The sequence below is a fragment of the Thermobia domestica genome, chromosome 11, assembly GCF_964235325.1.
Source record: "Thermobia domestica chromosome 11, izTheDome1.hap1.1, whole genome shotgun sequence".
Taxonomy (NCBI): domain Eukaryota; kingdom Metazoa; phylum Arthropoda; class Insecta; order Zygentoma; family Lepismatidae; genus Thermobia; species Thermobia domestica.
The window spans coordinates 183,647,979-183,720,067 of record NC_137464.1 but is presented as its reverse complement, the minus strand read 5'-3'; the positions used below and the strand labels follow the sequence as shown (position 1 = coordinate 183,720,067).

The following is a 72,089-nucleotide window of genomic DNA, read 5'->3' as shown; positions in this document are numbered from 1 at the left end:
ACTTACAGAAGCTATAGGGCACATACTTAAGTTGCTGAATCTTGTTCAACTTTGATAATATTAATTGAACATTTCCTTCCTTTACACTTCATAATCAGGAACTGCATAGTTTGTACGGTTTACCTCACATTGTTAGGGTCATTAAATCTAGGAGGCTCAGGTCGGCAGGTGATGGTAGTCAGAATGGAAGTAGAAATAAAATTTTAACTGGAAATTCAATAAATAATTAGATAATAATTAGAAACTCAAAAAATAATTAGAACTAGGCGTAAATGTGAGGACTATTAAGAATGATCTCAGAAATAGTAATGCAAAGCAGAAACTGGATATAACTGGCTAAAGACAAGTCAATTAAGAGGTTTTGTGAATTAAGCATTGAACCTCTGGATTCCATAAGCTCTAGAGTTAAGTTTTCCTTCCTTTGGGAAGACCGCCAGCATAGCGTTTATTCAGGCCTGTAGCCAGCCCAAAAATGTAGGGGGACCGATCCAACCATATTATAGTTCATTTACCAGTCTACCGTGAAAATTTTAGGGGGCAGCCAAAATTTAGGGCTCCCCTAGACCCCCTGGATACGGGCCTGCGTTTATTCCTTTACCGCAGAATCCTTACTTTGACATGTATTATGAAGTTTTCTTTAAAGAAAAATTAGTGCAAAACATTCAGTGACAATTTTGAATTCTGATTGTCCTTAATGTATCTATATTTCCCGTTAATTCACTGCCTTTACAGAAACTATTCAATTTATGTAGAACTCTATAATATGTCATATATGCGCTATGTGATTGTCCCTATTTTTGGTTGCTGGAAAACTCCACTGGCAAATTTAACACTTCACAAAAATTGTGAACTTCAGAACTAAGGTGGTGTAACCCCTGTTTTGGTTTTTCAATCATATAATAAACACGAAGGCACAAGGAACGTCACTTGACTCGTTTGAAACTACTGATGTTAAATGCCTCGCCTATTTCCTGAAACTGAAAAAACTGTATCCATCTTCCAATTATAGTTTTATGTGTATAATTCAGTACTACTTGTTTTATGTTCTGACGAAGAAACTAAAGATCATTCAGGTCTTAAAAAGTAAAAGTTTATCATTAGTTGATATTTATTTGGAAATGGTTTCAGTGATATACTAGCTTCTAATTCGTGTATGGCTACTTTAAAAAAACTGTTTCAAAGCTAGTGTCTTGTGCAAAAACCGGAATAGTTCAACGTACGACCATCAACTAAAGCACTGTTGCTAATAAAATCGTTCATTTGAAATACCCCTGAAAGCTAGTGAGAATTATGAATTCAGTGCACTTTCCCTGCTACATTCTGAACGAGCTAGATTATCATTAGACTCGTACCATTTTAACACAAGTAACCTCTAGATCCAGATCTTGTAACCGAATGCGAGGAACACGTGCTTATAATTGACTGAAGTACTTAGGTAAACTACAGAAGATTAATTAATGACTGAAAAAATTGATGGAATGAGTGTGGGAGGAAACAAACCCCACGGACAGTTTTCCACCACACATGGTCCGGGATAGAATTACCGAGCTTCACAAAATATGATCGCTCTACCACTAAGGTATTGTACCCTCGCAACTTACCTTTCATTTATCATAATTAAGCATCCTGGGTAATAAGGGCCAAATAAACATTGCGTAATTGTCTATTTACTCAGTTATATTGTAGCAGTAAGCACACGTCCAAACACATAAATCTTCAAGATCCTTACCCATACCTGACAAGAAAGTAATTAAAAAAACTCATCATGAGACACTATTACCTGAGTCAAAGTAAAATTCCCACCATAGTTTTACGTCCCACGATTATGCCAGTTAGGCTAAAGGAGACGGTACTAATGAATTAATTTCACCAATATCTGCTCGCATACTACAGCTTGAGAAACTTATAAGCATTCCCATATCCGTAAGTATGGCTCTTAGCAAACAAAGGTAAGTTTTCTCTCATTTCAAAGGACTGCTTTAATGCGACATGTCAATGATTTTCAACTTCTATGACAACAGCAAATTAACAAATTTCAACGAGAACCTTTTATAATATACCAAACGTATCGCAGAATTTATCAAGAAAGACTCTTAAAAACTTAAACCTAAGTTATTTGTAGAAACAAGACTGGCGATTGCATAGCAATTGACACCAGTTAGAAGAAAAATGCATTTCCAGTTTAAAGTATATTTTAAAGTCCATTAAATAAAACTTAGTCAAAACTACACTTTGAAATTTTATTTATTACATTATAATGTACACCGCACTTTCACGTTTCGCCAATACCAATTTTTCTACGAAAATTTTTCAGGTCAAAATACGAAAAGTAACCACGGCAGCACTCAATCCAATCATTCAATACACTGCCTCTAAGGTAACACGTGAAAGACGGCAACACACAATACAGAATATATAATCATTCTTTAAAAAGTCGAAATTAACAGCAATCATAGAATACTGAGAAAACCAACAAGTCGGTGACAAGGGGTTCCACTGCCATGAAGAAACCAATTTGAAACTAGAATTATATATTTTCAGCAGTACACAACGAAACCCCTTTCTTCCCACAGGAATGAGTTAACTACAATCTACATACTAAACTTTCACAATATAAAATAAAAATGGACGTAGACAGATCCAATGACGAGCTATTTTAGTTACAAGCTTACAATCACAGATTTAATTTTTTAAAAAAAGGAAATTCCGAAACGCTATTAATATACTCAAATTAGAGAATTTTTCACTTCAAACTTCAAAAAAATCCAGCTTCCATCTTGCCATGTCAATCTTGAAAAAAAACTTTTAGTAAAACTATTTTCTATAGAGCACATGTAAATCGTCTGTTCTACCAACTACTAGTTCAGGAACGTCTTTGAAGTACAAATTGTTTCTAATCACAAAAACATCTCTGTCTTCTTCACATCGTTCCAGTCGATGTTCCACGAATCGTCGGGGCACGCTGACAAAATAGTCTGCGCGATGTTGCACGCCCTTTGTTGTTCCATAATTATTCTCAAGTATGGTAATTTTGGACTCTGTCGGTTGCAAGCGTGTGGTATAAACGCCTCTCCCACAGTTAGGAGCTTCAAATGCTCTGACCACTTTTTCCCTGAGGATTGCATTAATAGCTGCACGGTTCGTGTAATGATACTGTCGTCTCCCGAACTGAAAAAATGACACACAAATCACAATATAAGTATTCATAATAGGAAAATTGAATATGAAATAAGTACACATAGTTAGCGACTAAAGTTTGTGGAGGTTAAAGTAATAAGAAATAGTAGCTCTTTTCTCCAGCATAATTATTTCACTGTACAGTCCGCAGCCAAAAACCTGCAACATGAGCATGGAAGTTTGTGAAACTAGGCCTAACAGCGCAGGTAATCAACATAATGTCTAAGTGGCACGAATTACGCCAGAAGAAACCTCATCGTCCGACCCTCTACACTTATTTTGGAGCAAAAGACTTTGTCGTTTCACAATAAACTTACATGCTCGTGCTGCAGGTTTTTTGCTGCAGACTATACGACTTACAGTTGGACAACCAAAATGACAGTACAGATATGCCTCAAAACAAGACATGACAGGATATTCCTCAATTTGGAGCAAGTACTTGAGCATCACTGAGAGAAAGAACCACCAGATAGGCAGAAATCCTATTCACGTTAAGTCCTAACAGATTGAATTTAATGCAAAGAAAAGAAAAATAATAAAATACATCATGATGAGACAGAGAGCATGGAAAGAACGAAGCAAGAGGGAAAGAAGGAAGCGTAAGGCATTGGAATAAATGAAATTTTAACTCGTAAGGATAAACACTCTGCGTCTTTCTCTTTTTCCATTCTCTCTGACTTGGAGTTTTCCCCCTTCATGAGATAAATCTCTTTCAGTAGCAATCGCGGACATTTACAATGCTTAATTCATTTAAAAATAACTATATACCCAGACTGGGAATCGAACCAAGTACCTTTAGAATGAGTCTTACTTGCCGTCCACTTAGCTACACAGATCATAACAAGCATGTTAGTAAATCAGCCATTAAACTTACAACTGTCATTGAGTTACCCCGGTTCCATTTCCAGTTCGAATTTTATTTACGGCCTTCAGACGTCTGTGGCTCAGTAGTACGTCTGGTACGTGCCAAATACAGCCTAAAAGCTGCATTTTTTGATTACAATATGCTACTTCTAGGGTTACTAGGTTATATTAAAATAAAGCTTTTCACATAGGGAGCCACTTCAAAATCTGTGTAGAACACCAAAATGGCGCCTATTCAAGATGGCCGCCATCGACTTTTTAAAATTCTCTATATCTCAGGTTCTATACTTCCGATTTCAATTTTCTTTTTTTTATTTAAAAGCTTATAAAAAGTGGAAACTTTTTTGTCATTACACATTTTTTCCTAAACCTTAAAGTTTCCACACACTTTTGAAAAAACTAAAAAAATCACTTTTTTCACAAAACATATTGTCTAATAACTTTTTTTATAACTCGGAATTTCACTTTTCGACCTCTAACCACTGTATCATCTTTCCATCGAAGGCATGCAAGTTCCACTTCGTTGCCAAACTTCCTGGATAATCGTCGTTTAATAGGCGTTTACTTACGCATAAGTGATCGAGCAATTTTCTAGTGAAGTTTGCGGAAGTCTTATTTTGAAGATTTTATTATTCTTTGAAAATTCTCTGTTAATCTACATTCTTTCCTTTATTATAAAGTTTTCTTAATTTTGAATGTTCCCTGTCATGAAAGTAATCTGAAGTCATTTTTAGTGGATTATATTTTATAATTTCTTGAAATACGATTAAATATTTTTTTCCTATGTATTCTCATATTTTTATTTCTTTAATATTTTACGCACTCATACAACTTACATTCCTTTTTCTTGATTCTTAACAGGTTAAATTAATTTGAGATGGCTTCAAGACGACTACAGCTGGCAGATATTAGCTTAGAACATCAAACTCATGGAGCCATAGACTGGACTAAATGTTGCATTTGTCAGAATGCTACAGATGAAGACTTGGTTTGTCCAGCGTTGCACAAGGCAAAACCACTTATTAGTGCTGGCTACAAGACACTTGCAGCAAATTTAATCGAATTCCAGATGATAGGAGAGATGCCTCTTGATTTGGATTTAGAGAAGTTAGATGACGGGGATGGGATTGAGGAAACATTAAGAAAGAACAAAGCGAGGTGGCATAAAAAGTGTGCTCTTAAATTCAATAAAACTAAACTTAATAGAGCTAAGAAACGGAAACGATCAGAGAGTCCAGGTACTCCTTCTGAGGCTGATGAAGACTTAACCCGGTCTAGCCGTTCCACTATTGTTTCTATTCAAATGAGAGATGAAATATGTTTTATATGCAAGCAAACGGGCGGAATTCGTAGACTTCTTTTTAAGGTTGCTTCCCTTCAAGACGAAAAACTGAAGAGATGTGCAGAAGTCTCCAATAACATAGAACTAAAAGCATTCCTTGAAGGTGGTGATTTAGTTACTAAAGAAGCGAAATACCACAGAAAGTGCTATACAAATCTGACAAACTGTCTACGAACACCAAGCACAATAAGAGATGTTCCGGTCAGCTCTGTATGAGAAAGCATGGCATTTGCTTCTGTTGCACGCTTCATAAGAGAGAAATTGCAGGCCTCTGAATCCAATAATACAGAAATCGTATTCAAAATGTCTCAATTAACAGCAATTTATACAAACAACATTGTAAATCTTCTGGATGTGAAAAATAAAGACATACCAAACGTACATACAACCCGTCTGCGTGAAAGAATTATGGACCACTTTCCAGAGCTCAGAGCTCAACTTTCAGGCAGAGAATATTTCCTTTATCGTGACGGTGCTAATGTTTTCCAAAATGTTTATTGTGAAAACCTCGATGATGATGCTGTGGTATGTGAAAGATTTATAAAACATATTAGAAAGGATATAACACGTACAAACGTTACTTTTAATGGCCACTTGACTGAGGATCAACTGACTGCAAGTGTTCCTCCATCTCTTCTGGCTCTAGTGAACTATATTCTTTATGGATATACTGAAGTAGAATACACAAAAAAAGCAACTCACAAGGGAACCTTCCGAAAATGATAGATGAAAGATGTGAAAGATGTGACCTATGCCAATTGAAAGAGTTGTAACAGAGATGTTCATTCCCAAAATATTAGCTGCCCACAGCAATAGGTTCAAGAAATATAAGGGGTGGAAGTTCGGGAAACAGCAAGGTTGGGCAAAGGGGAAAAAGTGCAAATTCCGCAAAAAAGGGGGGCACGGCAAAATACAATGCTGACAAGTGATGTATAGAAAGAGACTTGCCGCAATAGGGAACAAATGAAGGCCACCCATGGGGTTAACAGTGTTGCCAACTGCAATGAAAAGAACATGTTTTGCAAAGAGCACTATATAAAGTGAGTTCAATATTCAGTGTCAACCTGTCATGTAGAACATAAGATATGGCGTGTATAATCAGTGGTACAATCTAACAAAAGAAAATAGAAAAAACAGAAGTACGAAAAATACGGAAAAGACTAAGTTGGCGATAATGCGTCACATTTGATCACGAGCTGTGCATATTAGAATGAACAAAACAAGAAAGCACCAACTATGCAGGAAACCGACGTACCTAGAGTCGAAAAGAAAAACGAGTTCCAAAGTTGGCAACACTGGCCATGAACATCCAGACAAGTATAATATAGTTAGGCCACTCGCTTCACAAAAAGAAAATTCCGACAACAGGCATTAGCCTTCGCATCATTTGTACATGCTCGTCCACATTTTACGTGCAATTGTTCGATAAGACACTGGTTCAAACAGAAGATACATTTGCAGTGAGCACAGCGGAATACTGCCAATCCGTCACACATGGTACAATGATCGCCTGTGAATGTCTCGAAACAGTACTCTAGAGGTGTCCGAACCTTTGGTGGTCTTTCTATCACATATCTACACCTGTAGAAAGCAAACATAATCAAAGGCTTGATTTGCTGTGTGTTGCTGTCTGCAGTACTATCACCGCCTATGATATATCCAGAGTGTCCCACCTAACTCTGCGACTGAAATAGTTTCAAAGCGAAAAGAATGTGACACATGCAGTTGTGCAGGAATGTACCCATGTCAGCGCGTGACAAACTTCTGTGAGATGCAAGTGCCCCCATGTTCCCCATCGTTGGTTCCCAGGGGCGAACTTCAAAATTTCAAATAGCACCATCGGTCCAGTTATATTTCTTTCAATAAATCTTGGAATATGCAAAAACGCATATCAGAAATATTTACTATATGGGATTTCAAAATGGCCGCCAAAAATATCTGCTCGGTGACAAGAACAACGTGCATTTTTGGCGGCCATTTTGAAACACGTGCTTCATATAGCAAATGTGTCTTATATGCGGTGTTGTATCTATCCAGAGAAATATCATCCGCCCCCTGTTCCCATTTGAAATGTTGCAGTTGACCCCTCGAGCCTTATAATGGGGGCCCTGGGGGATTTGCTTCTTACAAAGTTGTTTTGGCCCTCGACATGAGTACATTCCTGTGCAATTTGATTTGCAACATCTCTTTTCGCTTCGCAGCAATTTGAGATCCCAATGTTCGATGCCATGTTAAGACACAACATATATTTGTGGCAGCCATTTTGAAAAACATGCTTCATATAGCAAATGTTTCCTATAGATGTTGTTGCACAATCCATGATCTATCGAGAGAGGTACCACTCGGTTCCTGTTGCCATTTGAAAGTTTGAAGTTGGCTCCTGGGGCCCTATGATGGGGATCCTGGGGCACTTGCTTCTCACAGACTTTAACACCCTCTGACATTGGTACATTCCTGCACAACTGGATCCGTCACATTTTTGTTCGTTTCGCAAATCTTTCAGGTCACAAAGTTTGGTGGGACACCCTGTATATTCCCACATACGACCCAACCATGACATAATGTTCAGTACTTCTATTATCGGTTGTTGGCTCAACCCAACCATTTCATGTTCCCCGACTTGACATTGCCTCAATCACTCCAGCATTCATGCATTCCGAGTGATGCCTGTTGCCGGAATTTTCTTTTTGTGAAGCGAGTGGCCTAACTATATTAGACTTGTCTGGATGTTCATGGCCAGTTTGCGAACTTTGGAAATCGTTTTTCTTTTCGACTCTATTTACATCGGTTTTCTGCATAGTCGGTGCTTCTTGTTTTGTTCATTCTAATATGCACAGCTCGTGATCAAATGTGGCGCATTATGGCCAACTTCGTCTTTTTCGTATTTTTCGTACTTCTGTTTTTTCTATTTTCTTTTGTTAGATTGTACCACTGATTATACACGCCATATCTTATGTTCTACATGACAGGTTGACACTGAATATTGAACTCACTTCATATAGTGCTCTTTGCAAAACATGTTCTTTTCATTGCAGTTGGCAACACTGTTAACCCCACTGGTGGCCTTCATTTGTTCCCTATTGCGGCAAGTTTATTTCTATACATCACTTGTCAGCATTGTATTTTGCAATGGCTCCCCCTTTTTTTTTTGCGGATTTTGCACTTTCCCCCCCTTGTCCAACCATGCTGTTTCCCGAACTTCCACTCCTTATATTTCTTGAACCTATTGCTATGGGCAGCTAATATTTTGGGAATGCTCATCTCTGTTACAACTCTTTCAATTGGCATAGGTCACATCTTTCACTGCAACTATCATTTTCGGAAGGTTCCCTTGTCAGCCTGTATTGACTATCAGCCAATTAATAGTCTTCAATCACAGTGAAAATATCCCTAAAAGTAACATTATTCGCCATAAGAAACGTCATGAACCCCCACTTCCGTTGTATATGGGTCTATCAGTATTTGGGAGAAAACGAAACAATGCAATAATCGAAATGATGCACGAACAAGGTCTTTCTGTATCACCCAATAGAATTATGGAGTTAACTGCAAGTCTGGGTAGTTTGGTGATTAAAAGAGCTGAGGAAGAAGGCTTAGTATGCCCCTCAAATTTGCTTCATGGCCTTTTTGTGGTTGGTGCATATGATAACATCGATCACAACTACACTAGCACAACATCAGAATCGTCTTTCCACGGAACAGCAATTTCTATATTCCAAATCCCTGCCGAAGGAAACGTTGGAGTAACTCGTAAATTTACTTTTAACATTTCGTGTGTTGATGAAAGAAGAAGGAAACTTCTCTGTCAACTTCTACATTTGGATCTGAATGGAGAAAGGAACAAGAATGGCTAGATCATGTCCTTACAGAAAGAAATGATGGATCTCTAGATATTTCCTGGGCAGCTTTCCATGCTTCAAGGGAAGAAACTTCATCCGTTGAACTTGCTCGTAGTTCCCTTCTACCACTATTCAACCAGAGTTCTTCTTCACCATCAATGCTGAAACACGCAATGGAACAAATAAATAAAATTACAACATTTCTAAATCCCGGACAAATTCCTGTCATATATGTGGATCAGCCTTTGTTTGCTTTGGCTAAAACCATCCAGTGGAACTGGCCTGAAGTTTATGGTGAATCGAAGTTTGTATTCATGTTTGCACCGTTCCATATTGAACAGGCATTTCTAAAAGTGCTAGGGCAGATTCTCCAGGGTAGTGGCTGGACTAATGTAGTGGTAAACTCTGGAATCAAGACAGAAGCAGGATCAGAAGCAACTCTTAAAGTTGTTCACGTAACAAAGGAAAGAACAATTCATCAAATTACAGCTGCTGTTTTGTACAGTCTACTGAAGGATGCATTTGCACACGAAAACCCAGAGGTCGCATTTGAACAATGGATTGAAGAAAAACGTTCCAGGTGCCCAACGTTCCGATATTGGATCTTAGTTATAAACTTGGAGATACTCCTCTTGTGTTTCGTTAGGTTGATTAGGCAAGAAAACTATAAACTTTTCATCCAAACACTAAAGAAGATAACACCTTGGTTTTTCTTGATGGGCCATTACCACTATGCACGTTGGTTGCCAGTCCATATAAAAGACTTGGAAGAGCTGAAAGACACAGCACCCATTATACACAAATACTTTTGTAATGATCAGTTTGTGATTCACAAAACAAACAATCCCTTTTCTGCACTCGCTGTAGACCAAGCTCATGAGCAAATTAATGCTGTAATAAAAGGCGATGGTGGTGCCATAGGCCTATTGCAAGACACAGCAATGTTAACAGGATGGATGCTTGCTGGACCAGAATTAGTTACAATCGTAAATGAGTTTGAGGCCCAGAACAAAACGAACATGACCGATCGTAGGGCTCACCATGAACAATATGCTGCATATCAGAGAAAGTTTCAGTACAAGAAACAAGCCTTAAAAGAAAGCTTCCTTGATTTCGGAAACCCTTTTGAACTAAGCACTTCCGATCTTGTAGTTTGGGACACAAAGGTTGTGAGGGATACAGAGAGAGTGAAAGCTCTAGTTGATGCAGAGGAAACTGCTTTAGAATTATATAACAATTATGTGAAAGAGCGTTTGTCTACAGAGGCAAATGTTAGTATATATGCTCCACTGCACAAGATTGGAACAAAGATATTCGGATATGTTCAGAAAAATATTTCCTCTGCAATTATTTCTGACTTGCGAAATGATGTTGAACTTTTCTCTAGAGCTTTCATTGTAAGCCAAAACAGAGAGTTAGATTTGGACAAGTTTTTTGAATATGAGAACACTTCTGCTCCACCATCTCTTTCCTCAAATGGAGTTTAGCGAGCATGTCAGAAATCTCTGCTAACCAAGATAGAAGAAAGTACTGAGTCCCCCCCACAGTTTGAAGGTTTCTGTGACACAATTATTTACGATGGCTCAGCACTAGTACATACCCTTCCACCCAAAGTATCACGCACTTTCGGAGAATACTGTGGTATGGAGTTCAAAAACCGAATTTTTAATGATGTTGCAAAGTTTCAAGCAAAAAGAGTACATATATCATGGGATTCTTACACAACAGTTTACCTAAAGAAGTTTGTTAGAGAGAAGAGAGGTGCTGGAATTCGTCGCCAAGTAGCACCAGGAAACATGCTACCCAAAAAATGGAATGACTTTCTCTCATGCAGTCAGAACAAGACAGAATTATTTAAGTTGCTTGGAGAACAAGCACTTTTGAAGTTTGGCTGGACTCACGTAATCACTGAGATTGATGGCATCATTCGTTCATCTAGATTGGAAAAAACATCACTCGATGGAGTCGAATGCAGACAACAGGAAGAAGCAGATGGAAGGATATTTCTGCACGCTCAAGATAGTGTTCTTCATGGTGCAAAGAAAATATTAATTTACACAGTAGATACCGATGTAGTTGTTTTGGCAATCTCATTTTTCATAAATCTGAAAAGTGCTGGTCTTGAGGAGTTATGGCTTCTTTTTGGAGTTGGCAAGTCTCAAAGATTCATCAGTATTAACGCCATCTTTGAAAGTATTGGTGAAGATAAAACTGTTGCCTTGCGAGGATTCCATGCATTTACCGGATCAGATGTAACTTCATCATTTGCTATGAAAGGGAAACAGGCTTGCTGGAACGTATGGAAATCATTCCCAGAGGCTACAAAAGCCTTTCATGCTATCTCTGTTCCGGAAGATTCTATATCTGAAGAAACTTTATCACTTCTGGAGAAGTTTGTTGTTTTGTTGTACTACAAAGAAGGCGAAGACTTATCAGTCAACCGTGTGAGAAAAATCCTCTTTACTTCAAAAGGTCGGAATCTTCAAAGCTTACCACCAACTAAAGAGACACTAAGACAAAATTGTCTGCGTTCAGCATATCAGGCTGGACAAGTGTGGGGTCGGGCCTGCTCAGTCGGAGCCAACATTCCAGGACCGGAAGGATGGGGATGGACTATGGTTGATGGAGAATGGACTCCAATTTGGTCATCTCTGCCTTCTATTTGGGAAGCACATACAGAACTGGTCAAGTGCAGATGTGCTGTGTCATGTCGCGCTCGATGCTCTTGTTTAAAGGCCAAAGTTCCTTGCACACTACTTTGCGCAAACTGTAATGAGGGCCAACAATGTGGAAACCCTTACAACAAGAGGTATGAATTTCACTGACATTCGTACGATCGTTCATTACAAGCATTTAATTGTTTATCAAAGAGTAATAGCTGTGTCCAGCAGTGAGTCACACGATGAAGATATGTGGGACTACAAGGAAAACCTAAGCTTCAATAATAGTTTTTCACGTATAATTAATCAGTGTTATATTAATAGTGTCAAATAATAATAATAACATTAATTAAATGGGTTCAATAAAAATACGCACAAAATCTTTAACATAAGACTTCCGCGAATTTCACTAGAAAATAGATCGATCACTTATACGTAAGTAAACGCTTATTAAACGATGATTATCCAGGAAGTTTGGCAACGAAGTGGAACTTGCATGCCTTCGATGGAAAGATGATACAGTGGTTATTCTTTATCTACTGAGGTCGAAAAGTGAAATTCCGAGTTATAAAAAAAATTTTGGGCCAAAATGTTTTGTGAAGAAAGTGATTTCTTTTTTAGTTTTTTCAAAAGTGTGTGAAAACTTTAAGGTTTAGGAAAAAATGTGTAACGACAAAAAAGTTTTCACTTTTTATAAGCTTTTAAATAAAAAAAAGAAAATTGAAATCGGAAGTATAGAACCTGAGATATAGAGAATTTTAAAAAGTCGATGGCGGCCATCTTGAATAGGCGCCATTTTGGTGTTCTACACAGATTTTGAAGTGGCTCCCTATCTGAAAAGTTTAGTTTTAATATAATCTAGAAACCCTGGAAGTGGCATATTGTAATCAAAAAGTTCAGTATATTTTTACGTACCAGACGTACTACAGCCTCCCCTGGTTTCATAAAAAATATTTGATCTTTAGATCAAGATCAAGCAAGAATTAACACATGATATCGAATTAACCCATGATATCGAATGACATAGAGAATTTACTGCTGCACCAACGCATATCTCGGATTATCGAGAAATTAAAAGAGTGATTTCGTAAATCTATGAAACGAGTCCTAATTCTTATTATTTCTTATTTAAAATGGCGGAGTTAAGGCATAACATTTTCTTCCACTCAACCATTTACATTTTTCTTTTACAGTCGGATTTCATAATAGAGTTTTTTTACGACGAGAATAAAAAAGGATATACACTTAGGTACGTTAAAGAGTTACCGACATACAGAACAATACAGAAAATAAAACATGAAAAGTGAAAATGAAACTTATTACATATAAAATAAACACTAAAATAAACAAGCGACAATGCTGAAGACATGTTAAAGTACACAAGGAGAAACAAAGAAATCAATCTTCATTATATATAACATAAAAAACATTCCTATGATTGACTTTGTATAGATAAAATGATGCACATACTTAAGTGATTGTTTACAATATATACTTTCATACACATGTATCAGAAGGGAATAGAAAAGAAAATAAGAAGAAAGAGAGACAAAAAAGAAAAACGAAAAAACGAACAACTATATGGTAACACAAGGATTTTTTTTTTTTTTTACTGAAGACCTTTATTAGAAAGATATTCTTTAAGCCGACGTTTAAAAGTTAACACTGAACCAGAGTTTCTGATGCTTTCAGGGGTGTCATTCCAAGCTTTGGTGGCAAATAGTGTGAAAGATTTGAAAAAGAAATTAGATTTGTGCGTTTGAACGGCGAGTGTTGTGTTTCCTTTAGAACGGGTATTTAGTGGGTAAGTATCGCCGAGAACTTTAAATTAGAGGATAGATAAGTAGGTTTTTCACAATTAATTATTTTATATAAAAGTGTTAGAGAATGAATGCGGCTGCGGGTGATTAGATTGCACCATCCTAGTTGCTGATAACAATGAGAGATGTGGTCGAAGTGCTTTTTATTAAATATGAAGCGAACGCAGACATTCTGAATGCGCTGTAAACGTTTTGCCAGATCTTCGGTTAAATCAACATATGCTGCATCACAATAATCTAAATGAGAGATTACCAATGATTAAACCAGGGACGCTTTAATGGATTTCGGAAGAAGGTTTTTTAAACTGCTACCTACCGTTTCCCTTGGGTGCTGGCTCCCGAAGAACTCCCTAAGAAAACAGCTGATAACAATTCTGGTCCAGGCTCATACTCTGTTCAAGCTCTGTTTGATAATATTGAAATGCAACAAATGATTTGACATGAGTCACGTTGGTGCTTTTGAGACTCAGGTTGTATTATACTTACTTTTGCGTATGCACACACATACATATACGCAACTGGCAAGCCGTCTGCTCGCAGGAATTCACACACACATGAATGAAGACGATAATATTTACTTAAGTAAATTCCTATTTATTGAATATGAATATATGTGGGTACGGAGCGGAATAAGAAATATATATATATTAACAACACACAAAATTCTCACTTTGCAGAGCTAAATGCTCAAACAGAAGAAATTGCACTGAGGCAATCGAATAAACGAAATGAAGAATAAAACTCTTAACACTGCATGGTAAATGTAGTTATGCGCACACTATATACGAACACTAGAAACATAGCCCTTGTTTAAATATCACTTGCACTATAAATTTACTATTCGCACTGAGACGAGACTTTCACTGCGTAATAATGACAAGGGGAATGGGGAAATACTGGAAAAACACTGATCAATGAAGTATCTTGACTTCAAAAGGACGCTATATGTCCAGAAGGTATTCGTTCGTTTTTTTAGCTTCACACCCTATATATTAATGTAGCAACACAATGTTCTTCATACTATGACTTCTTGCGATGACTTCTTGCTAACTCTTTCTACGACGAACTCCTTTTGCTAACTCTTGCTTCTACTGACGCTTGGGAACAACCCGTTTTCTACACTTAGAGTTGACAATGCACTATATCAAATAATAAAGAAAATGTTAAAGTTTTCTGCATTCATACACAATGCCAATAGGTCGATGTTATAATAGAGAACACTGGCAATATTTGATTTGGTCCCGTGAGAATGAAGCTTGGAAATAATAATTTTAAAAAAGTGTGGCAGTCTAAACTAATAAATTCTTTCCATGGTTATCGGATTTTTATACACTACTGTTATACGTAAAACAATTCAGTGGAAAGGAGCGAACGATGGTAATTGTGTGAATGAGTCATTTCACCTGCGACTCCTGCAGGACATGAACACTTGTCCTCACGGTAGGAAGGATGACGTAATATGAGTGCATGAGAACACGACAAACACAATATCATTCACACACAATATCAACTTCGTGTCCAAAAATATTCCCAATCTTAATAAATGTTATTATGAAAAACATATATGCGGAACAGTCATGGTGACGAAGACTATAAGTTGGAAACTATTTTAGGGAAAGAAAAAATAAGTTTGCTGCTACGAAGCATTCTGTCCAGACGATAAGCGTTACATTGAAAAACAACAAGTTCTTTGTTCCACCGTGAGAAACAATAAGAGCGACTGAAGAACACCTGCATACACAGAAAGAGTTGAAGTTCTCACCAAAAGAGAAATAGCTTTTCATTTCTATGAGTAAAATAATAATTTCGTTGCTTGAATAAAAGTTAAAAAGAAATACACTGTTAGTCCCAATCGTAGTTTTGTGGCGAGCCGCAAGGGACCAACACATTGCGAGTTAGCGAAGTAATGCGTTGAGAATCCTGGATAAACACATATGGTAAAACAAGTTTGGAGGTTTATGGCTTTTTTCCAAAATACGGGGTTGGCAACACTGTTCTTGGTTCACTGGGTATGGAGGATTATGGGGAAAACACTAGCAACACTGTTTTCGGTGAACACTATTCGCAGTGAATAATTAGAATAATATAAATTTCTCACTGTGAATCACTAGGGCTATTTATTTTGTTTAGAACACTGTTGATCCAGATGGATGACTATCAGCTGATTCCAGATTCCATGAGATGTTCCTGAAAATTCCATATCCAGATGTCTTCTCTCTTCTCTCTTCGTTCTTCTGCGATGAAAGTTTCAGTTGGCGAAATCCAGTCTTCTTGACAACTGGGGTTATGGGGTGCGAAGACAATTGTAGCACATAAGTGAAAGCCTCTATTATTATTTTTATTTTTTTTTTTTTTTTTTCAACACTGAGAATAAATATTCTCACTTCACTGTGAACATTCACTTTAAAATAAGCTTTGGTATATTCACTATTTGTTTGTGATGCGTACAACACTTTGAGCTAAACTGATTATGTGAAAACGAATACGTGGTTTCACCAGTATGTGTGAAAATGTTTATAGGGCTATATAGTTTTGTTTCTATTTATTTATTTATATATATATGCTTAGTTCATTAGTTTTTTTCTTTCAAAATATTTATGATTGAATGGTTAAAATATTTAAATAAAAATTGAAAAGTATAGATAAAATGTAACAATACAAAACACTAAATATTTTCAAAATACTAAAGTATATCGAGTGAAAATGTAAACTTCAAAGAGAATTTAAAAAATCGATTTATTAGTCTGATTATGGATAATCGTAAAAATATAGGTTAATTCTCCTGTAAACGGATGTTAAATCGTAACAATCCTGAAGGTTTAGACGAATAAACATTCGTGAGATAATTTTGTGTGAACTGTGAGAGCGCAAAATCTTGCATACTAATAAACAAAAAATTTAAATTCCCAAACATGGGTAAGACACACATATATACTTTCAACAAAGAAGAATTCTTTTGAAAAACATTTACGAGTTATTTCTTCATCCAAGTGTATCCAAAACACTCTACGAATCCGTATCCCAGTACATATATATCTTGTTGAATCATTTTAACTAATCTCATCCATTAACTGATGAAGATGCCAGGTTCCATCTAAACAGTTCTTTAGTCTTATTAAAGTAAAGCTAGTTAACCATTATCGAAGAATGCATGTAAAAGAATATTCATTAGTCTTTATGCGGTAGTTGGATGTTACACAAGACGTCTATAGAACATAATCATGTTCAAAACAAAATATAAGAATGTAAAGGAATACTGATCTTGAATACTTCCGGGGAAATTCTTGAAGTCCAACTCCTAATGCTTATAATAGGATAATAAAATTTTGTTAACACAAAATCAACAATGCATGACGACAATGTGTAGGCATTTTATAAATGCAATCATCTCTCATGATGCAAAATTCCATCGTAAACAAACGCCTAGCCTGGGCTTAATGGATGCTCATCGGCACTTCCATAATGTCCACAAAGTCTGCAATAGTACACATCAACATGTTCATTAACGACACATGTATATTCCACAATATTCGCACATTCGCCATCTCGAACTGTGACTTAACGTATGCCTAAAATAAAATCCTATTAACAATTCATTGCAATGACCATGTATAGAAGTATAATAACAAGTAATTCCTTAGGATATCAAGATAAAAACACAAGATGTAAACATTCCTGAAATATTCATTATCGATGAAAATAGGACGCCATAAGTCGAAACATTGAAATAATATAAAGACTTCAATGATATTTTTCGAATAAGCTTTTTGACTTTTCGGCTGTAAATCCAAATAAATGGTTAACAACAACAATATTAACGTGAATATTATTTCACCTTGATAGATTTTAAATTTTGGCATCGACAAAAATTAATGGAAATTAGTTGGTATGGTATGAGTAATTAGTTCTTAAAATTGTATGCGTTCTTGTTCCACTAAATAGACAAAAGTTACGATTACTGAAATACAATAAAATAAATATTTGAAATATATCACAATACATGTTAACATAGTCTTAAAATACGTGAGACAAAATATTAATACACAAATATTTCACAAAATCAAAATATCAGTTATACGGAAATACTTCAAATCCTTCGTGGAAATCTGTTGAAATATGCAAATGGCATTAATACATATCACAAATTCACAAATGTTGAAATATTCATCGAGCATAAAACACATTATAATAGTAATACAATGAAAAACATCATCAAATTTTAATATTCAATATACACAGAACCGTATGTCTAAAATATATATCTTCTTGTGTTTCCTATGACAAGGAAAAACTACATAAAATCTTAATGTAAAACATCTTAAAACTTAACAGTCTACACTGTTTGACAAATCTCGATATAAAATATCAATGTACCATATCAAACACATTTGTACCATATTCTGCAAACACACTTAATCATATTAAAAGTCAAAAACTTTAATAAAAGTCTGCTGAATCTGGCTTTTTCCTTCAAAATAGGCCTGTGGGCAAGATAAGTATTAATATAAGGTTTAAAAAATCTACAAATACACTGGATCATACCTAAGTAACCTGAAAACGAAAAGTGAACATTAAATCTAGTTTTCCTGAAAGTCTGAATCTCGTTCGTGACGATAATTTGACCTTTCATAATTTCGTTCGTCGTTTCGGTGATTTTTGTCATTATCACGATCACAAAATTGTCTACTGTTTTTATTTTTTCGGTGATCATTCCTTTTATCCTTAGAATTACCATTATATGGTTTTGGTCGTTTATTATAATTATGAGGGTTACGATTCCGATTTTGCTCATTGTTAGGGTTCTGATTACGAGAACGTGGTTGTCGATCGTTGTTGTCACGATCATTTGCATTTCTCCTGTTCCAATTACCGCCTCTTTGGGCCTTGGTATTATTAACTTTCTGATTGTAATACCTATTCTGATTATTATTACCATAACCGAAAGATCTCTGATAATTTTGAGGAGTTTGATTCTGACTATTGTTAGAATTGTTACCCTGCGTATGTTTTTCCTCTCTAGTTTGTTGAAAATACAGTGTTTCTAATTTCTGAATAGACGCCAAAAATTCTCTAATATTGGTGCAAGAATGTAAATAAAGTTGCGTACGAAATCTCTGAGGTAACATGTGTATAATGTCTGTTAATATCAAATTCTCGGGTAATTGCGGTGTCAGTTCTCTAAGTTTGTTAAACTGATCTAAAGCAAAAGCATGTACTGAGTCGTGGGTTTTGGGATTGAATCGGGTTGCTTTACAAGCTGACAGCCTGTGCTGTATTATTGCGTCTCCAGCGAAAGATTCAACTAACGCTTTTTTAACCTCTTCTAAAGTTTTAAATTCCTCATTACGTGTGCAGTATCAGCTTAAGGCTACACCCTCCAATACATGAGGTATGGCTTGTACTAAAGCTTTTTCTGACAATTTAGCAACTTCCGCGGCTAATGCTAACTTACGCAGATTTGTATGTACTGATTCAGTAGCAGGATCACCTTTAAACTTAGGTAAATACGCAATAATTTTCGGTGTAAAATGGTCTTTTAATTTAGTTGTTTCTACTTCCCTATGTCTAGTTTCACGATTATTACGTCTAAAATTTCTATTGGTAATGATCTCAACATGAGTTTCGTCGCTACTGCTAACTTCACTATGTTCGGTGTAAGCTGAATCACTGTTAGGTTGTATCCAGTTCTAACGTGAATGTCACTATCAGTGTTAGGTTCCGATTCCCGTGATTTGTTTTCGATTCTTTCTACTTTTTGATATACTAACGCCAAATCGTGCTAATTTCTCCTATTTCACGCTGTGCTACTTTAATTTCAGCATTGTTCTCGAAAGCCTGTTCATTTTTAACTTTTACGTGATAATCTAACCTAACACTGATAATCTAATCTAATCTCTTGGTAACACAACTGAAGTGACCCTTCGATCTTTCGAACCTGTTCTTTTAAATATTCGACTTCGTCGTGTATTTCGTCTAAGTGACTTTCAGTTTCTCTGTGCGCTACGAGACAACGTTCTTTATTAGCGTTACAAATCGTGTGATTAGCCTCTACCTGTCCTTGTGTAAATTCTAATCTTTCGGATATACCCATTAAATGATTTGTGTTTTTGGTTACTTTCATTCCCATTGAATGTACGTCGCGGACCATGAGCTCTATGTTATCTCTGTTCTGCTGAATGGCTACTGTATTATGTTCCATTCCCCTCTGAACTCTTTCAATGTTTTGGTCTACTTTATTCTCTAACGCTTGTATTCTATCAACTATTTTCGTAGTTCTCTCATCGCATTTAATTTCAATTGCTTCTATTTGTACCTGTCACTTAGCAAGATTTTCCTTATTCTCATTCAGTGTCTGTTCTTGTCTATCTAATTTTTCTTCTCGTCTATCTAATTTTTCTTCCTGCCTATCTAATTTTTCTCTTACTTCTGCAAAATGTTCCTTATTTTCTATCTGTGCCTGTTGATTTTTCTTAAAATGTTCTCTATTTTCAGCTTGCATTTGTTCAAGTATCTTAAATATGTCAACCTGTTGGTGAGCCATAATGAAAATACAATTACTAATCGCAAATCATAAATGTAAATGAAATTCAAATAAAATATATATACTACGGAACACTGTATGGGTACGAAAATGCTAAGTTTTACTATTATTCTTTGTATTGGGACAACCTGTAAGAAGAAAATATGATTAATAAAATTTCCAATTCCAATATTATTAGTACTTATTCATATATAACTACTGTCTCAATGCACAAATCACTGACGGTCTTGGCTCGTGTCGCTAGTTCGGGCGTCATTAAAATTGCTATCTACCGTTTCCCTTGGGTGCTGGCTCCCGAAGAACTCCCTAAGAAAACAGCTGATAACAATTCTGGTCCAGGCTCATACTCTGTTCAAGCTCTGATTGATAATATTGAAATGCAACAAATGATTTGACATGAGTCACGTTGGTGCTTTTGAGACTCAGGTTGTATTATACTTACTTTTGCGTATGCACACACATACATATACGCAACTGGCAAGCCGTCTGCTCGCAGGAATTCACACACACATGAATGAAGACGATAATATTTACTTAAGTAAATTCCTATTTATTGAATATGAATATATGTGGGTACGGAGCGGAATAAGAAATATATATATATTAACAACACACAAAATTCTCACTTTGCAGAGCTACATGCTCAAACAGAAGAAATTGCACTGAGGCAATCGAATAAACGAAATGAAGAATAAAACTCTTAACACTGCATGGTAAATGTAGATATGCGCACACTATATACGAACACTAGATACATAGCCCTTGTTTAAATATCACTTGCACTATAAATTTACTATTCGCACTGAGATGAGACTTTCACTGCGTAATAATGACAAGGGGAATGGGGAAATACTGGAAAAACACTGATCAATGAAGTATCTTGACTCCAAAAGGACGCTACATGTCCAGAAGGTATTCGTTCGTTTTTTTTTTAGCTTCACACCCTGTATATTAATGTAGCAACACAATGACTTTTTGCTAACTCTTTCTACGACGAACTCCTTTTGCTAACTCTTGCTTCTACTGACGCCTGGGAACAACCCGTTTTCTACACTTAGAGTTGACAATGTACTATATCAAATAATAAAGAAAATGTTAAAGTTTTCTGCATTTATACACAATGCCAATAGGTCGATGTTATAATAGAGAACACTGGCAATATTTGATTTGGTCCCGTGAGAATGAAGCTTGGAAATAATAATTTTAAAAAAGTGTGGCAGTCTAAACTAATAAATTCTTTCCATGGTTATCGGATTTTTATACACTACTGTTATACGTAAAACAATTCAGTGGAAAGGAGAGAACGATGGTAATTGTGTGAATGAGTCATTTCACCTACGATACCTGCAGGACATGAACACTTGTTTTCACGGTAGGAAGGATGACATAATATGAGTGCGTGAGAACACGACAAACACAATATCATTCACACACAATATCAACTTCGTGTCCAAAAATATTCCCAATCTTAATAAATGTTATTATGAAAAACATATATGCGGAACAGTCATGGTGACGAAGACTATAAGTTGGAAACTATTTTAGGGAAAGAAAAAATAAGTTTGCTGCTACGAAGCATTCTGTCCAGACGATAAGCGTTACATTGAAAAACAACAAGTTCTTTGTTCCACCGTGAGAAACAATAAGAGCGACTGAAGAACACCTGCATACACAGAAAGAGTTGAAGTTCTCACCAAAAGAGAAATAGCTTTTCATTTCTGTGAGTAAAATAATAATTTCGTTGCTTGAATAAAAGTTAAAAAGAAATACACTGTTCGTCCCAAACGTAGTTTTGTGGCCGGGCTAACGGTCACAAAACGCAGAAGAGAATGAAGGGAGCCGTAAGCTTTCTTGCATACTCTATTAATATGGTCTGTCGAATTTAAGAATTTATCAAGCTGGAGTCCTAGGCTATTGACGCTATCGCTTACAGGAGATGGTCGGGCCAGTAATCCACGCGCGAATGACATCTCGTATCGTTGTTAGGTAACACATGTGCACTATAAATAAAGCTTCAAAAGCACAGTTTGCAAGCTCTGACGTGAATAAGTCGGTAAGATGTCCGCTTGTTGAGTGAAATAACCTGGGTACAAGTCTCGGTTGGTACGAGTTATTCATTTTCATTCAAAATACACTTCTATATTTCATGTTTGTTATTAAAAATTGCTTTCTTGCATTTTTCGTAATGATCTTAAAGTAGTGGCCATGGGTTAGTAGAGATTAGATGTGGTCATGTATCTTTACACTTTTGTTTTTAATTCCGACAGTATAGATCAGTATCCTGACCGTGACGTCTTCTTGAAGGGAATGGCTGTGTGTAACACACAGATGTCTATTATTAGCGAATTGACCGGCTCCGATGTCATCGGGATAGTGTAAACTCAAAATTGGGAGCGTGTAAGTGGAGTTTATCATGGTTTCTATCAACTTTTCCCTGCTAAAATTTCTCATTTGTGGGTGTCATCGAAATTTTTGATGGTGACACCCACACAGGGTGATCTGGAGCATCACTGGAGTACATGGAATAACTATGGCTGAAATGTACATTTCGCCCAAATTATTCTTGCTTTTGGCTGCCTCTAACTCCGAAATGATACAACCTTTATCCTTGTAATCATAAGATCTTTCTTCTAGTTGTAGTATTGCGTATCACGCCTAGAAGCTTGTCAATACCTTTATGTTCAGTTCTAATTGTCATGAGTAAAGTTTGGATTTGAAATGAACAACTCAATATCTTCTATGCAGCAGTATTCGATAAAATTCAAAGGCACTCTTTACTTGGTTTCATTTTAGTAATCACCTCCCGAAATGTATTCACATCTTTCAGATCCATCCTGTATATGTATGCGTGCACTAAGAAGGAACTGAAAGAGAAGGAGATTGGAAAAGAATAATGTTTTATTCTGAACCTCAAAGCATCGGCGATTTATAAATTCATATTTTTTAATATTATGTGATGAAACTATTTTAGAAAGGATCAAAATCACAGAACGAATCGTAAGTATTAAGCCCTGTTTTAATGGAAAATAGCCAAAAACAACCTTGATTTGTGTTTTAACATAAATTCTTTTATCCGTGGCGTATTTTGTTTATTGTGCACCGGACTTTCTTTCCATACAGAATTATACAGATATAAATAATTTACGGTTAACGTTTTGTACTCTCTTCGTAAAAACTAAGTTTTGTTGTTTTGGCTAGCCACTTTCAGCCAGTCAATTGAAAGAAACACAGATGTCTACAACTTGGAAGCAGAATATTCACGCACTGCTCCTAAAGTTTGGACAATTTAATGTTAAATTTGGGCTAAATAGTATTCAATTTTTGCTGTCTGGATGGTCCGTTTTAAGATTAAGGTCAGTCTACTAAACCAGATAAAGGTGTCGAAACTTTGGAGGCAAACTTGAGACTGGAACGTAAATTATGGATAACCATATCATGCTTATCTGATTGTCTCAAACGCTAGCTCAATCAGTCCAAGTTAACGCCCCAACATTTGGACACCCCTATCTCCTTTATATGATTGGCTCAAACGAAAAATATGGTTATCTCGAAAAGCACAAAAGTAATACTACCCATCCAAACTACAATTTCGGCTGGCTCGAATCCCAGCTGAGTGAGAGTGCAAGTTACCAAATAATGAACACATTCAACAGTCCTCTCTCGTTTATTTAACTGGCTTACATGCTGAAAGTGCCTAGCTCAACTAGTCCAAATATGTAATGATACAGTATTTTGAAACTAAGAAATTCATGTCAGCACGTTCTCGTTTTGTAATTTAGTAAAATAAAAAGACAAAGGAGAAAAACATTTGAAATGAATATGAATGTGATTCTTTTGGAAATTGCGTTATATTTCATCGGAAGGAATTCCACCAAAGTGGTCATGTTTGCTCAGTAGTAAATCGCGGAAATTCAAATGGTAAAGTCATGAGTTCCATTTCCCTTTGGGTCAAACTTTTTAGTATGAAATGCTATTTTCCTCAATGCATGGAGAATTATATAAAATAATTATGTTACTCTAAAACAGTTGTATATATATTCATATAATAATTTCAGGACATAAGTAATTATTGATTAAAATATAACATCTGGAATGTGGTGGGTAAGAACAGAACGACACCAATGGACATGGATCAACAGCTACTGATTATTTAGTGACGCTGAAAACTTATGATTCAACACTAATATCGCTCATTTTCGATATTTTTACGTCCATATCACAACCTGGATGCAAATAGGAGTTAAACGGAATTGGAAGTGACATTATTTATCTAACCGAGGCTAAGAATTCGACACTAATATTGATTGATATCTATCATTTTTATATGCATCCCTCCTCACTCTCCATAGGCTTGCAAGAGTGCTTACCAAAACATTACTCTTATCCAGACAGTAAGTAATGTGTAGGAAGTTTGGTAAAATTACTCCAGGTTTATCAGTTATGTAGAAACACACACACATGCAAATCCATCTCTATCCATTTATACATATATAAAATGTATATGTACAGCGGGCCAATCAAATTCCTGATGTACAAAGTCCGTGAGTTAGGCAACCCAACTAACGCCTGCTCCAAGATTATTTACGCCTGGTAGTAGCTAGCAGAGCAGTGTGAAGTTGCCTCACCTGTTAAAAGCACAAATCTTAAAGAGTACTTTTGTGCAGAAGTGGAGCGAAACGCTGGCCGAAGTAATGACAAAAGGGAGTATTTGGATACCTGTACTCACAATACTGCCTGTTTGTATAATGCACATGTAAAACTATACTCAGACACTTGAAAAAATATACGGATACCAGAGGCGCTGATGAGAACTTAACAGTCGGGGGACTTAGTTAATCTTATAATAAACTCAAATGGGGATTATGTAAATAAGTTTACTTAGTTCAAATAACTATACATAACCGCGTATCAAATAATATACAAAGAGGTTATATTTTTTTTAACTAACTCAAAGCTTTGCGCCGAGTTTTGAAACTATTAACAATAGTTCTACCTGCAAATCAATTAAAAGTATGGATGGAATATTCGGGGGGAAGAACCCAACCCCCAATCAAAATTTTTGGGGGTATAACAGGGCGTGAATTCCTAGGTTCCGGCGCTAATGATTCATACGTAATACTACTTCGAAAGAAGAAATTGTTGATTTCGTTACTCGTTAAGTATTTTTTGAAAATACTAACTATTGGCAATTTATTTGTAAATATTAAAAATGCAAAATTCGATAACACTCAAACGAATTGGAGAACTTATCCGTATTAAAGTAGGCCTACTTCCCATTAACTTGGAAATATAACTGAGGGTTCATGATTTGTATAATATTTGTGAAATTTTACACATTCAGACACAAAGAGAAAAGGGGAGAACATAGTGTCAATAAACAACTTAAAAATGCACAAAATCGAATCAAATACGGCGCGTGTATTATACTCGTAAACAAACTAAAGACAAATCAATTACTGCGTAGTAAGTGTTGTTAAGTGGTCAAGGCGCTCGGCCAGTAATCTGAACACTGAGTTCGTAGCTTTTTAAATCGGGGGGGGGGGAGTCGGATGAATATAAATCAAAATCCTATTTCCGACGAAAGTTATATATACAAAGTAGTATAGTTTCTTTAAATATATTTAACTAAAGTCTGGGGGGACGCGTCCCCCGACCCTCCCGCTAACAACGCCCGTGATCTGAAGGTAGTCGAATCGAATCGGATCCACGAACGACAAATACTTTTTTTTTTTTTTTTTTTTACTTTAGAATTTTTGGTGGTGATTGATCGGCGATGACACACGTTTTATTTTCTTCTGATATTTGAATACTTGGATGTTTCAATACTTGAACTATCAAATCTTCAGGAATAAAAATAGTAATAATAATAATTATTATTTCATAGAAGATTAAAAGTTAGGAGCTTATTATCGCTCAGAGCACATCATTACAACCAGAAATGTAACATTTGGCAAGAATATTTCGGTTTTGTTTAGTGTTGCTCACGACAAGAGGAATTTCTCATCTCGTTTCTGAAACAAAACAACGCTTTGGTTTAAAATTTTGGTAGGTGCAGAGGTGTGTCCTGGAGGTCCAGACACCCTCCCGAAATCCCGACTTATCTCTAAGTTTTGTCTAATTTTTGGCATCCTTAAAAATGTTAATACTATTATTATTATTATTATTATTATTATTATTATTATTATTATTATTATTATTATTATTATTATTATTATTATTATTATTATTATTATTACTGAAAATTTAAGACCTCAATATTACGTCCTGTTGCAATGTAAATAAGCGTACTGAAGTTGATAGGAAAAGAAAGGAAAGGATAAGAAATAGTGATAGAGAAAGGATAAGAGCGATTAGTGTCCGAAAGGAAACGAAAGGTGAGAAAGAAGGTATCAGCTCCTAAACAATATTAATATCGAAACTTCGGATGCCTAATCAGAAATTAGGTAGGATTTGTCTTCACCACGATACATAGTAACATGCTTTCTTTGGCTAAAAGATTTTGGATTATGTATGAGTTATATTGATATTTTAACAAAATATACATACCAATATATATATATATATATAAAGAATAGTTCCTATTTACAAATTTTGGTTGAACGGATATATGGGACGTGTTGGAAATGCAATAGTTGCTCGGAAACAATATTGTTTCAGACACATTTATGACTCATACTAGGCCCTAAGCATGACCCTTAGGGGTCGTATTTATGAATTGTTTGCTAGACACGTTACGTTTTCCACCACAGTACGAATCATTGTTGGGCAAATTTCAATTGAATTAACAATTAACAATTAATCTGTAAATTTAATTGTTAATTGCAATTAACAATTGAAAAAAGTAATGGTTAATTGTTAATTGCAGTTGGCCATTAAAAAGGAGAATCAATTGCAATTGATCAATCGATTGAAAGTAATTGCAGTGGAAAGTAATTGCAATTGAATTCTGTAATTCAATTGCAATTGAAATTAATTGGCAATTGATTCAATTGCAATTGATTTCCACAGCAATTACTTTCAATTGATTGATCAATTGCAATTGATTTTCACTGATTAATTTTCAACACTGTAGTTCAGAGAGGGCGTGGGGCAATGAAAACATTATCCATGACCAATTGACTCACCACCCGTCGTGACCCACGACCCACCGTGACCCACTCTGACCCACCACCCACCATAAACCACTCTTACCCACTGTGACTCACAGACCCACCAAAACCCATTGTCATCAACTCTGACCCATGATTCACGCCCTCTTCTCTACTGACTAAAGAGTTTAAACTTGTAATGAAGCAAGCCTATAAAATTATCACTCATCGGAGTTTGAATTACTACGATCAATCGCTCAAACACCGCACTAATACAATAACGGCGGATCTGACCTTTCTAATATAAATAAAATAGAGTTTGTTCGTGTGTCTGTCTGTCTATCTTTGTGCGGCCTGTGGACGAGATGAGTGGACCGAAACTTTTCAAAATTTGGTCACGGGTAGCTTGGTCTAGGCCCCAGACCAAGACAAAGAGTTTTTTTTTTCAATTGTTTACTAGGGGGTCTCCAGGGGACGTTTGCCGGGACCGGCCTGGGGACCAGAAAAGTCGACCGAGAGTTACCAAATTTTGGTCAAAGATACCTTGGTCCAGGTCCCACACCAAGGCAAAGCGCTTTCAACAAAATTCGAACCAGGGGGTCTCAGGGGAGCGTTTTCCGGGACATGTAAAAGTAGAACGATATCAGTGTCAATTTCATAGTTTTCGCGGTCGCTGAGATCAATGGTGAAACTCCGATCGCATTAACTTCCAAATTCACCGTATTCGGCTGCGGGCCTAGGGGGCGCGGTGGCTCAGTGGTAGAGCATTCACCTCCGGTGCTTGGGGTCCCTGGTTCGATCCCAACTCGCGCCGTGTGGACTTTGTGGTGGACAAACACCGTGCTCGTGGGTTTTCTCGGGGTTCTCCCGTTTCCTCCCACTTTCTTCATTCCACCATTTCACTCATATCTCATCATCACCGTCTCCTTTAGCCTAACCGGCATAACCGTGGGACGTAAAACTTACAGATTTCATTTCATTTTTTCGGCTGCGGGCCGTGGGTCAACGGGGGGGATACCGAAACGTAAAAGTAATCCAAAATAACCGATATTAGTGTCAAATCCATAGTTTTCGCGATTGCTGATATCAATGGCGACACTACCATTAGCGATGACTTTCAAATTCATCAACCGTTGTATGCGGGCCTTGGGTCACCAGAGGGGGAAATTCCTAGACATGTAAAAATAATCGAAAATGACCAATATTAATGTCAAATCCATAGTTTTCGGCATAGCTGAGCTCAATGGTGAAACTCAAGACCGCGTTTACTTTCATACTTAGCCCCCATCAGCTAAGAAAGGGGGGCATTATAAAGGGGATCACGAGACATGTAAAAATAATCCACAATTACCGATGTCAAATCCGTAGTTTTCGCGGTGGCTGAGATCAATGGTGATACTTTCATTAGCGATGATTTTCAAATTCAGCCACCATTGTATGCGGGCCGGGAGTCATCGGGGGTGGGGAATTGCGAGACATGTAAAAATAATGGAAAGTGACCGATATTAGTGTCAAATCCATAGTTTTAGCTGTCGCTGAGATGAATGGTGATACTTCCACAGGCGTTGACTTCCAAATACAGCCCCATTTGATGTGGGCCAGAGGCATTGCTTTTTTTTTTCAAAATTGGAACCAGAGGATTATAGGGACTTTTACTGGCATATGTAAAAAGTAGTAGAAAATGGCAGATGTTAGTGTCACATTCATAGTTTTCGCGGTATGGGTTGGGGGTTGGTGGGGGCCAGAGGGGATTTTTTCACAATACGAACCAAGGGTGTCTGAGGGGGGGTTCACCGGGACATGTAAAAGTAATAGAATTTGTGTCGAATCCATATTTATTGGGGTTGCTCAGACGTATAGTGACACCCCCGATACGTATACGTTCAAATTCAGCCCCCATCGGCCTTCCCAATGAAAACACATATACGTTGTTGGATATATATTTACATAAAATATATCCAATTTTAGAAATGTTCCTTAATTGTTCTCCCGTTGTTCAGTTCGTTTACATTGATATTTTATCTGATCCGTGCGAAGAAAGGGCATAACAGCTAGTACGAAATGGTAAAGTGTTTGTTATGGAACAAATTACAATGAATTCAATTATATAGATAATAATTATAATTATAATTAATAATTATTTCCTTGTTGAATTATAGATACTTTTCAGTGGAAAACTGAATAAAATTTAAAAGTCTCAAATCAACGTAAAGTAGACCAACGTAAAGAAAAAATGTATAAAATTTTCCATATAATTAAGCTTACAAACTTAAATGGAAATTTAGCTTAATTACATGGAAATTTTTTGTGTCGTTTTGTGCGCCTATTTCCTCGTTTTCTGCGTCACCGGAAATGGGTCAATGTTATCCTACAAATATGGCGGAACAAGTTAATGATGTTTCGTCAGGAACGATTTCGAGGTCGTTTCCTTCACATCATCTTGTGCGTATTTTCTACCGTTTTGTAAGCCTATTTCCACGTTTTGTGAATCAATGGTAGTGGGTCAAAATGGGCATTCAATGTGGGAAGAAAAATGATCCACTCTCCCACCAGTATCGAATATCAAGGTTGGTTTTTCGCGTTGTTTAGTGCATGTTTTTACCGTTTCTGCGCATATTTTCACGTTTTGTAGGCCAACGAAAGTGGGTCAAAGACAACCTACAAATATGGCAGAAAAAGACATATTCATTCCACTTTCAAGGTCCATTTTGACCCTCTTCCACTGATGCACAAAGCGACACAAATCATGCATAAAAACTGTGAAGGAAACGACCTCGACATTCGATGGTGACGGAACAGCATTAAGGTATTCCGCTATACTTGTAGGCCATTTTGACCCATTTTCGTTGTCGCACTAAAGTGGAAATAGGAGCACAAAACAGTACAAAGCAGGCACTATACGATGCGAAAGAAACGACCTCCAAATTCGATAGTGGCGGAACAATGGCTCTATTTCCTCACACATTGATGGACCATTTTGACGCATTTCTGGTGATGCTCAAAACGTGGAAGTAGGCGAACAGAACGGTACAAAATACACACTAAACGATGCGAAAGAACCAACCCCGAAATTCGATAGTGGCGGAACAGTGAGCCATTTAACTCCCACTTTAAAGCCCCGTTTAACTCACCTCGGGTGATGCACAAGACGAGAAATAGATGCAGAAAACTTAAAAAAAAAAAAAAGGAAATAAACGATGCGAAAGTAACGATCTAGAAATTCGATAGTGTCGGAACAGTGGGTCATTTTCGTCACACCTTGGAGGCTCATCTTGACACACTTCTGGTGACGAACAAAACGTAGAAATAGGGGCACAAAACGTAACAAAACAGGCACTAGTCAATACGAAAGGAAGGACCTCGATATTCGGTAGTGGCGGAGGAGTGAGTCATTTTCGTCACACTTTGGAGGCCCATTTTGACACACTTCTGGTGACGCGCAAAACGTGGAAATAAGGGCACGAAACGGCACGAAACATTCACTAGTCGATGCGAAAGGAAGGACCACGAAATTCGGTAGTGACGGAGAAGTGTTTCATTTTCGTCACACTTTGGAGCCCATTTTGACACACTTCTGGTGACGCACAAAACGTACAAAACAGGGACTAAACGATGCGAAAGAACCGACCCTGAAATTCGATAGTGGCGGAACAGTGAGCCATTTAACTCCCACTTTAAAGGCCTGTTTAACTCACTTCCGTTGACGCACAAGAAGAGGAAGTAGGTACAGAAAACTTTTTTAAAAAATAGGCACTAAACGATGCGAAAGAAACGACCTAGAAATTCCATAGTGTCGGAACAATGGGTCATTTTGGTCACACTTTGGAGGCCCATTTTGACACACTTCTGGTGACGCGCAAAACGTGGAAATAAGGGCACGATACGGCACGAAACATTCACTAGTCGATGCAAAAAGAAGGACCACGAAATTTGGTAGTGGCGGAGAAGTGGGTCATTTTCGTCCTACATTCGAGGCCCATTTTGACCGTCTTCCAGTGACGCACAAAACGTCGAAATAGGCGCACAAAAGGGTACGCGGTGTGAAATTAACGACCTCGAAATTCGATAGTAGCGGAACTCTTGGTCATTTTCGTCCCATCTTGGAAGCCCATTTTGACCCACTTCCGGTGACGCACAAAACGTGGAAATAAGGGCACGAAACGGCACGAAACATTCACTAGTCGATGATAAAGGAAGAATCTCAAAATTCGGTAGTGGCGGAGCAGTGGGTCAATTTCGTCCCACCTTTGAGGCCCATTTTGACCGTCTTCCAGTGACGCACAAAACGTCGAAATAGACGCACAAAAGGGTACGCGGTGTGAAATTAACGACCTCGAGATTCAATAGTGGCGGAACTCTTGGTTATTTTCGTCCCACCTTAAGGACTCATTTTAACCCACTTTCCATGACGCACAAAACGGAAGTAGACGCACAAAACGGCACAAAACGATGTGAAGGAAACGACCTCGAAATTCATTGGTGGCGAAAGAGCAATAATTTGTTCCGCCATATTTGTAGGCCCATTTTGACCCACTTCCGGTGATGCACAAAATGAGGGAATAGGCGCACAAAGCGATACAAAACACGCACAAAAGATGCAAAACAAGGTACCTCGAAATTCGTTGGTGGTGGAACAAGTTAATGACGCCGTGAGCACCAATATAAGTATATACTGTAGTTCTTACCAGGGGGCGCGGTGGATCAGTGGTAGAGCGTTCACCTCCGGTGCTTGAGGTCCTTGGTTCGATCCCAACTCGCGCAGTTTGGACTTTGTGGTGGACAAACACCGTGCTCGTGGATTTTCTCGGAGTTCTCCTGATCCGGGTTCGATTCCCGGCGGGAGCTCATGTGGTTCGGATTCCACGTTAATCAGTAGGTCCACGTCTCATATAGCCTCGCTGCTGAACGGGACGCTAAACTAAAAAATCAATCAATCAATCGTAGTTCTCCTGTTTCCTCCCACTTTCTTCATTTCATTCATTTCCCATCATCACCGTCTCCTTTAGCCTAACCGGCATAAGCGTGGGACGTAAAACTAAAGATTTCATATTTTTTGTAGTTCTTACCATCAAGGCTGAGAAGTGCACGGTCCAATTTTTTAGCCAAAGTAGAAGCCCAACCGTAATAGTGATGTCAACCGGCCCGGCTCGGTTCAACTGAGCGTACAGCTTGAGCTGGCTTGGTTGGGATTACCCATCGACTGGGCTCAATTGAGCCAATGGCTTGAACCGGCTCGATAAAGACGAGTTATCGACTCGGCTCGATTGGAACCAAAGGCTCGAACCAACTCCGTTGAAACGAGTCCATAGGCTGGGTTCGAGTCAGCTTAACTGAGCCAATAGCTCGAACCGGCTCGGTTGGGGTAAGCAATCAGCTCGGTTCGGTTCAGCTCGTGTGAGCCTTCGGCTCGAGCTGGCTCGGTTGGATGAGCTGTTGGCTCGGCTCACTTCTCGGTTCGGCTCGATAAGTGAATGAGCTGTGAGCGAGCCGCTTGAGTCGTTGACAACCCTAAACCCGGGTCGAGCAGTTTTAAACATGTTTGGCTGGAGTCCCATAACTTCTAACAATTTTTGGCTCGAGCCCGAATACTTGCTCCTCCTGAACTCAAACCAAGAACCTCGTGACCGATGTCCTTGCCTCCTGAAGATTTTTTGACTACCGAGATCGACAGTTAACTAATTTTTAATATTCCAATACAAACCGCCTATATTCCATGTTTATACAGGTACACGGTGTTATAATAATAATTAGTTATAGTAGTAGTAGTAGTAGTATCATTGATAATTATATTGTCTATGTAGGATACTTGAAGATAGTAGTACTTGGAACTACACAAAGGATTTAGCTCGAATTGGCTCGACTCGACTGGAAACTCGATCCGAATTCGAGTCTAGTTGGGGGAAATTTTTCGAATCGAGATCTCGAGTCGAACTTAAAGATGTCTGCTTCGAGTCGAGTCGAATTTTAAAGAAAACTCGCTCGAACTCGCTCGTGCTCATTCCTATATTATGCATGACGGGCATATAGAGTTCTTTCGAGGGAGATAGAACCATAAACATAATATATTTAAAAAATACTTAGTTTCACGGCTTTCTTCCCAGGGGGGGAAAGGGATGGTAGGTATCCAGCATTTCTTATAAGTACCTTATTTGAAATATGTAAAACAGTAACAAGTGGACAATACAATATACACACATCTTCTTATCTTCAGTTTTAATTGCTGATTTCAATTGCAATTAACAATTAGAATTAACAATTACAAGTTTCAATTGTCAATTGCAATTAACAATTGAATGTTTCAATTGCACCCTTTGCAATTGACAATTAACAATTAAAAGTTTCAATTGCCTGGTGACCAATTAACAATTAACAATTGACGAAAATTTAATTGCTAATTTTATGATTGAATTCAATTGCAATTGAAATTAATTGTCAATTACAAATTGAAATCAATTGCAATTGATTTTCAGAGCAATTACTTTCAATTGATTGATCAATTGCAATTGATTTCAATTGATTTTGCCCAACACTGGTACGAATCAAGGTTGTAAACAGACATGTGACGTCATTTTGCTAGTATTTCCGCTGTGAAGACAGCTGTCTCTACTCTAACTTGTAAGACCGAAAGAAATTGAGCATTTGTCATTTTATTACACATCAGAAGTATGCATATTGTAGTTCATAAAAACAACTTACCGCCGTGAGAATCGAACCCGGGCCCTTGAACTATGAAAGGAATGCTCACGCCACTACGCTAAGACTTCTCTCTTAAGTAAGAGTCAAAAAACACTCGTTTATGACGCAAATTGTACACGTTTACGATAACGACGAAACACACTGATTTCTGTCATGATAAAATACTATACTCCAGCAACTTCAAATTTAAATTAAAAAACAAAAATAGACATATAGTGCCTCACACCACTTTCTTTTCTGATTCACCGAAAGTATCTCCGTATCTTGCTATTATTGCAATTACAAATATCAATATCCGAAAATGCCAGAAGTTCTTTTTTCACTTACAAGGAGAAAGCAGACTTTGGTATTGGGGCCATTTTTGCAATGTGATTGAGAACATAAAGTGTTCATATTACAAACTGGGAGAGCGCAATAGCCTAATATAGCATAGAAAAAGCGTCTTAAAGTTTTCGACTCAGCGCATATGTCGTGTGTTGCGGAAATTTATTAAGTGACGGCGTGGCAGAGTCAAAAGCGATTGTGACTCGCGTTCTAAGGGTTATGGGTTCGATTCCGCGGCTATCAACTACTTATTTTGAGTTCTTGCTTCAATCAATAAAGCAGCCACTTGTAGCTACAAGTAAAATGTTAATTCTCCATATGTTTATAATGAATTAAAACAATAAAAATATTCAAATCAGTTGTAAAATCTTTCAATATTTCATTTTAACTGGCAAGGGCGCTGATCCTGCCCCCCCAAAGCTCATGTGGGCCCCATGTATTTTTATGAATATATTTTTTTTATTATTGTATGTGTTGTTGTATGTATTTTTTATGAATGGGTCCCCTAAATTTACAGAGAAATCGGCGCCGTTGGTAACTGGCAAGAAAATATAATCTACACCGTATTTCGTAAATATGTTGATATCACGAGTTATATTACGGTTACCACAGTCGTTGTGTAAAAAATGTTCTTATGTTTCGTATCTATATCTGTTGATAGTGTGTGTATCACAAGCACTGGCACAAATGGCACGGGGGGATGAGGGGGACATGTCCCCTCCAATTTTGGAACAGGGATTTGTGCCCCCAATAATCCGATTTGAAATGTGTTTTTTGGGGAGAAATGTGATGAATTGTGTCCGATTGCCACAAAGAAAAATAAGATGAAATTGATATTCCCCCAGAATAAGCATCAATCTGCCCGCCTCACAATGTTGAAGACAACTCTGCTCCCCTGATCCTCCATAGTATTGTCTTTCGACATCATAAATATTTTCAACATCGCTTTATGGGAACGGTCTTACCCGTCCCCCCCCCCCCCCCAAATATTGGAGACAGATTTTCGCCGCTTAATAGAAGGGGAATAAGGGTTAATCTCCTTTGGTTATAGTAACATCCAATATTACCAAAGAGGATTTCCTTCTCATCCCCCTTGTAATTTTCACACTGTCAACAGATGTAGGCACGAAGCATCAAGAATATTTTTTACACAACGACTATGATAACTATAATATAACTCGTGATATCAATATATTTACGAAATAGATTACATAGGGACAAATGAGAAACACGAATTGCCTTATTTTACATATACAATGTCTACACACAATTTCAATCCCTTCGATCCACTCCTTCCCGTACTTCTACGATAATATTTACTTTTTTTTTCGGAAGAGGCCTTGACCCCAACACTGTTTCTCTGCACAAGCTAAAAATACGTTTGCTTATTTTCTGCGTAGTGTCCCTACAGTCCTGCATTTCTTTATAATTCGTAATCAAAGGTACGAAAGGTTTTTTTTTTAAAAAAAAAAAAAAAAAAAGAAAGAAAATACGAAACACGTACTGCCTCATTTTATGTATACAATATGTGTGCTCAATTACATTCACTTCAATCCACTACTTCTTACCTTTAGGGCGTCAACTTTCACAATTTTGGGTAGGGATTTTACACTCTAAAACAGTTTTTCCGCAGAAAATGAACAAAAAAAATATTCGTTTCCTTTTTGCCTATTGTCTCTACACAAAGTTTCGTTGCAACCCTTCATGACCTTTAGGCACTTCTGACATACTGTTATTAGCAATTTTTATTAGCAAAGCCCCCACCCAAAATTTTGAAATTTGACGCCCGAAAATAAAAACGTGGACCGAAGCGAACGAAATTGTGCACAGATTTTTAGACCCGAAATGAAAGAACATGTGTTTCATATTTTCCTTTTAAAAAAAAAAAAAAAAAAAACGAAACATTTGTAGGGACACTACGCAGAAAATAAGCAAACATGTGTTTTTAGCTTGTGCGGAGAAACAGTGTTGGGGCCAAGGCCTCTTCCGGAAAAAGTAAATATTATCGTAGAAGTACGGGAAGGAATGGATCGAAGAGATTGAAATTGTGTGTAGATATTTTATATGGAAAATAAGGCAATTCGTGTATCCGAATTGTCCCCGTGTAATCTATTTCGTAAATATATCGATATCACGAATTATATTGTAATGTGCCATTACAGTAGGTGTAATGGAAATTTTTGTCGGGAGGACCCCAGTAATTTTTTTAGGTACTGTACCTAGTGAGTTTCTAATTTTTTTTTCGGTTTAACTAAATTACATATTTATCTTCTTCTGTTCAAAATTAAAACAACGAATTGAAATATTTCATTAGAAACTATATTTTTAGGAAATAATATCTTTATTTACATTTTAATAAATCGTAAATCCCACCTTTGAATATGTAAATTGAATAGGTACAATTTTACCGCTCTGACATTATACGGAAACATAGTCCCACCATTGGATATAAATTTTCGGAATTTCCGACCAATGTAAAAATTTGGCAAGGTAATTTAAACCCTCCTCGCCCCCTCTTAAGATTCCATGTTCACCTACAGATCCGGTTATATCCAGATTTTACTATTCTTTAATCGTTTTGTATCTCCGCGGCTGAAATGCTTTGTTTCTGATTGGAGGAATCTACTCACGTTATCGTTCTGGGCGCAATTACTCTCGTCCCAGAAGCTGAACTATTGAGAAGAACAGGATATAATTGCTTGTCCGAAAAATTTGGGAAAAATCACCGGAATATAGAGGAAATATAAAATAACATTAGTTTTATTCAAAATATACACTCAGTGGCAGTAAATAGGAGCCTGGAGGAACTAGATTACATCCGGAAATAATCCAAATCAGTGAAATATATATGAGAGTTCTGTTGGACGCCATGTCTTGCTAATAGTGTTACGAGATATCTGCAAGGCCAGTTTCTTTTAAAATCATCATTACTTTCCAAACATTGTGAGTGACAGTGGCGGCAAAGAATTTTCTGTAGTATTAGGGTCATTGCTCACACCTAGTATTAGCGTGGCTTTTCAGTAGTTTTGCATACTGTTATGTGTGACTCTAACATGCACGCTTAGATTAAAAACAAGGGCTCCTATTTCCTCCCAAATTGATTTATTTCCAGCGGGGATGAGGTAAATAGCGTTTTAGCTAGGGTCCTTCTCCCCTTCAGGGAAGGGGCCCCTTAATAATAGTTGTTGACGTTCCCCCGAGCATTGAACATTTATAAATATAATTTGATTTTCGGCAGGGTCAGATGGCCCCTTTTTTCCTCCCATTTTTCCCCTCGAAGTGTAATAGAGCCGGTATAAAATAGTGAAACCTGAATATACAGGGCAGTGTTCGTAACTACCATGTTCATTTACTAGTGCTTGTTTAGTTTTTAATATTTTAGTATATGTATTGTGTGATTTTGTGATTGCATAGCAAGTAGTGTCTGTTTGAATGGGTGTTTTACTGGTGTCAGGACAGTGTATCGTTTCTCTGTGAATCTATTACAACCATATTACTATATTCAAAGTCTTTATAATCAACTAAAATTCATAATATCGTATCGTCAACCGTAAAGGTTATATTTATAGTAGGCCTACACGGGTAAACTGTTTCGCTAGCAGCGCCATTGTGTTCACTTTTGGTATTAGCAATTTGTTACGTTATGTCATCATACGGATTAGTGATTTAGTTTGTGTAAATTTTACCTTTTATTCCTAATTTACACCAAGTAGACATAGTTTTCAGTCCAAATAAATAGATATTTATATAAAATGGAATGCATATCCGTAGTCGGATCAAGATTTCACCTAGGATAGAGCACATACTAGTTCCTAAGTGAAGTCTTGACCGGACTACGCTGGGTCCCATAGTTTTGCATCTATGGACCTTTAAAAATATTTTTTTCATGTTTCGGCAGCGTATAACTCCGAAAGGAAGCATCTGTGCACCCACGTTGGTCTATACTTTTTGTCTTATCTTGGTGACAGGAATCACCTCGCGAACGTTGTCGCTGTTGTTTTGAAAAACCCTGTATATAACATTCATGTATAATATACCGACGTTCTGTCATCACCTAGCACATCTGAGATGTTATATTTTAAACATAATTACATATCTCGTGAAATGATTATATAAATATATATAACCGATTTATTTTAATGTAATTACTTTAGATAACTAATCATGCATTGAGGAAAATAACATTTCATATTAAAAAGTTTGATCCAAAGGGGAATTGAACTCACGATTTTAAACGACTTGATGTCTTCTGGTCTATTACTGAAGTAACATGACCAACTTGGCCGAACTAGTTCTGACGAAATATAACGGAATTTCCAAGACAATGGCATTCATATCCGTTGCAAATGCTTTTGTTTTTTCTCCTTTCTGCTTTTTATTTTACAAAATGACACAACGAGCATCTGCTGACATGAATACATGCTGTATTATTACATATTCCAATCAATGTTACTTTTCCTACTCTTAATAACATTTCAGCATGTCTGATTATATTTAAAAGAAGAAACACAGATCTGCACAATTTTTCCCGGATATTAAGATTGGCCTGGGGCCTCGAACATGCTATATTTGGCTCACTGTTTCGGAAGATACCCAAATTTACACTTAGAAAATTCTTAGTTTAAAACAGCTATAATCAACGCGGTAATTGTTTCCGGAATAAAGTGTAACAATACCAGTGTATGTGCAGTTGGCTCCCTAAATATTTGGGCTAGATGAAAATTTACATGGGCTAGTTAGTAGTCAATTTGGGCTTGTTAGGCTAGCCAGTGTAAAATTTGGGCTAGTCAAATAAACAACAATGAGTTCAAATTTGTGAGCCAACTTCACGGAAGCTCAACAAATGTTTGAGTCAGGCAAGAGTTTAATTGGGCTGGGTACTAATAGTACTCTTTTCGGACTGGTTGAGCTAGCCAATTTCAGCATTTGAGCCAGTAAAATAAACGAGATAGGATTGTCCAAATGTTCACTATGGGACAACTTCCATGGTCACAGCTAAGATTCGAGCCAGCCGAGACTGTGCTTTGGCTGGGACGTACTCTTTTTGTGCTTGTTGGGATAACCATATTTAGCGTTTGAGCAAGACAAATAAAAGAGATAGAGGTGCCCAAATGTTGGGGGCCAACTTCACGCTAGCTTCCTAAATTTCTGGGATAGACGAGATTCCACTCAGTTTGATTATTACTTTTGGGGGGCTGGTTGGGCTACCCACGTCCAGCTATTGGGCCAGCCGAATAAGCGAGATAGGGGTGTCTAAGATTTATGTGCTAGTCTAAAGTTGAACAATGTTTGTACCAGGGTCGGCGTGTACTTGGGCAGGTTGTGCTGGCCACTTCTAACTTTTGAGAGAATCAAATAAGCAAGATATCGTTATCCATAATTTACGTTCCAGTCTGAAGTTCGCTTCCAAAGTTTCGATACCTCTATTTGGTTCAGTAGATTGACTTAATATTAAAACGCGCCAGCATTAACAGCAAAAACTAAGTACTAACTATTCCAAATTGAACCTCCCAAACTTTAGTACCAGTGCGTGAATATCAAACTTCTAGATTCTGAGCACTTCTGATTCTTTTAATTGAATGGTCCAAAACCGTATAATGACTAAACAGAAGCAAATATTAAATGTAATTCATTTATTTCTCTTTCATTCTGTACTGAATTTCGGTTGAATATATATACACTGAGCCTTTTCTTCTTGCATAATACAATGTTCTCTCTTTTCTTGAACTACTAACGCGAAGTCCGGTGCACAGTAATCAAAATACGCTACGGATAAAAGAATTCATGTTAAAACATAAATTGAGGTTCTTTCGGGCTATTTTCAATGAAAACTGAGCATTTAATATTGTACAATTTGTTCTGCGATTTTGCTCATTTCTAGAATAGTTTCAGCACATATTAAAAAAAAAAAAACAAATATGAAGTTAGAATATAATTCATAGATGCTTTGAGGTCAAGAATAAAATATTGCCCGTCTCCAATTTTCTCACCTTTCTGTTCCTTCTTAGTACATACATACATATACAGGATGACCTCGAAATATGTAGATTAACTTCGGAAGGTGATTCATGAGATGAAACAAAGTCAAAAAGCCCTTTGAATTTTACACTGCATAGATGTAGAGAGCTGTCTATTTGAAATCCAAATTCGACTTCTGACAATTGGAAATGAACATAAAATGTTGAAAAACTTCGGGAGGTGATACATAATACCACAACTAGAAGACAGATCCTATGAATATAAGGATAAAGGTTGGATCAGGGATTTTCAAACTGTGCGGCGCGCCACCCTGGGGAGGCGCCGAATGTTGTCAGGGGAGGAGCGAGGACTTAAAAAGAAAGATCCTGCAAAGGAACATATTTATAATGCAACACGCGTACTTAAGCCTTCCTTTTTCTTTAGTAATACATAGTGGACTAAGCCTTTGTTATCACCTCTGTGCCACCTACGATCAGGGATAACCCTTTAACCTTTGGCTTAAACGTATATAATGCTTGTTAGGTGGCCACTGACGATCTTATACTTTATCTCTGTAGAATAGTATGTCACCTTAAATGTATTTGGAATTTCACGCGACGCCATGTTAGCTGAATTTTTTCTTTCTCTTAATTTTCTGTTATTATTTTTGGGACGATTCTTGAGTTATCTTTTCTCAAGTACTACTGCCATTCACAAATAGTCTTATTTGTTTTATTTTCATTGGTCGAAGCCACTTTTCAGATGTTTGAGTTCGACTGGGTTCTTCCTTCCTTTGTTGCCATAGCTTGTCTGCTTTTTGTATTTTGCTACTCTGAGAAGAAAGAGACATCTAGATTTATGTTGTTTAGGCACTGAAGAGTAAGAAAGTAGCTGCAAGTATTTTATGTGCAGGTGTTTTGTGTTAATTACATTAAGTGTAATAGGACGTTTTTTTGTGGATTGATTCGCAATGGATAAGTTTATAATGAAGACGGTTAAGAAACGACGTGAACTGGATAATGCAGAACTTAGTGGCTCAGAGAAACCAAAACAGAAGTATAGGAAATATGATGAACGTTATTTGGACTTCGGATTTATCAGTACTACTGTTAGTAATAAAGAAAGAAATCAGTGCGTAATTTGTTTGAAAGTGTTGGCTGCAGATGGCATAGTACCCAACAAGTTGAAGCTACATTTAGAAACTGTCACACCAATTTACAAGATGAGGACCGGGAATTTTTCCCGTAAAGCAACTGAAGTGAAACGAAATAAAAGTGCATTTTCTCAGCAAATGTCTGTGTCCGGGAAAGCCCTTTTAGCACCGTGTAAAGTAGCATATCTTGTGGCACAATGCAAGAAATCCCACACTATATAGCTGAGGATCTTATTTTGCCTGTAGCAATTGATATGGTCTCGATTATGGTTGGTGAATCTGCTGCTAAGCAACTGAAAAGTGTATATTTGTCTGACAGCACAATTAGTCGTCGAATAAGTGACCTTGCCGATGATGTAAATGAACAATTAAACATGAACTAAGGGGGAAGGAATTAGCGATTCAAATCGATGAGACAACTGATAGTAACAGCGATGCGAACTTGATCTGCTATGTGAGATTCATAGCCGAAAATCATAAATTCTTGGAAGATGTTTTGTTTTGTGAGAATATCGCACTTGGAACAACAGCAAACGAGTTGTTCGAAATTGTGGACAAGTTCATGGAAGAAAACAAACTGGACTGGAGAAAATGTATGGGACTATGCGCGGATGGTGCTCGCTCTATGTCAGGACGTTATCAAGGATTACAAGCTCTTATACGTAAGAAAGCCCCTAATGAACTCTGGACTCACTGCATTATACACAGGGAATAACTTGCTTCAAAGAATCTCAGTAGTGACTTAAACGACATACCATCATTAGTAAGAGAAGTTGTGAACTATGTCAAAAGTCGTCCAAAAAGTCCAGATTTTTTTTCCAAAAATGTGTTCTGATATGGGAGGTGAGCATACATTTTCCTGTATTATTGCAACTCAGGTTGGTTGTCCCGCGGTAATGTAATTTTCCGTGTTTTTAAACTGATTCGTATCTTGTGGATGAAAATCATCCTAGTGTTGAAAATTTCATCTATTCTGCCTTTCTTCAGAAGTTGGCATACCTTTGCAATATTTTTGAGAAACTAAATGTTTTGAATGTGTCTTTACAAATAAATGATACACACATTTCGCAGTTGTCAGACAAAATTTCAGGTTTCAAAAGGAAATTGCTGCTTTGGAAGAGAAGCATTGAAGACGGGAACATTAGTGACTGCTCTCATACACTAAGCAAGTTGTTAGAATAAACCGGAAACCAGCGAAATGAAGAAATCAAATCAGTGTTTGAGGAACATTTAACACAACTTTATGTCCAATTCGAGAAGCACTTTTCAGAGAATACTCAGCACAACTGGGTTGTGAATCCATTCAACGCAGATAATCCACCAAATTTCACCACCCGAAAAGAGGAACAGCTTATTGATCTTTCTTCAGACAGCACATTGAAAACCAAGTTTCTCTCTGCATCGTTGCCTGACTTTTGGAGCTCAGTGAAGAATGAGTATTCGGAATAAAGTATGAAGGCCTTGCGAGTGCTCCTTCCTTTTGCAACTTCCTGTCTCTGTGAAACCGGATTTTCAGCCACGAACAGTTATCAAATCCAAATATAGGTTAAAAATAAATCTCCAGAAAGAGATGAGTCTTGCCATTTCAAAATATGTGCCGAGATTTAATACTCTGTGTGACTCAAAACAAGCTCATACATCCTATTGACTTTGCTCAACATTTAAATATGCTGGATTTTATTATTTAAATTCTCTCTCTGCTCGTATTTTGCAATTTTAATATATATACGAGGGCTGGAAAGATAAAAGTGGCAACAGACAAATCATTCACGAACACTTTATTGGACAATCATGAAACTTCTACAGGCCTTCAATGTAATCCCCTGCAGCATATTGCACCCATTGCCAGATGTGCGGAAGTCGCAGGATACCAGCAACGGTTCCCTCTTTGTTGATGTCTGCAAGAGAGCGTCCTATAGCTCGAAGTATGGCATCTCTGCTGCGAAAACACATCCTTCGCGTGGTTCTTTCACCCAAGGACATTGTGCAACACATTCAACATTGTGGTTTGGGATGTTCCTACCTCGTTCGCCAATTCCCTCGCAGTCCATCTCCTATGCACATGCAGTAACGATTGCATCAATTCAATGACTCGGTTGTCGACCGCATGGCATCCTCCACCTGGATCCTGTTGCAAACTGCCACGTCCAGCACGAAACGCTGCTACCCAACGTGCCACAGTCCGATATGGCAATGCGTCATTCCCGCATGCTTCACGTAGTCCGGAGTGACATTCCGTGGCGTTTTTATCACGGTCCACTTCGATCTTTATCCACGAACGTTGTTCTAACTTAGAAAACATCACCTTTAGAGCGGTGTGCTTTGCCAACCTGCATTCAATACACTTCACTACGACCACTACCGCGTCTACACTAGCGCCACCACCCGCATTGTATAGCTCCACCCACCCGCTAAAAGTGTTGCCAACTGCAGCTCGTTTAAAATTCCCTGTGCGGGAATGGGACAGTGTTGCCACGTTTTTCTTTCCAGCCCTCGTATCTGACTTATCACAATTTATAATTATTAACACCGGCTAATAACATTAAAAGGTGTAGTCAATATGAACAATATAGATTACCTGTGTGAAAGAGATATTTCCATTAGTGATTAATAAATGAAACATAGTTTATCATAATGATAGTCTTTTTTGGATACATGTATTTATGTTGTTGACACATTTAATTTTTGACAGGGAAGACGCGTTCAGATTTTTGGTGGTTGAGGGAAGCCTCAACTGCAAAAAGTTTGAAAACCCCTGGGTTGGATCATTTTAAGACAGAGGTGGTCGAAGGGGGGAGTACTGTGAGCGAAATGTATATGGTTTACTTACACGAGTGATTCCGTCCGATATACACCTGTGCAGGTGTCACCATCAAAAGTCAAACTTTTGCAGAGAAAAATTGACAAAAACCGTGAAGAACTCCAGTTACATCTTTCCAATTTGGTTTTATACTATCCCAATGACTCAGATCCGGTCAATTCGCACGTAATAAACATATGTATGTTATACACAGCATATTTTCTTCAAGAAACCGGGGTACTAATTACACTGTCGAAAGAAAGAAACAAAAGTTTAAAGATACATGGACACATATAATCTCCACTAACCCATGGGCACTAATTTAAGATAATCTACGAAAAATACAAGAAAGCAATTATTAACAAATAAAAATATATAAAAATGTATTTTGAAAGAAAGGTTAACTTGTACACTCCTGTTCACATAAACATGGATACTAGTTCAGGGCCTAACTCCAAAAAGTGAGATTAGATCCATCGCAATTCCCGCAGATTTATAAAATAGTACAGGAATTTTGTAAAAAAAAAAATCATAAAAGCAAGGAACTTTGCACAGTTGTAGTGCTTGACCTCCTTATCAACATACTAAAAGTCCCCTAAGATTGATCTTGAATTTCGACCGCCATATTGGAAAATGGCTGCCGATTTTCAGTTTTTCGCGCTTTGAAGAAAGTCGTTTCAACTCCGAGACCGAGGGAAATTGAATATTATGTTATTATAAATCAGACTTATCAATATTGCAAATGATAAAAATTTTCTCAATTTCCTCAGCGAAAATTGAACCCAGGGCCATCAGCTTGCGAAACTGCTGCTTAAGCTACCATGGGCGTTGGCAGGGGGTTGAAAGGGTCATAACTTTCAAATCGTGTCTGACAGACACATGTTAATCTTTTCTGTAGGTCCAATTGAAGATCTTTCAAATGATATATTAAAATATTAAAATGTCTTGAACGTAAGAAAAGAATTTGGGAATTTAGGCTAGGGTGAGTCCGCTGCTCCTGCCTAAGGGAAGAGAAATCAAACGTGAACAAACGCACGCACACTCATACATATACATATATATAATGTATAAACCTACCTGGATCGGCTCGTAAATATCGGGCTGGTTCCGGTTGGAGTTTTGGCTCTTCTTCTGGAAAGAACAATATATCGTAAGCAGGTTATATATGCTAGCTGAAATTTCCATTCCTTGCAGGGAGAGAATAGGTATATAAGAAATATTTGAACCCCTTCCCCTTATGATATCTATTTCTGTAGCTGTAACTGTAATCATAAAAATTCATGGCATAAATTTTGAAACACCTCACCCCATAGAATAAGAACTTTAATCGAAATGACATGATAATAACCCACCTTGGGGTGAATACTACGTCCAAAAGCTGGCTTAATCAAGTCAGCCATTTTCCTGACCCCGAAAACTATGGATTTGTCACTACGCTGGGTCATTTAGTATATTTTATTTTTCACTCTTTTATCTACCATGCTCATGGGTGCCTTGGATTTAAATGGCACAGAGAGAGTCAGTATAATCTCAGCGATACCTATAAATCAAACACTAACATATGTCGTTTTCCACTGTTTTTACATGTCAAACCTTCAAATTCCCATTCTTGGTTGTTAGAGATGTCATACCTCGATTGGGACCTGAACTTCCGACTTAACGGTGTAAAGAGTGTTAGTATTTACATTAGTGATCCAGAAAAAAACATGAGTTCGACATTGCGTTCGATTATTTTTACATGTCACCCATTTCTACCCCTATTCCTAGAAGAGCTATGGGGATCTTACTGAACCGCGTTTTGCCAGAGTGTAAAAAAAAATTGATTATCAAGTTTGATTGAAATTGCTCCGGGTATTACAGTTATGGTAGAACATGTGCACACACACAACACACACACACACACACACACATATATATATATATATATATATATATATATATATATATATATATATATATATATAGGCTGCCGAAAACATGAGAAAGTGAATTTTAGAGGTCCATAGCTCCAAAACTATGGGACCTACCGTAGTCGGCTCAAGACTTCACTTGGAAACTATTATGTGTCCTATCCAAAAATACGTTTGAGAATCCTGAGGTGCTTCTACAACAATTTTTATAAAGGAAAATTGGCTACGGGCGTATAATTTGAAGCACTCTCCAACTACCTCCATAAAAATGGTTGCGGAAGTACCGCAGGATTCTGAAACTTGGATATTTGGATAGGGCACATACTAGCTCCTAAGTGAAGTATTGAGCCGACTACGGTAGGTCAAATAGTTTTGGAGCGATGGACTTTTAAAATTCACTTTTTCGTTTTCGGCTGCCTATAACTCCGAAAGGAAGCAGTTGTGCTCCCAGGTTGGTCTATATTTTTTGTCTTATCTTGGTGTCAAGAATCACTTTCCAAATTTCCGTGTTGTTTTGAAACACCCTATATATATATATAGGGGAAGTGCGCACAGTACCGGACATTACCCAGTACCGGACAGTAGTAGTAGAGTCCGTATCTCATAGATGACAGACGTGTGCTGGTTATCATCACCATTGTGTAAGTCCAAGGTGTAGGTGAGCAAGTTTTGATTTGTCAGGCCAGTGTGGAGCGAGATATTGGCGTGTGTAGCTGAATTGCTGTGTACGTTGGTGCTGTATGTTAAGTATTGTCTACTGTATCGACTGTACGGGTAAGTACGTGAACATTATGTTACATATATGACTTCTCTTCTTGTATAATGTACCCAAGTATGATAATGAATATTGAATTACGGAAAGTGTTACTACGTGATCCGACATTATATGCTAACATGTTAATTTCCCAGTACCGGACAGTATGTATGTTCCCAGTATCGGACAAGGACACAATGTCGTCCTTACGGAAATTTTATAATAGTAGCGTTTCTCGTTCTTGTTTTTTCCAGGCAAGATGGCAAACAAGAAAAAGGGGAAGTGGGTGGAAGAGGATATGAAGAATGCAACGCAAGCAGTCATGGAAGGGCAAATGAGTCTGAGGGTAGCAGCACGTAACTTTCTAGTACCTAAGAGCACTTTAGGGGATAGAGTGAAAGACTTGAAAATTGGAAACACAATAGAAATGACTCCTCAAATGGGCCGTTTTGATACAACATTTTCAGAAGAAAGGAGACGCAGCTTGTTAATCATCTAAAGGACTTGGACAACCAATTGCTGCCAATGAACAAAAAGGTGTTTTTGAAATTTGTTTTCGATTTAGCAGAGCACCTCAAAATTAATCATCAGTTTAGTAAAGACAAAAAATGTGATGGACAGAATTTCTGCTACAGTTTCATGAAACGTCATCCTGAATTGTCGTTGCGTATTTCTCAGTCGACGAACATGCAGAGAGCTGTGGGGTTTAGTAAAAAGGACGTTGATTTATTTTTTGACAAATATGAAGAGTTACTTGCAAAGTACAACTTTAAACCTTCTAATATATTTAACTATGATGAGACTGGAGTGTCTGTTGTTCACGATAAAGCAACTAAAGTTCTGTCGCAGAAAGGAAAGAAACAGGTAGGAAAAATTACTTCAGGAGAAAGAGGCAGAAACATCACAGTACTACTCACGATTAATGCAACTGGTGATCAGTTTCTTCCCCCGTTGTTTGTCTTTCCGCGGAAAAGGATATCTGAGGAACTGAAGAAAGATACGCCAAAGAATAGTGTTTTCATTGCTGAAGAAAGTGGATGGATGACAGCTGTAGATTTCCGGAAATATATTGAAATGTTTGTTGCTCGCGTGGAGCCGACGAAGAGTGGGTGCAGTGTATTTTGTGTCACAAATGGACTCATGTTGCATGCACAAGTCAAGAGAATCTTGACTATTACATATGTGATCGGTGCAATTTATTTATTTATTTTTTTTTTAGTGCTTGTTTATGTTCAGGTGAGGTAAGACTAATATTCACATTTTCACACTCCTTCTTCAGTACTGGGATATTGGCTTGACATTTCTTTGCTTGTATTATTATTGTTTCTGCAACGATAACACGAGATGTGTTTTATTTACTTAAATATTTATAGAAGTGTCTTCAGAAGTTTTCTACGTTCATATATCATTCTATTCATTGCACATAAAAGGAAACAAATGTATTTTATGTTGTGTCCGGTACTGGGTAACGTTTTTGTGTGTGTTTGAATTTGAACCCGATTTTCATTTTCATTTTAAAAATTAATGCTCTCAATTGTTGTAGTTTCTTTTATGTCAGCTCTTATAATACATGTCCAACTTTAATATGATTGCATTACTTTCATGATGTACCTCTTACTTATCTCGTGCATTCGAAAAAACCTTAGGTGTCCGGTACTGTGCGCACTTCCCCTATATATATATATATATATATATATATATATATATATATATATATATATATATATATATATATATATGTGTGTGTGTGTGTGTGTGTGTGTGTGTGTGTGTGTGTGAATGTGTGTATATTTGTGTGTTTATATATCAAAAGTCGCTTACCAGCCTTTTTAAAATCTACGTGGTTGTGGTTTCATAAAATGTGAGACGGGCGATAAACTTTGCAATTAGATTTCATGTAAGTTAATTCGGTGAAAAGTTATTGGCAACAGAATTCCCTCGCGTTCTTGATAATTTCCCACTTTAGCACAGTTGGTAATTTTTGTAATTTCGGTCGTTTTAATGTTTTTTGCTTCTAATTTATTTATTTTAAGCTAATATCTAACACAAATATTAAAAACGGGTTTGTTTTTAACGTTTCCTGCTGGGAAAATCTTCCAAAATTTCGAACATATAAAGAAAACGGAGATAGTTTCAAAAAACTTCAGAATAAAGAGACGCGTCATTTATTTTGCTCACAGTTGTACAGTGGGGGACACTTCTAAATGGTACACCTTAGCCGTAAATCTCCATATGGCTGTACCATTTAGAAGTGTCCCTCGCTGTACATGGTATGGTTAAAAAATAAAGAGGGTGTTTTTTGTATTTTTGTAATTATTATTTTTTATGTACGGAAATATACAGTTTTAAGTTTTGTTACAAATAGTGTCATTGGTCGTAAGTTACAACTATGAAATTTTTGAAACTTATTAAATAGAATCATCTTAGCACATACATGATATGGTTAAAAAATAAAAAGGGTGCTTTTGGTATTTTTGTAATTATTCTTCTTTTGGTATTTTACATGTACGGAAATATACAGTTTTTAAGTTTGTTACAAATTGTGTAATTGCTCGTAAATTAACACTGTGAAACTCTTAAAATCTTTTTATATGATCATTTTTAGCACTTGTACGTCATAGTGAAATTTATGAATCGCTCTGGGCCTTCTATATTCTACTGGCCAGAAAATGAAGACTTTTGTTGGGTACCTTTTGAAAATATCATCTGGGAAGTTCTTGTTCCTGTCTTACAAGCGAATCAGACCGGACTTACGCAACTGAAAGCAAAATTTAAAGAAGACATCATATCATCAATGAGAAGAATAAGCTGTGATATATAGGACACAACATTTTGTACGTAAATCTATGTAATTCTAAGAAGTATTACTGGTATGTATGATTATTGTTTTCATCTATGTACATTAGTCTATTATTTATTTCTGTTGATAGGGTTTGTAATAATAATAATAATAATAATAATAATAATTATTATTATTATTATTATTATTATTATTATTATTATTATTATTATTATTATTATTATTATTATTATTATTGCAAAAATAACAAAAGCACCCTTTTTATTTTTTAACCATATCATGTATGTAATAAAATGATTCTATAAAAAGAAACTTCAAGAGTGTCATAGTTGTAACTTATGAACAATGACAAAATTTGTAACAAAACTTAAAACTCTATATTTCCGTACACGTAAAATTAAAAAAATTACAAAAGTACCAAAAGCACCCTTTTTATTTCTTAATCATATCATGTACGTATGTGCTATCATGATTCTATTTAAAAAGTTTCAAAAGTTTCAGAGTTGTAACTTGCAATGTAACGAGCAATTTGTAACAAAACTTAAAACCGTATATTTCCGTATATAATAATTTTAATTCCATGATGCTGTGTCAGAAAGTAAAATTGAAGCAAAATTCACATTTTTCAAAAATTTCTCCCCGCCCATTTCTCATCCAAACAATCGGAAAAAAATTAATTTAGCATAATTTCATTGGTATTAATGTATGAAATAATTTTGAAGAGAATCTGAGACATTGAAGCACGGTCATGTTTTAAAATTAGATGATTTGACATGGAATGACCCTAGATTCAATTTCACAGAAGTAGTAGAACGTTTTCACAATTGCTGTGAAAAAAAAAAAACAACCTAATTTATCAATAGAAAAAATAAATTATATGTTACTTAATGGAGACTACAAAGGAGCCCAACAATCATTAAAAAATGTTTTTAAGGTAATCGACCCTTATCTTCAGCTTAAATACAATTTTAAAAAAGGGGGGAGAGTTTAAACAGGTAAAAAGCATGTGAGAAAGTGAAAAGAAAAAATTTTGAAGCAAAAATGTAGACTTAAAGTCAAGGAACACTTAGCACACGAACTATCGTAACGCATACAATTAAGCCAGTTACATTTCTTTGTTTCTCGTTATTAATCCCGTTTCTCTCCAAACGGTACCAATATGAAGTAAAGTGATCGATTCAAATTGGGTGCATTTCTCCTTTCTGAAAGTTAAGTGGAGTTTTTATTTTAGTAATGTAAAAAGATTCTTAATTGTGTTCCGTTCAAGTTTTAGCTTTTACAATTAAGGGTATATTATTATGTTAGTATCTTTTCCCTAAAATGTAAGCCCCATATACCTTTAACCCCTTTTTTTAAACTTACATAACTGCAGATTAGCGCTGAGTTTCTTGAAAATTCATAATTTTTGGGATTTACCCAGTGAGTATGAAGCTCTTTATTATTTTACTGACTATAGTGACTCTAATCTAGTCCTGCTTTTAAACTCAGGAATAGTTACTTACCTTTTTTGGAGCCATCACCACACAAGGAGAAACACAACACAACAAGAAGAAACAAACACGGAAACACAAACTGTAAAGAATAAGATAATTACATCTAATGAGAAGATGAAATTATTAAGCATATTAAACAAATTATAAGGAAATTATAAAGGTAACCAAGAAAGTTCTGTCGTTTTTTCACCACCACCTTCGAACATCGATATGTTACTAAGACGTACCTGGAAAATAAAAATAAAAAGTATCCATCAGCATCGACGACCTTCTACCAACATTCTAGAAGGTCATGGATTCCATCGTGGTAGAACTTGGTGGGCCGTGAAACGAAGAAGGTATCAAGTGCATTTTGCACCTCTACTAGGGATTTGAACTGGCGTCCTCTAAGGTGATTGTCCAAGGAATGGAACAGGTGATAATTGGACGGTGCAATGTCAGGAGAGTATGTTGGATGCAATAGTGTTTCATAACCAAGGTGTAGAATGCTGCCCCGAGTAGTTCTAGCCACGTCAGGTTTAGCTCCTTTGCGATTGAGAAGTACTGGCTCCAGAGTTTTGAGTTTTCTTGAACACGGCTCAACTGCTGACAGTACACAGTTGTATTTATGCTCTGACCACCTGGTAGCAGTTCCCGATGCACGACGCCGTCAGCAGTCCACCAAACACACAGGAGGGCCTTCTTCTGGTGTAGTGCTGGTTTCGGATGTTTTGGAACCGATTCATGGGATGCTAACTAATAATGACGACGCCGTGGAACTTCGTAAAGGACCCACTTCTCATCACATTCAACACCCTATCCAGAAATGGCTCCTTCCTCAAACGAGACAGCAAAGAAACACAGGTGTCTGCTCGCGTTGCCTTGTGGACCGGAGTCAGATCATGGGGGACCCATCGCCCCAACTTGTAGAGTTTCCCAAGTTGATGGAGGTGTTGCCGAATGGTTTCTTCAGTCACACTGAATTGTAGTCCCAGTTCCTTATATATCTGAATACAAACAAACTATTTGCTGAGCAAAATAATATATTCACATGAAAAAAAAAACTACATACGGGGAAACTGAAAAGAGACTAAGAGAGCGTATAAAACGACATAAGGATGATGTTAGGCAAGAGAGGGACAAAAATGCGGTCTACAAACACGTAAGGGACACAGGACATTCAGTTAGTTGGAATGAAGTAAAAATGCTAGGCCAAGAAGAAAGAAGCATAGTTAAGAAATGGAAAGAGGCACGGTTTATAGAAATGGAGGGTAATAAAGCAATGAACTGGAACTCAGGACTGATCATCGACCAACAGTGGAATAGGTTGTTAAAAAGCTTAAAGTATAAAGATTTGAGTACAAATATCTATTATGGTTGTTGTATATATATATTGATTGCCTTAGACGTCTTTATGTATTTATTAGGCAATATTAGTTATCTATTTATATATATATATATATATATATATATATATATATATATATATGTGTGTGTGTGTGTGTGTGTGTGTGTGTGTGTGTGTGTTTTGTAATTGTATACTTGTGTATGTGTCGTCATTTTAAGTGTATGCGTAATTGTGTTTATCTGTTTATTTATATATATTTATTTATGTGTACTGTATATATTTATATAATTATTTAATTATTTATGTTAATCAATTGTTAGTTTAGATTAGTTGTGCTAAGATTGTCATTTTTGTGTGTTATTGACAACAGATAGAAAGCCTCTGTATAGGAATATACAAATCAGAAAGAATACTTGAAGGGGATTGGCTGCTTCCAGGAGCCAATCAGAAGCAAGATGTCTCAGGTCTTGTTTGTATATAGGACTGTACATTTTTCCTGTATCTCAGAGTGTCTGATGAAGCCAAACTGTTAGTTCGCGAAACTGTAATACGTATGTAGTTTTTTATGTGAATATATTGTTTTGCTCAGCAAATAGTTTGTTTGTATTTAAGTACATACAAAGCAAAGTTTCTACTTATGGAAAATATCACATATCTGGCCGGTATTCGCCTCAATTGCTGCCTGAAGATCTTCATTTTGTACTTGTGTTGGTTTTCCGGCACATGTTGCGTCTCCGAGTGTTTCGTCACTGTCCTTAAACTTGATAAACCACCGCTGCCCTGTCCGCGTATTCACGACACAGTCACCAAAGGCCTAGCATATTTCCGCCCCACTGCAGCGGCGTTTGATCTCGTACAGCATTCATGCCCTTATGACGCTCTGTATAGGTCTCGTTTTCACTATATCCTTACTCAAGTTCACGGTGTAACTGAATTGCCACAACCAGGTATTAAGTTGGATATATCCACACCAACAACTGACCTTCGCCTTATCTCCATTCGCATTCAACTCACGGTGTGAAAGCCAATTGAACACAACCTCCACAAAAAGCGACAGAACTTTCTTGGTTACTTTTATATAAGCAAGTTATGAAAGAGGCTAAAATAAGTCATTTTAGCAATACAATAAGTCAAGCAAAAGTAGAACTGAAGCAGCTTGGAAGATTATAAAAGACAAAACGACCAAACGTAAAAGTACATAGAATAATCGTAATTTAGAAAAGATATTATTATTATTATTATTATTATTATTATTATTATTATTATTATTATTATTATTATTATTATTACAAATTAATGGTGAGAAGGGGTTGACGTGTAAAAATACTCAAAAACGACTGACATTAGTGTCGAATCCATAGTTCTCGATGTCGCTGAGATTAATACAATCAAGATAGCGTTAAATTTTAAGTTCAGCCCCCTTCGCCGTGGAGAGTGAGAAGGGGTGAAAAATAGTGTCTCAAATGTCTGAGATTAGTGTCGAATCCGTAGTTTGGGTTAGTCAAGCTATTTGATTACAATCGCAATTATATTTAATCCTAAGTTTACGCACGAACGAGCATGTTAGCTGGATTGGGAATTTACAAGGGCAGCGCCGAAGGCATTGCTTGCAAAGCAATGAAAATTTGGATGTGTATGAATGTATATTTCAGCCTAACTTCGGAACGTCTGGAGCAACTTAAACCCACATGGTAGATATATTGCTTTAAATCTGAAAAAAAAAAAAAAAAAAAAAAAAAAAAACTAGTGATGGAATGGGAGTTGGGAGGAGTGATATGTAAAGTATTAGTGTGAAACTCATAATTTTCTGGGTCGCTGAAATGAATAGTGACGCCTCGAGTGGCGTTCAAGTCCAGGATTATCCTCACCGGCAGAAGATGAGAGGGAGAGGTGAAAAATAAAATGACACAGTTACTGATATTTGTCAACTTCGTAGTTGTTCGAATCAGCAAAATGTCTAACCCGTTTTCAATGACCTTTGGAAGATAGCTTGTGCCCACTTTAAGTTGACTTTTAATAGTATCAATTTCATTAAAGCCGAATTTTGAAGGGACAGTGTTTCATGTTTAAGTCCAAAGTAGAGTATGTTCTGTATATTTTAAAATAAAATATTCTAAGGGGAAGGAGATTTGCATATTTCCCATAAAAAATATTCTCCCCGTACGAAGAACAAATATTTCAGATAGTATATATATATATATATATATATATATATATATATATATATATATATATATATATATATATATATATAACAAAAATGTGACAAATCTAGTTACATAAGAATGTACACAAGTTAGGGTCTATGAAATTCTGTAAACAACAAGTGCCCCCAGGGGTCCCATTATAGAACTCCAGGGGCCAACTTGAAATTATCAAATGGAAATCCCCTATTTTTATTGCAGATTCTGATTCTACGATCAAAACTAAGCAACTTTCACTTGAAGAACTTTTACGTTATTCTAATAGACGGTGCTGTAATCGCAAAAAAAGAATATCATTGTCCTTACGTCCCCTAACTTTGCGACTTGATATATTTCCAAAATAACAAAAAAAAAAAAAAATGTGACAAATCTAGTTACGTAAGAATGTACACATGTCAGAGGCCTATAAAATTCTGTAAACAACAAGTGCCCCCATGGGTCATAGGGCGTCTGGAGCCAACTTGATTTTTTTTTAAATGGAAACTTCCTATTTTTGTTGCAGATCCGAATTTTGTCTAAAATACGCAAATTTTACTTGAAGCACTTTACGTTATTCACCTAAATGGCGCTGTAATCACATAAAAGAAATATCATCGTACGCTACCTGGTATTGATAATCAAGGACGTAGTGTCCATTAAGGCTATAAGGCTTAGCCTATCCATTTGATTCAGGCTGTTGATTTATACATCAGCCTGAAATGTTGCTTTTGGACATTGATACAATTAATTTTATTAAAATGGATTTGTTTTATAATACGCTGCTTAACCATGAAGCGAGTTGAAGCAAAGCTTCTGCAAGAACGCATTGAAGGTTATCGGCCGCTAGCTTTCCGCTTTTCTCATGGTGTTAGAAGAATGGGGCGGTGACAATCACTTTCCCGCCACCCTCAGCAGACGAAAACTATTTAAGCTATACACAAATCAACACCAGGGCCGGCGCTAGCAGTTTTGCCGCCCTGGGCGGTATTTTCACATGCCGCCCCTTTAACCCGCAACCTTATTTTGACAGAAAACATTTAAGTGTCACGAAAAGTAGGATGCCCCGTTTAAAAACATGCATGAAATGGAAAAGTAAACAAAAAATTGAACTACCTCTCTCGAATGATTACGTAATATTTAAATGACTCCATATATAACACAATATTCAGTATGCTTGATTTCGCTGTACACCTGTGATATACAGCGGCGCATATAGAAAATAAAATTTAAAAAAAAAGTCACAACTAAGAATTTTAATTTTTAAACTTATTTTATATCAAAAGGTGTTTCCAATACAGTTGATTTTTAGTTTAGCGTCCCTTTCACCAGCGAGGCTATATGAGACGTGGACTTACTGATTAACGTGGAATCCGAACCATATGAGCTCCCGCCGGGAATCGAACCCGGGTCTCCCACGCCAAAGATGTTTCCAATAGAGTATGGAGCATGAAAATAATAGTGAATCAGATATTACGGCAAAACTAAGTGATTGGCCTAAGTCTAATGAAGTACTAGAACACAATAGTGATACATGAATGTAACATACCTTAATTGAAAGAAACTTTTCTTGCTTTGATATAAGCAAATTTCTGTATAACATTCGCGTATTCAGCCAATTCGTGTTCTATTGATATAATCGCTAGGCCCTTCAAGCGTGTTTCAGACATGGAAGACGTAGATAGTTTTAAATAAGCTTAAGTTTCGAAAACCTTCTTTCTCTACTTGCCACGGTTACCGGTAAGGTTAACCAAATCTTTAATCCATTGGGAGTAAAGTCATGTTCCTTAATTAATTTTAAAGTTTCTTTTGTTGAACTTTTACACTTAACTATAGCGGATAACACTTTTAGTTCGTCTTTCAAATCACTGAGGTTAATATCTTTCGGTTCTTCGCGTGTTAAAATGCCGGCAAGTTCAGTACCTTTTCAGACAAAAGTTCAGGTGACATATCTTTAAGATTACTTATATCGTAATGAAAATCGAAATACTCGATGTCATGAAAAGTTGCTCAAACGTTTCTCTTAAAGCTAACACAATTACTTCTAGAACTTTGTAATAAAAATCGCTCTTGTATCTTGTTTGTGGATCTTCAATAGCTTCATCCTCTGCCTCGTACTGAAATTGTCTCTTCCTCTTTTGACTTCGAGCTTGCACTGTATTACCTACCCGTGGGTCATCCATGTCTAATACTGATGACAACTCCATCATATCAACTAAGTGATATTGAAACTTTGCATCATTTCTGCTCCTCTCAAAGTATTCAGATATATTGTCAAGAAACCCCAACTGCATCCAACACATGATAATCAATGCTTTGGAGACTTTTAATTACTATGTTTATGTGGAGTAAAAAATCATACCAAATAACTAGTGAGTAAAGGAAAGGAAAGTTATGCAGCTGGTTTGCTATATACAGAGCATCGACGGCGACCATTCTATCTGTTCTATTGCCATTACTTATTTGAAGTAAGGCATCATAAACTTTCCCTGTTTGATACGAGGGACTCGTATCTGAATGGAGTCAGTGCATCAATTCGGCTCTCGCATCCGATGCAGAAAAAAAATCTAACTTTTTTCGCTATACAAAAAATGGAACGGCGTACTGAAATGTTGTTGCTGTATCATTAACGACAAGGTTTAGTGAATGACTATTGCAAAGAACATAGAAGACTCGGGAATTTATTTCTAAAATTCTCTTCTGAATACCTGAATGTTTGCTTTTCATATTGGAAACATTGTCATATCCTTGGCCCCTTATGACTTCTATAGGAATGTTAATTTCCTTTATATGTTTAATTATTACTTCTGTCAGTCCTAGACTAGTGGTGTCTGTTACCGCTACAAAACCTAGAAAGTGTTCTCAAATTTTAACAGGGCATTCTCCATTACTGTATGTAATTTGTACATGAACGATTATTGTCATCTGCTCGGTACAAGAAATATCTGGCGTACAGTCTAGTATTATACTATAATATTTTGCAACTCTCAACAAAAACAGCATTTTACTTTTTATTTGTTCACTAAGAATCTGAATGATTCCAGTTTGGACATCTTTTCCTAAGTAATGGTGGTATTTATTTGGTCCTCCCATGGGTCTCATGTGGGAGTGTACCTTTTGCATACTTGGAGTGGAGCGTTAGAACATTGTTGAATAGAAAAACATATAAAATATACCTTGATAATTTTATCCACCCTAGCTGAAAATCTTATCTACGTCGCTGCAAGGGAAATATTGAACGATACCTGTTTGATAATTGAAAATGAGGGAAAATGCTCTGAATTTCCTGAGTGAGTATTTTCCTAAATGTGAGTGAAGTAAGTTCAATTATACTCTCAGATGAACACAATTTTATTTTACCATGTGGGCCCATTACGAAGCATTATATTTTGATAGTATTCTTTTCCTTTTCAATTTTTGCCGCCCATTAGACTTGCCGCCCATTAGACTTGCCGCCCTGGGCGGTGGCACGGCTCGACCCCCCTCGCGCCGGCCCTGATCAACACGATGGAACGAAAGTGGACGAATGGCGACGAAAGGCTAGCCTTTCGGGTGTTTGGGGAAACAAAAGCGACAGGATGCGGTCTTGTAAGAAATTACAAAACAGAGACTATGAACAATTTAGAAGCTCGCATTCAGTAACAAGTTTTGACCAAAAAAAAAGAAAAAGAAAGAAAGAGAGAGAGAATAAAATGTTTTTATGAATAGTATTAATATATCAGGCACCTTATTGCGTACTGGTTTGCGTTATCACAGCGTAAAATTTACATTTTAGTTGGTGATAATTGCCATAGCAGTTATAATTGCTTGTTGTATTTTTTGCGTTGCGTTGCTCTCCGTAAGTTTTTCGAAGATCGATACTGATCTATACCATACTCAGATGAGGTATAGTTTTTTTTTTTTCATACTTTCAATCTAAAAGTAGCTTTTCTTCTAAAATTATCAATTAACTGTGAGTTGCTGCTCCACTCTTTTCCATTAGTACGCTGATATGTGTTGTTGTGGGTGAAGTGGTTAAGTTTGTGTGTCTGATTTCGGGAATTTACAATTAATATAGCCATATATCCGATTTTATTTGTTTCTTTGAAACAGTATATGAAATTCTTATTACTTGATTTGTTACATTCTTCAAGTAATTGATTGGAATTTTTTAGTAATCTATTGGTTGTCTAATAAATTGGAACCGTATATGTATGGAGAGTATGAAGCAGAACCACTCTTATACTATTTCTTGCATTATACGAGTATGATGAGCATATTGCATGAATTAGCATTTTTCTATCAAGCATTACAGCCAGGTCTGTAGTTAGAACAATAAGACGTGATCGTTTTAATAAGGGCGTGATCTTTTTTTTTTGTGGGGAGAAGGGGTTACTTGAATTCACTTTACACTCATTTATACATACAACAAACAATTGCAAGTTTGAGGGGACTGGGCCCCTCCTAGCCACCATCTAGCTATGAATCTAATTTCAGCCTACCCATTTCTAAACTTCACACTACGTTACTGTTGATAATAAACTAAATATCTCGAGCAATATACGTGCGATTAAAAAGCACGAAATACGTCACCAATATTTTAAAAAGGCTTAGCATAAAACAAAATTGCTTTCATTTACATTTTAATGCGATCGTGGTAGACCATTACGATATGGAAAGGAAAGTTTTTGTGTTTAGCAGAAAGAAATATCTTTCCTCGAATTGTAAAGGTCAAGTAGACCAATATGTTCGTTAAATATCATATGACACGGATAGATTAAGTAAAATCATTATTTCACTCTAGTACGTAAAAGCGCAAATGACAAAGGAGATTTCATAGGAGAACAAATGTACAAAACCTGGAGGATGCGTAAACAAACTTAATTGATATACAGGGCTATTGTAAATGGCCTTCCCGATTTCAAAGGTTAATAACTCACGTTTCTTTAGTCACAATGACATGCAGCTTTTTTGTTTATAAACACATGTGTGTTATGTTCTTTGTGAAGTTGCTCAAGATGAGTGCCGTTTGTAATTCAACATACATCAGTTTGATAGTCTAATTATTGGCACTCTATCTTTCACGTCCCAGAGTCAGGAAATCCATCTGCTTCTTAAATGCGTTCTCAAAGTTCAATTAGGGAGAGGGAAAGGTAACTGATACCCTTGGATTAACATAACCCTAACTTCGTTGAAAATTCCGTTTTACATTAATGTAAAGTATTAAAAAAAAACGTCGCTCTGTCTTCGTTTCCTGCTATCTAAATATACTGTTACTCTAGTTACGGAATGCGTAACTACACATCAGCTTTACCAGCCACGTAGTGTCTTTCCGTTTGTTTTTAGAAGAACTTGATTATCATGAGTCCCCTTGCCTCTCACGACTTCGTTGTCTAAAATTGGCAAATAAACTAAGTGTAACTGATGTTTCACAGCATGTGTTCAAACTGTGCACCATTCTTGGTCTGACAGCGGGCAATTCGATTGTAAAACACAAATACTGCATTCCTGATGACGTCCAGTTCAATAAGTGCAACATCATCATCAATAACCGTTTGACGAAGATTATCCAAAGTGGTTGCCATAGTTTGATATACTCATATTTTTAGATAAACCTAGAAAAAGTAGTCTAGTAGCGATAAATCAGGGAAACAGAGAACGAGCATGCCACCCAATCTCACCTTTTCTGCCAATCCGTTATTTAGGTAATCATGTGTTAAGAAATTCATATCTTCACAAACTTCTACACGGCGATCAAAGACATCTTCATTCAGCTGATATATCAGATGAATTTTGTATGGGCGGAACTTTATTTTCTTCATTCTTTCCGCAGACATGTGACTAATCTCATGTTGTTCAGCAGCTTTATGAATACTAAGTTGAGTATTTTCAACAAATGACTGCAACATCAAGCTGTTTGTCGCCGATTTTGGTCGACCAGGAATGTTACAATCCTTTATAGTTACCGTTTCCTGGACGCGTCTTACGATCCACTCGACAGTAGATGTCTAAATAGGATTGTGTGGAAAGCGATTTTTTTCCTTAAATATTACCCTTACTTCAGCACATGACCTTTGGTGATTGCTCCATCCTCGTATCATCAAAAGAGTTAGAACTTTACTCTGAGAGCTGTAACACAAACCAGTTGAAATACATCTTGAGTGTTCAAAGGTTCTCTGTAATAATGCTTACTGCTACCAATATTTAATGGCTTCTACGTTGCTGGACCGTAATTTACAATCAACCATAAGTATTTACAGAACATAATATAGGAGTGACACATATGAGGAGTGTATTTTCAAAACATGCTAAATCCAAAAATGGCCGATTTTAATTGAATATGGAATAGTATACTATGAAACCTCTTAAATTAAATTTTGTAATTATTATTTTGTTTTCCAAAATACATTATTTCTGTGATAAATTACAGTATGTTTGAAATATCACTTGCCATAATGTTTCATTGTAAAAAGATATTTTTTTTTTTTTTTGCCTTTTCTGAAGAACTCTTCCAAACGGATTTAGCATGTTTTGGAAATACACTCATATGTGTCTTCTGGTCTAATGTTATTTATTCCACTAACTTTATAAGAGCACATTTGCTTTCTTAGATCAACCGATCAACTTTACATGTTCATATTTACTTTCACTTCTCAGATGGAATTACATGCAGTTTCAAATCAAATCGTAACTATGCACATCTGCATAACTATAACAACAAAATGATGATGTCATTTTACACTTTAATAGATCCACCGATCAACCTTACGTGTTCACTTTCACTTTTACCTTTCAGTTAAAATCACATGGTCTATATTCAAATCAAATCGTCATTATACATATCTACATAGACATGACAAAAATGAATAACTTAATTCTCTTTTGACACTATGTCCGACAATTAACTGAAACTTTATGTCCCAACGGAGGCCTAGAGTTAATCAACTTTCATAGTCTCCACAAGCTCAGAGAAAAAAAAATCTCAGTTCTTGAAGAATATTATTACAAAGGTGTTGTAACTTCATTTGTTTGCAAGTCTTAGTGACGTACGTGCATAGAATGATATTAATTTTTATTTACTTATTTATTTATTTATTGCTATTACAGCTCCATCTAGTAGAACAACGAAAAGGTGCTTCAAGTAAAATTTGTTTATCTTCGATCGCAGAATCAGAATCTGCAATAAAAATAGGGGTTTCCATTTAAAACTTCCAAGTTATCTCCCAGGGACCTATGATGGGACCCCTGGGGGCACTTGTTGTTTACGGAATTTTATAGGCCCCTGACATGTGTACATTCTTACGTAACTAGATTGTCACATTTTTTTATGATTTCGGAAATATTTCAGGTCGCAAAGTTTAGGGCCTATGTGCTATGATATTCATTTGTGTGTGTGTGTCTGTGTGATTACAGCGCTATCTATTAGAATAGGGAAAAATGTTTCAAGTAAACATTGCTTAGTTTTGATCCTAGAATCAGAATCTGCAATAAAAATAGGGGCTTTCCACTTGAAATTATCAAGTTGGCCCCTGGGACCCTATGATAGGACCCCTGGGGTCACTTGTTGTTTACAGAATTTTATAGGCCCCTTGCATGGGTATATTCTTGCGTAACTAGATTTGTCACATTTTTTATCATTTTGGAAATATTTCAGGTCGTAAAGTTAGGTGAGACACCCTGTATATACGTGTATATATATTGGGTGTTTCAAAACAAAACCGACAACGTTTGGGATGAAGAAATGCTTCCTTTCGGCGCAATGATCAGCCTAAATGTTGTCGGAAAAATGCAAAAACAGGCATAACTCACGACCAAAATGTTGATCAAAGCCGGGTAAAAGGTAATGTCTATTATTTTCAGTCGTAGATTCCGTTAATGTACAACTGGATGTGGTGCAGTGGTGGCACAAAGTGTATCCCGAAGGAAGCTGGAGAATTCCTTGGGAATTTTGTCAATAGTTGAAAGAGGAAAATAAACAACTATCATCTACAATATTTCAACGAATGAAAATCATAGAAAAAATAAGCACATTTCTTAGGTCAGTTATTCTCAACTGGTGGGCCACATCCATCCAGCGATCGCGAACAGATTGTCAGAGAGTCGCCATTAAGCTGGTTTTTAATACATGTCATTATTACCATCATTTGTAAGGAAGAGAGGGTCGTATGGGACTAGCGAAAAGACGTCTTAGTGTTAAATAGGTTGAGAATTACAGTTCTACAATTCTAAGAAAATGAAAATTGAATGAATATCGTCTAAAAACATCTAGTAGATTAGATTTACGAGTCTTAGGCATTATTAGTCATATCACGGATAACGAAGTGATTCAGACAGTTTTTTTATGGAGAGCTCAACCTCCCTGAACCTTTCAGTTGTTTGTAGCTAAGCATGTATAAACATAACATGAACTCAAATTAGCCCTCCTAAAATAATCTCGCCTTCCTCGCCCATGCCTTAATGTTCAGGCTACGGGCCTGTACAATAATAAAACAAATTGCACAGACTCCTTCCTTGAGTCACAATAACTATCTCTTAACCTGTAAAATATTATATGAAACGTATTTTAAATTCAGATGAAATTGATACAGGAATTCACTGAAGCATTCTTAACAATGACGACGCCAGGTTTAATTTCTTGATGAGGGTAAACAGAGAGGTAGAATAAAATTGGGGACAGCAGACTTTTGTATACCAAAAAGGGTAGTTTTATATTGCGTGACATACATTACAATACAAACGACTCGCTCGGGAGAGTAATACTCCCGGAAGTAAGTTTTTTCGAGCGCTTCCCTAGCCACCTGTTTTAAGTTGTCACAAAATTTATATAATGGCAGTCAAGGTGGAACAAAACGAGCCCTGCGGGGCTTCTAAGCCGTTACTACTACTATTATTTTTTTATTATTATTTCTTCTTTTTCTTCTTATCTGCAGTTTCTTCTTATCTGAAAATGAAGTTCAACAGCAGCAAACGTTTGATTTCTTCTATATGTAAGCTACGTGCCAAGAAACGGATAACGCCAACCAATCAGAGCCGTGTATTTAGTTCCTACTTCCGGGAGCATTACTGCCCCGAGTGAGTCCTCAATACAACATGTCTAGAGAAGCATGCATCGTCATCGGGCGCAGGCGCTCGCCCTCCTGTTTCTTCTCTGGTTCTGTTACAGATTCTTTACTTTTCCATAAGTCAAAACATCGCAAAGTTATTAGAGTCTCGAAAGCAGAAGGGGACCGCGAAGAAAACGTGGCTTTGAAACTTCAACTTGGGGAACTTCAAAAGTAAGGGAGAAAAAGATAGACAATAGTGAAGGTAAAAATGTCGTATAACAGGGCCGTAGCCAGGGAAGGTCTAGAGGGGCACTGCCCCTAAATTATTTTTTGCCCCCTTTAAAAATAACGCTGAAGAGAATTTTCAAACTGACTCAAAACCAGTGAAATTCTTGCAATTATATTTACCAAATTAAATTCAATTTTGCGAATTCTATTCATTTCTGTGTAAAATTATATGTTTCTTGGTAGATGCACCAAACATCTTCCATTGCATTTACTCATTTCAAGAATTTCAAACCATAGCCTATTACTGCAACCTGACAAGCATCCAAGGATACCAAGTGCACTTCCAAAAAACAGTATCATAGTTCGCAACGTTAGTTGTGAATATTAATGAACTGTAGTGTCTCGCTTATTTTGGAAGGTAGAAAATTTAGTGCAAACGTTGAATAAAACATTTATACTTCTATTTTGTATTGATATAATCTAAAATTGCTGTAATATAATTTTCTACTAATGTTTAAAAAATAAATACTTCAATTTTAATTATTAATATGAAACAAAGTACCTCGCAGAGAGCTTGTATTAAGCACACAAAAAATGAAACAAAAACTTACGGTTTCGATAATTTAAAAATTAAATGCATATTCTATGAATAATAAAAAATGTACAATTTTATGGCGTTATTTGATGTCTCTGTCACTGCCCCCTCAGGCTTCATTTCTGTCCCCTCCCCTAAGAAATCAGGCTGGCTACGGGCCTGTCGTATAATAGAAAGTTTAATAGTGCATTATTTCAGGAATTGTAAACACAACGATAGATTCCACAATTAAAAAAATAGAAAGGATAAACTAAAGTGGTAGATTGGTTTTAAAATACAATACATTTTCAATATTTACACTTACAAAAGCAGCGAACTGCCTACACATCATGGCTATTTCAATATTATATGTAAATGACAAGTCATACCCTCAAAGGATATATCTATCGGCGGGTCAGTTCTTCCTTCGATAGTTTATTCTGTACTGGGACAAAGTAAATCAAAACACGTGCATCTCTGCTTCTTTCAAACTTTAATATTGTTCTTCTGATTGCAATGTACAATGATTGTTATTTACTAAAACATTGTATTTGATTGTTGGTTATTTTTCTCATTCAACTTTTGATAAAATACCCAAGGAATTCTCCAATTGCTTTTGGGGTCATCCTGCGTCACCACTGTACCTCGTCCAGTTGTGCATTAATGGAATATTCGTCTAAAAATAATAAAAACTCCCTGTTACCCGACTTTTATCCAACATTTTGTTCTTAAGTTACGGCTGTTTTTACATTTTTCCGACAAATTTTCGGGTGGTCATAGCACAGAAAGGAAGCATTTCTGCACCGAGGTTCGTGTATAATTTTTGCCTTATCTTGATGTCAGGAATCCCTCCCAAATTTTGTCGATGTTGTTTTGAAACACCTCGTACGAGAAGATTGTGTGTTTGGTGGACTGCTCGCGGCACCGTGCATCGGGAACTGCTACCAGCTAGTCAGAGCACCAATGAAACTGTGTACTGTCAGCAGTTGAGCCATGTTTTAAAAAAACTCAAACCTCTGGAGCATCACTTCTAAATCGCAAAGGGGTCCTCCTGTTACAGGATAACGCTAAGCCCCACGTGGCTAAGATGACCCGCTACACCATTCTATGCATTGAATGGGAAACACTATTGCATCCGCCATACTCCCCGGACATTGCGTCGTCCGATTATCACCTGTCCCATTCCTTCGACAATCACCTTAGAGGACGCCATTTCAAATACCTAGTAGAGATGCAAAATGCACTTCATACATTCTTCGCTTCACCCCCCACCAAGTTCTACCGCGATGGAATCCATGACCTTCCAGAACGTTGGCAGAAGGTCTTCGATGTTCATGGGATGTTTTTTTTTATCTTTGTCTTAGGTGACAATGCAATGTTTGAAGGTGGTGGGTAAAAAAACGACAGAACTTTCTTGCTTACTTTTATAATATCGTTACAGGTGAAGACACATGGATTTACAAGTATGACCCCTAACAAAACTTTGGTGTTTTCAAAGTGAAACTCCACCTTCGAAAGTGAAACTAGGATGCAGAATAAGTTAAGTTATGGTGGCAGCTTTTTTCTCTAAGACCGACCATTTAGCAACTATACAGTTAGATTATCGATGTACAGTAACGGATGACTGGTACTAAAGTATTACCTTGCGAATGTCTTTGAAGCTTGGAGATCTGCCCATCGAAAATCCCCACTGCCTCTCTTTCGTTTTCATGGCGATAATGCACAGTCACAAATAGAACTGAAAGCTTCGGAGTTTCTACAGGAAAACTGAATTCGTATTCGACAGCAACCGGTTTATTCTCCAGATCCAGCTCCATTCAGCCTTATTCCCAAACTACAAGAAAAAGCTTCGAGGACGTTGCTATCAAACAAGTGGAGAGGTGATCTCAGCGTATAGTAATGAAAATTTTGATATTCCAAAAAATAAATTTTAAAAAAATTGACCCGTGGTTTTTAAGAATAGAAAAATGTATTGATGGTTCTGTGGACTATATTAAGACATTTTAAAAGGTATTATGTAAATAAATTTATTTTTCAAAGTGTATCTAAAAACTTTTCGAATGTCCCTCGTATATACTATTTCATCTAGTATTGACCAACTAGACATTGACCAACATTGACCAACAATGACCTCTCACCCTAATTAATTAATTACATCATTGACTGTTTAAGGAGTTTGGGAGTTTTTAAGAACGACTTCTGCGGATTGTAGTAAACTTGACTCCGAACCACTAGTTAAAATTAACGCTCCTACGAGGTTTGAATGCGAGTCTCCGCTCACTGTAAAAGAGCGTGAGTACTATTTTATTCCGGTAACCTAGAGCCCCTTTCCGTTGTTTCGACGTTATTTCTTCATTTGCCAACATTAGAGTCACAAGAACTGAAATTTCCCAGTAAATGGAGTCACTGAAACCGGATCTGAAATCATTTTCTCTCTGTCTTCCAATTAGTTGCTAGGAAGAATTCTTAAATAGAGAAAGCTAACGAAACGAAAATGATTCATTAGCTTCTGAGTGATGGTATTGAAAGCAGAATTATAAATTAACATAATAAGGCAGTCATGTCTCACGCTAATAAGATACGTATATTGTTTCTCATTCAATTTTCAAAATGTGCTGTGATTAGTGTCCGGTAAAGATACAAGTGCTAACACGTTAAACTAATTATCCCACACCTAGAAACTAAAAATTTTACCTGGACAGAACACCGGTTATTATTGCATTATTCGAAGCATTGCGTTGTCTCGCTGTCTAATGCAAATTTGCAAGCGTTTATATTCGATAATCGGTTACTTCATCTATACGCTAGAAATGCACTTATTTCAGTAATTATCAACCGGAGTGCCGCGACACATTAGTGAGTCTGGATGACTTATCACAGCCACGAATCCAAAGAAATTAATTGTATGTTGTCTGCTAATACAACATGAGTTCGACGTTGAGAATTATTATGGTGTAGTTATTTTTCTACCATGGAAAAGGTTCTAAGAACTATCGACAGAAACTAGCACAAATCTCTTGATCATTGTATTCTTTCGACGATACTCCTTTCGAGACTTCCTTCGGGGAAGTTGCTATAATTTCTCAGGATTACTTGTAAGAGTAGAAACAAAGACAAGGGCGTTAGAGGTGCCGCAAAACAAAATGGGGTGAGAACCATTGCTTGGTTTTACTCTAATCTCTTATATTCAACGCCGGATCTAAACGTGACATTTCTTGAATATTTTGTTATGTGTGTAGTTAAGGTATCATTCTGAAAAATGTCAGTCAATATGATGGGCATCAGGTAATATCAATTCCGAGACCACGAGGTCAGGATATTACGGATTGATATTTTAATGTATTTACGACTAGCAGCGTTCACCCCGCTTCGCTGCGGTCACCCCGGAACGCAATAAACTTTGTTACTTAGATAATTTTTACTTTTTCGCTTTCAAGTGATATGATAAAAACCATAGAAGATTGCAGTAAATGTTAACATTATATCGCCTGTCATTTATGTTAACCCGCCCCGCTTCGCTGTGGTCACCCCGGAACGCAATAAACTTTGTTACTTAGATAATTTTTACTTTTTCGCTTTCAAGTGATATGATAAAAACCATAGTAGATTGCAGTAAATGTTAACATTATATCGCCTGTCATTTATGTTAACCCGCCGAGTGACACGGTCATGCGGGTTGCATATAAATACGTTTATTTTTACCTATGATGAACTAACAAAGGATTTGTACGTTATGGACACTTGAATGGTCAATTATCTCAAGACACTGGTAATTAAAAATTAAAGTGATATGATAAAAACCATCTAGGGTCCAAATCCTAATAACCCCCCAAAAATGAAAGAAATTGGTTCAGCCGTATTAGCGTGATGAGGGAACAAAGGATTTGTGCGTTCTCTTTTATATATATAGATTTATTCACGTTTGTCCACCACAAAACCCACATGATAGAAGCAGGGATCGAACCGTGACCCATAGCACCAGAAATTAACTCTACCATGGAGCCATTACTGCCCTACAAGGAATCGTCTAAGATTTTATCGTTACTGATAGAATTTTGAATTTATTTATAGCCTTTAGGAAATTTCACCAGGATAAAATGTTGACGGGCCGCTCGCAGATCTTCAAAGAAGTTACATTAATGTCACATCATGTATTTCTTGTTATTTCTCTGTTCTGTTTCTCTTTTATTGTTGGTTCCTTTTTCCGCAGAAGCTAAGAATATGATACTGTCGTTTGAACAGAAACCGAAGTTTTGATTTTAAAATATCTGAAAACTAATTTCGGAGAAAAACTAAAATTAGATTAACTCACCACTATAATGCGTCGTTACACGGATGATGGCGATGTCACTTGATTTGGAATAAATTATAATCAATAACTTATTTTCAACAGTAAGACTAAATTTAGAGTATAGAATACTTTGGCATTTAATCAATAAATAGTAAGGTAGTAGGTTACGCATATATGTATATATTCAGTTGTTGTCTTCTGCTTCTTGACATTACACAACATGGTGACTTCTGAAGTTAAAAGATTAACAACGTCTGACCGTGACTTGGTCTCTCTTTATTATCCAATTCCCACTTCGTCTGATCGTGATTTGGTCTCTCTTTATTATCCAATTCCCACTTCCATCTTACATTTGTTTTTATAGTTTCTATTACACTATTTCTGTTTGATTAATTTTCAGTTAGTTATTTTACTTTTTACACATTTTGTTACCTAACTCTGAATGTATGTCCAGAACTAGGCTTTGAAATTAAGTTAAAAATAGATTGTTTTTCTTCTTATATAAGTGCCTTCAGCCCCCTTAGTAGCCTCCCCAGATTTAATCCTATTCTTCAAATACTTTATGTAACAATTTCCGCGTAATGAATTTCAATCATATTACCATATCCCAGCCAAGAAGAAAAACTTTGTAGACTGTGGATCCCATACATATTCCGATAGTATGTGCAAATCAGTTTAACATCAGTTTTATTTTCACTAGATGAGAAGCTGCCAACCATTATACAGTGATGTAACTAAGGGGATGCAAACGGGGCTTGCGCTCCGGGCGCCGCATTGGGGGGGGTGCTCAAAACTGGACAACTATTTATTTTCACTATAAGGGAAGAAAAGAAGTTTTAGCAAACTAAAGATCATAAAAAATATCTCAGAATCTTAACAGAACAACAGCGACTCACCAACCTTAGAATAATATCCATAGAGCACAAGTTAGCTTCAAAGCTATCTTTTGAGGACATTGTAAAAATCCTTTGCAGTCAAAAGAACCCGCAAAGTTAAATTTTAGTTCCAGCTTTTTAGTGTTTTCATTTAACTTACATCGATTTAAGAGATTTGCAACATGTCTGAGTATAATACTCGAGACAACAGCTTGACTATTTGTCATAATTAAATATTCTAATATTCTATTCTATTCTGTGCTTCATCTAATCATCTATACATATTTTCAATTTTTACGGTATCTATGTTTTGTCTACCAATATTCCCAGCTTCGGTTTGAGACAAAGACGTACATACGGATGAAATCGTAATTTGTCGTAGCAAAGCTGGGATGAATGCACTACATGAAAGAGAGAGAGAGAGGTACGTGTAACTCCCGAGAAAAGGCAAAAACTAATTTAAGCGTTACGGCTATGTTCTACAAGGTGTACAACTTTGCTTCCGCCGTTTTCCGATAGGTGGCTACAACGGTAAGTAGCGGTCGAAATAAATAGTTCGCAGACGTCAGGCAGTTAGCTTGGACCTCTGTCAACATAACCCCATTCAAGCATTAGTCGATTTGTGTGTGCATCGTAAAGTTGTTCTCGATTGAAAATGTCAGGTTACGAGCCAAATTCTCGCCATTTGCGGGAGGTTCTACTTTTTTATTTTAATATGAAGAAATCTGCGGCTGACTCTCATCCAATGCTCTCAAGTAGTTGTGGTGAGGACGCTATTACTGAGAGAACGGTGACTTTAACGTCGAAAACCGGCATGGTGGGAGAAGACAGAAAGTTTTCGAAGATGCAGAATTGGAGACATTGCTGAGTGAAGACTCGCGTCAAACTCAAGAAGAATTGGCACGATCATTGAGAGTGACACAGCAATCCATTTCAAAACGGCTCAAAGCCATGGAAATGATTCAGAAAGAAGGAACTTGGGTCCCGGATGAGTTGAAACCAAGATACGTTGAACGGCGTTTGTGTATTTGTGAACAGTTGCTTCAGAGGCAAAAACGGAAGGGATTTCTGCATCCCATTGTGATCGGGGACGAAAAATGGGTTTATTACGATAACCCTAAACGCAAAAAATCATGGGGATACCCCGGCTATACTTCCACGTCGACGGCCAAACCGAATATTCATGGCTCCAAGATCATGTTCTGCATTTGGTGGGACCAGCTCGGCGTCGTGGACTATGAGCTGTTAAAACCAAGTGAAACAATCGCAATTAATGCGTTTGAGCCGAGCATTAAAGGACAAACGGCCGCAATACAGCGAGAGGCACGACAAAGTGATTGTGCAGCACGATAATGCTCGACCCCACGTTGCAAAAGTGGTCAAAACGGACTTGGAAACGTTAAGATGGGAAGTCCTACCCCACCCGCCATACTCTCCGAGCATTGCTCCCTCTGATTATCACCTGTTTCGATTAATGGCGCATTACCTGGCTGACCTACACTTCCGATCTTATGAAGAAATCAAAATGTAGATCAATTCGTGGATCGCCTCCAAAGATGAAACATTTTTTCGACGCGACATTCGTACGCTGCCCGAAAGATGGGAGAAAGTAGTGAACAGCGATGGACAATACTTTGAATAATGCCTGGGTAAGCAATTTATTTCATTAAAACGTCATATTTTTGGGGGAAAACGGCGGAAGCAAAGTTGTACACCTTATATAAAATTCTAAAAACAATAAAACACGATTTTAACCACATGACAACCGTGACATAGACAGTCATCAATCTTCGGATGTAACTGTGCCCGAAAATATTACTGTTTTACTTGTTAAAACCCGACAGTATTTAGAATAGGTACTGTCACAGACACAGGTATCGCGGGGTATCCGTAGGAAACAGACGTGTCAGTGATGTGTGCAAGAAAGTTTTGTAACCTTTTTATGAGCATTTTGTGCACTACCTTCACACAGCACTTCTCTTCATCATAGGTTCCTTATGAAGTATGAAATGGTAAAGAACTCACTTTGCATTTCCAATTTCTATATTATTATAGAGCTTCCTTGTGGCTAAACGGTTAGCGTACGCAACTTTGGCTTGAAAGACCCAGCTTCGATCGCCGGCAGGTGCTCATGTGATTCGGATCCTATGTTAAGCTGTAGGCCCAGATCTCATACAGCCTCGCTCTTGAAAGAGACATTAAACTGAAAACCAAATCAAATCTATCTTGTACGTGTGAGATTGTACGTGTAAGATTCTGATTTACTTCGAGTACTTATAAATCGGTCTTGCAAAATAACAATTTCCCCCCGTAAATTTTACAAATCTATGTTTACCTAAACTGGGACGGCATCTTATTGTTAAATATCTTAA

At 36.8% G+C, this 72,089-nt stretch overlaps 1 protein-coding gene across 1 annotated transcript; it reads left to right on the top strand.

Annotated features, from left to right (window-relative positions):
* Positions 1-41,279: 41,279 nt before the first annotated feature.
* On the top strand, positions 41,280-41,684 carry LOC145665381 (protein FAM200B-like). The gene has a single exon (XM_081732683.1). The coding sequence runs from the start codon at positions 41,280-41,282 to the stop codon at positions 41,682-41,684; it is 405 nt and encodes a 134-aa protein (XP_081588809.1).
* The last annotated feature ends 30,405 nt before the right edge of the window (positions 41,685-72,089 follow it).

What these genes read in the sequence shown, in the direction of transcription:
- LOC145665381 (XM_081732683.1), top strand. Translation starts at nt 41,280, where the DNA reads ATGGATAAGTTTATAATGAAGACGGTTAAGAAACGACGTGAACTGGAT.